We start from the raw sequence: 72,089 nt of genomic DNA on the forward strand, positions 1-72,089 counted from the left end.
GCTCTAAAGCCTTTCACTGCTTTCTCAATAGTTGACACTCTGTTATACGCCTCTCTAAACAATCCACTAATTTGATAAGCTGTTACACATTGTCCAGGGTTACTTACCATCCATTTTTCAACTTCAACAGAATAAGCTGTCTTGAGAGGGCCAAAAAAACTTTTATCTAAGGGTTGAATTTTGTGACTAGCGTGGGGTGGCAAGGACAGCATTGTTATGACGTTATCTCTACAGAAATTTACACCTTCAAGAGATACACGAGTGGAGTGGTTGTCGAGAAGCAATAGAACAGGGTCATCTTCAGTGGGTTTTGTATGGCGAGCGAAGTGCTTCAGCCAGTCTATAAAAATATTTGAGTTCATGTAGCCACTATCAGAGATTAGAGGAAGAGTTCCTACAGGGGCTTCAACGTAAAGCTCTGGTTTCATCCGTTTTCAAGGAAATATCATAGCTGGTGGTACGTAGATGCCTGTAGCACTAAAGCAAGCTACAACTGTAACATTTTGACCTCTTTCACCAGATGTCACCTTACTAACTTCTGTTTTACCAACTGGTGATATCACTTTAGGAGTTTTGTTGGGGACTGTGGAAAGCCCCGATTCATCACAGTTAAATATTCTGTGGGGAGGGAATTTTATTTCCTCGTAGACTGCTTTCAAATTTTGGAAAAACCTAGTAACTTGAGTCTTATTAAACCCTATCGCTCTTCCCAGACTGCAATCTCTAGGCTTTCTTGTGGAAAGCTTGTGTCTTTTGAGAAATCCTTTAACCCAGTTTTTTCCGGCTAACTTCTTTTCAGAATTAAATCTGTCACTCAAACCATTCAATTCAGCAAACTGATAGGAAATTTGCCTGATTCTCTTACTAGTCAATCCATAGAAACGCATATCTAAATCTTTACATAAATTTGCCAATTCCTCTTCCATTTCGTCCGTAAAAACATTCTTGTATCTTCCAAGACTTGTTGGTACATTTCCCTGAAACAAATAAACAGCTTATAGCTCCTAAACATTTTTTTTGTTATTTAAGTCTGAAAAGGAAAAAGATCTATTAATGAAATGTATTATACAATTACCTAAAAATCTAAACCCAAATATGATAAATAATAGCTTTGTACATTTCGGAATGCATTTAGGAATCAAACTTAGCCATCCATAAATCATTAATTATATGTAAATACAACATAAAAAATAAATCCATTCCGAAATGTATGTCAATTTATCAACATTTTACCTTCTTAAGGCGGTTTCGAAGAGTAGATTCCAAAATACCGAGGGATTAGCCACTTGTCTTTTACGTTCTTTTTACTTGGGCAATTCTTGTCCTTATTTCATTCAAATTGTCTTATGTGAAGAATAATGTTCTCTTAGTTTTCCTGGTGTATTTCCCCATTCTTTATATCTGGAACTAAAAACCCACGATTAGTATCATATAAACCTATTCAGTATAATAAATCAAAGAATATGAAGGTACAATAAGTTGGAGGCTAAGACTGCGCACACCAAATGGTGCGCAGTCTTGGCCACCCCATTAATGCGCAAACTTACCCGCACAGCACAAAATGAACATAACCTAAAAAATTTCCCAGCCCACTTTGAGTGTAACTCTCCAAATTACATCATTTAAGAGCTGAATACATGGCTTTCACAACGTGTGTAATGAAAGTCATCATTAGTTAGTCTGAATGACACAAATAGCTAAGAAACAAAACAATATTATTACAATGAAAATACGAAAACTAATTTCTTACCTGTCACAAACGTAAAACCAGGCAAACTGGGCTATTCACTGTGAACGGCGTATGTGTGATCTGTCCAATTGGCGGGAAGCAGATTCTCTCTGATCAGGCTTGCCAACTTTAAAAATATAGCTATGCGCCTTCTTATCCGTCCGCGCATTCTTACCCGACTCTACCCTACATCTATTTTTCATACCCACTAAGCTCTCATCAATGCTAATATTTTGTGTAGGTACAAAGTGGTGCTTAGAGACAAAATTAAAGTGGTCAAGTATAAACCTAATTTTAACCCAGGGGTCATACCCTGGCTGTCCTCGGCGTACACTAGTTTACTTATTGACCAGTAGTCTGATAAATTGTTCTTATTTACTAATCCCAAATTTATAAGTAGAGCAAAATATTTTTTCAATTCCGAAACTGTTAACATCAATCCATGCCTGTAATCTTGAAAAGGTTTTCATTTCACCAGATCTTCCTTTCTTTTCAATTAATTTTCTAGCATATTCATTGGTTTCTCTGACAATTGATTGCCACACAGCTGTAGTGAAAAACAAAACGAAATATTGTATAGGAGCACTATTTCGAGGTGGGCCATTTCGAACACCTGGATTCCTAACTGTGAAATCAGTTGAAATGTCAATTGGCGGTTCAGGAGGATAAGCACGCATCCATGTAGGCTAAGGTGTGCTAGGCCTAGAATTATTATTACCACTCACATCAATTCTCTGGTTTTCATCATCAGAAGTTTCAACATCGTCTTGGTTAGGCACATAAACGTCATCGCTTCCGGATGAGAAGTCCTCTAGGTTAACGTCGTCGTCGGGGAAATTATCAGCTTGTAAATCACTAACACGTACATCACTTAATTCTTCATCTGCTACAAGTTCCCTAATATCTATAGAACGTAAAGATAGATCCATTCGAACAATCCATTTTATTGTTACAAACAACACGGGTTTATTGGGCCGTAGCCCAGCAGCCCCACCACCACCCCTCTCCGCGAGGCCGAAGGCCTATTTCGAGAGGCGCTGCTTTTCACGCGAACCCGTTTTATTCTTCCTCATTTTCTCCCATCTTCATTTTCTTCCTACCACGTGTCCCCTCTCCCAGACACCCTTTGTGCCTGGGATCATCGGAATTTTGCTTCTTTCTTCCCTCCTCCGCCAAACTTTGCCTTACCTCTCACCGTGTATGGTTCTTGTATGCATATAATGTCCAAATCCTTTTCAGCCACTTGTTTTTCTACTCCTTCCGACCACTTCAGGCTTCTTCCAACATTAATTTGCCCTATTTTAACTCTCATAACTGATACCACTCAAGTGGTTTCTTAAGACTCTCCCATAGACTCCACACTCCTTCCATCTTACCGTGTGTCCATCACCTCCTCTTCCCTCTCTTTCACAATTACAACATCTAATTTTATCTTTTCCCTCCTTGCACTCTCTCGTGCTGTGTTTACCACTGCATTGCCCGCAAGTAGGTTCCGTTTCTTTACAATATTTGGCAACATGTCCGTACCTCTTACACTGGAAACATCTTACTATATCAATATAATCCTTTACTCTGCAACTGCTTCAATTGATATAAATCCTGTCTCTCTGTCTTAAGAAGTTTCTTATCTTTCCCGTGCATTCCACTATTAAGTTCTCCAACAGCCTCACTCCTTTGCCTTCTCCTCCTTTCTTTCTCATCCTGTGCTTGATTATAAATTCATTCACCAACTCTTCCTTTCTTATGTTGCTTTCTTCCATGTTACTCCTGTATATGGTCTCCACTATCTCTTCATCTTTCATCCCTTGCTCCACATCTTATATCATCAAAATTGGTAGTTTCCTCTTTGGCTCATCGATCTTTAATCCTTTGCTTCTTAAATTCTCGTTAATCATCAGTATTTCTATATCTTTCTCACTCTCCACTTCCACCATTATCCCATTTCGTTAGCCTAATGTGCAAAGGGCGTAACTCCAAAATGACAAACTTTTTAGTACAACCAAAAAACTGTTTCTACGACAACTATGTTAATAAAAACAACCTTTTTTATTTTAGAATTAAAACTTGTACACACATGTTACTTTTTACTTTCTTTCTTAGAAATTTAAGGTTTTTAACATAATTGTTGGGAGTTACAGCCTTTTCGTTTTAAAACTATACAATTAATAGGAGTTACGATGTTTTCAAATTAATAAAAATTAGTTACTGACATATTAAATTATTTTTTAAGTTATCAAGGTTAAAAAAATTTCCATATACAAATGTAATAAAATATTTATTTAATCACAGTGAAAAAACAGCGTAGGCTATTGCACTATAAAAAAATTGACTACTTCATAAAAATAGGCATTCAATTAGTGTCCTTTACTCCCAAGGCAAATTATCATAAAATAAATGATAATCACTAGGAATTGTTTTTTCTTAATTCTTGGAGGTCTTTCTTTATACAGCTTTGGTACGTCAAAAATTTCCAAGGGCGGCATTCTTGATGTGTATCTGATGGGAAGGTCCTTGTATTCCTCTGAAAAATTCAGTTTGTACTTCAGTCCTTTTTTGTTGTATTGGATTGCTCTGATGTCAGTTACACAAGGATCACCAGCTTTCCTACCTGGTCTTGTAGACTTGAAATTGTTTAGGCTTTCGTAGTTTCTGAAAAGTGTGCTCTAAGTAAGCAACCGAATAAGAGTTAGGCTTTGAGCGTGCTGACATGAAAGCTGCAACATAGTCAGCAGGAACATTGAACACTTTGTTTTTAATGTTTCTTTCAATTTGAGAATGGACGGCATCAGCCTTCCATTTGAGTATGACCTTTTTCTAGGTACTTTTGCTCAATTTTAATGTTCTTCAGCCTAGCTAAGTTGAAAAGCCCATTTGATAGAATTGCGTTACGGTTTTGATACGTGCAACCGTCGCTATACAGGATAATACTTATTGGGCAAAGGGCACTGCTTCATAATAAAATCACAAATTATTGTTGTGAATTCATTGGCTGTTAGTCCTCCTTCAGACTCTTTCCACACATAACATTGTACATCCTTTGTTTTCAAGTTGAAAAATGTTAGATTGTGCACTGCTAATTTTGTTTTGTAATAAAGGCTTGACACGTTGGACTCTGGGCATAGTAACACACACTGCAAATCCATAGTAAAAACTAAATGCTCCTTACTTTCCTTGTCCTTTTCTTTTTCAGCTCTTGCCTCATTCTTTTTCTGTCTATGCCCTGTGTAAATTTCCTCTGTTACATTTCCTGTCCGAAATCCAACACATATATCGCACTCGTTCTTTTTCGGTTGGAAAAAGCTCAAGTTTTTGTCCTCGAATGCCTTTAAAAATGTTGCAACAGACAGAGGTTTTACATTATTGTGTTCTGTACACCAACGACAGTATTCTCGGTATAATTGCTGTTTTGAAAGTCCAAACTGACTCTAAATATTGTCTCGAAGTGCTCTTCCTACAGTAATGAGACTCCATTTTTGCCAAACTTTAAAAAAAAGAGTCTAAAGCTGTATTTGATTCAGAAAAGACACTCCTTCTTGATTCAGAAATTTTCGGATACTTTTTCCTCTGGCTGTTTGGGATAGGAGCTACATTTTGGTCCTCTTGGCATGTCAGTTCATCAGAAATCCTTTCACCACAAATGCTAGATTTTTTCCAATTGCACATTGCTTTTTCTCCTAATCCAAGTGTACCTAAGAACATACTTTTGCACACGCGTACTCTCTCTTGATTTTTTTTCTAGAAAGTAGATATAAGAACTTTCTCTTCTACTTGTATCTTCGTTTTTTCGGTCTCATGCTCTTGATGTAGGCCGAACAATAACCAACATATCCAAATAAGTTTTCTTCTCTTCCCAAGTCATTTTCCAAAACTTTTTAAAAATGGTTTCCCTGTTTTCATTTGAGATCATCTTACACTGTATCTGAGATGTATCTTTTACTTTACACTCACAGCGTTCTTTCATTATTCGTTCGTTTTGTGGTAAATCATATTTCCATTTTCCGTCTTCACGACTCTCTCCTAGGTATGGTTTTCCTTTTTCTCTAGCAGACTTGTTACGATTCACAGCCCTGTCTTCTTCATTCACATGTTGCCGCTTGCGCCTTTTTCTTTTTGGTCACGTTAGCTACGGGTAAAGACGTTATTTCCTTGTGAACATCAGAATTTGATCTTGGTCTCGGACCTTCACTATCAGAATCAACCGAAGAAGAAGGCTCATAGTCAGGGTCGTTAAGGTCCATCTTCTGTGGATTAAGTGAATTGTCATTATCTTTAATATATTGATATCACCAGGCAAATCAAATGAATTATTTTCCGTGGTCACTTTAACAACTACGTCACTTGTAGGAATACTAACAAAATTATCATTTTTATTATTTACATCATGTCCACTTAGATTATTATCAGTACAGGCAGAAACATCTTTAGGTAAAATGTTAGTTTGGTTTTGAGTGTAATGGTCACTGTAGCTAAATAGATGTGTACTAAATGAGTTTAAATCTAAACTCAAGTTCACGTCTTCTGTAACATTGTTTAGATCCAAACTTAAACTAGGCGTTTCTGTCACACCATTGCTTTCGAGGTTAAAGTAAAATAGTTACCCACTTTCATCAATAACCAGCATGTTGTTGGCTTGAATTGCTCTATTGAAACTTTCACATGGGTTGTTGATTAATGTTTTATCATTTATTTCTTTGAGTTTGTTCATTATTTTGTCTTTTCTGGTAGCCATACTAAAAATAACAAAAATAAAATGACCATAGTAACTCCATTATAAAGGCCCCTTTAATACATTTAAATTGACAATGTTATAAGCCTTTGCCACTAGGTTAATAGTGAAATAATGTAGGCTTACGTCGTATTAAATTTGTGATTCCTACCAGAACTGTTGCCATGGTATCAGTGGGAATACTGTAGTTAATTTTTCATTGATATCTTACAAATTTGAAGAACTTAATTTGTATAATTTTAAACAATATTCTCAATATCTAAATTTGTGAGGCTGCACTTCCATAGGAGGCAATACAATAGACAATACAATTAAAATATCGATAGCTGAACAACCTAAAACATTGCGCTATGGCGGTAAAATTAGGCTATGTTACGTTATTTACACATACTTCGATTTTGAATATAAAATAATCTGACCTAACTGCCACAGAACGATGTATTGGTTTTCAGAAGCGTTAATAATAGATACTCTTTATTCTTTATACTGTGCGCCTATTATGGAAATGCAGCTGTTTGTGAAGTTACGACTTTTGCTTTTAACTACCCTTAAGAAGGAAAAGCTGTAACTCCAAGGATATAATTAATTGGGTTATTTTCCCACGTTAACAAACGCTAATTTTAAAACTAACTTTATACGGAGTTACTATAATTATTTAGTATCACTATTTCAGTATAAAATGTAAATAACCACTATTAACAACTACACTACATCCTGTACATCAGGCACTGTTCACTGCTCTTGGTATCACTATGGCATTTTCCCATGGACTACAGGAATTACAGCTGTTGCTTATTATTGAACTGAGTCTTCTAGATACAACCTTTGATAATTAAGGATTTTATTACTTGTGGATTTTTTGGTGTTACAGCCTTTTCTTGACCATTGAGAAAAAAATATCACCATGGCAATGGCCAAAATCTCAAAAATTACAATAAGTGGAGACGACCTTTGCTAATTAGGCTAACGATTTCTTACCTTACCTACTCTTTTCACTCTTAGTCCCAGTTGTCTTGGATCAACTGCTTTTTTAACATCCTCCTTTACGGCTTCACTTTCTGCACCGTCCTTCCTTATCAATACAATCCTTGCTTCATTTACCACTCTCTTTACTCCACTTACTTTCGGTATCTTTTCTTTCTTTAGTCCTTCTTTCAACTTTCCCTCATATGTCATTCTCCCTCCTTCCGTTTCATCATCTGTTTCTCCTATTATGGTTCCTTCATCTCACTCTTTAGTTTTCTGGAGAGCACCAAATTAATGTCCAGAATATGAGTCTTATAGTACCTGATTAGTTTTAGTAAACATTTTAGCCGCTAGTTTTAGGCAAGGGTGAGCCCTTTTACAGTTCACCCCTGAGTTGTTATTTAGTTTTAAGGCTCTTAACTAGCACCGCCTAAGTGCAATCTTTTAAATTTCGTTAGGAAAATTTCTGTGTTTTAATCAAGGGTAAGCCCCTTTACAGTTAAAAATTTCTGTGAGGCGAGAGACACCACTATCTTAATATGTAGGTGTCACGTAAGGAGACGGGCAATTTTTTTCCTTCTATTTTATTTGTTATTAGTGAGGGTGGGTCCATTTACAACCCTACCTTTACTAACTTACCTGATTTTAGCATTAGATTTTGTTATATTTATTATCGTTATTATTTATCTGACATATTTTAACTACCGGACCCCTTTACAGCCTCTCGGCTATTTTTGTTATTTAGTTTTAGTCCTCCTTTCACTGCTGTTGTTTTTCTTATTGTCTTAATGTGATACTGTTATTTGACACAGCAATCCGCTGTCTATTCCTTGCACTGATAACGTGACACCATATTTTAAAGTGTAGGTGTCCGTTAACCCTACGGGCATTGATAACCTGCGTGTTTTATGCCCTTATATATATATATAAAAAAAAAAAAAACCTTCATCTCTAATTTCTCTTCTATTTTCCAAACTCACTTCTCTAATCATCTTTATTACTTCTTCTCTTCCTTCAATTCTTCCTCTGATTCTCTCTCTCTCTCCATTTCTTCTTTCTCCACACTATTCTTTATCACTCTTAAGTATCCAATTAATTTAGTTTCTACGGCCGTACTTATGCCCTTGGTTTTTGCTTTGGTAGCTTTAAACCATCTGTCTATCGTCTCCAGTGTCTCTTCAATGGCCACCAAATTATCTTCGCTTTCTCCTCCTTCTATCGGGCTATCCACAACCTCTCTTCTTTTCCTTTTTCTACTGAATTCTTTATCTGAATCTAATGTTTCCGACTCTGTCTGAGTCAATCCTCCTCTTTCCTTTGCGTCCTTAAATCTTCTTCTTTCTCTTGCTCTTCTCTCTATTTCTCTTCTCTCCGCTTCACTTTTTTCTTTCTCTCAGCCTCCGACTCTCCCTCAGCCTCCGACTCTCCCTCAGCCTCCGACTCTCCCTCAGCCTCCGACTCTCCCTCAGCCTCCGACTCTCCCTCATCCTCCGACTCTCCCTCATCCTCCGACTCTCCCTCATCCTCCGACTCTCCCTCATCCTCCGACTCTCCCTCATCCTCCGACTCTCCCTCATCCTCCGACTCTCCCTCATCCTCCGACTCTCCCTCATCCTCCGACTCTCCCTCATCCTCTCCTTCATCCTCTCCTTCGTTTCCTTATCCTTCTTCACTTGGTATTATACTATGCTCAACTCCTTCCATTCTCTCAGGTACTTGCAACCTTTCCACCTGAATTAGTGATCTGACTATACTGTTTCTTCTTCTCTGTTCTTCCAACAATTCTTTCATATTTCTCTTTCTCTATTTCCTCTTTCCTCTTTCGTTCCATCTCTGCCCTTCTTTTCTCCTCCTCCTTCTTCCTACGTTCTAATTCTTGCTTTCTCTTATCCCCTTCAACATCATTCCTCGCATGTTTGCTCCCCCCAGAATCCATGGAGCGGCCAACAGCCGAAGCTGAAGGGAGGGATTCAGTCCTTAGGGACCTACCCTCCTGGGGTAATTTATCCTTATCGTTTGTACCTGCCATTTGTGCTATCAGAAAGTTAATAAAATACAGCCCCAATTCCTTATGGGAAAAGGGGTTTGGGCTATTGCGACCCCCGCCGAAGCGACAGCCGGGCCATGCGTTCGCCACCTCGCCAGGCCAGTGTTAGAAACAACAGAACGCGAATAGAGCCAAACAAACAACGCTGTTGGCGGACTACGGACACTGTCAACAAGCCGCGACTGTTCTATTATCGCGACTCGCCAAAGGCGTTTAAAATCGACATACAGTAAACAAAACGTATAGCCAGTACAATAAAATACTATATGAAATTAAAGTCTGGAATTTGTTCTTTCGATCCATACCACTTCAGCGCGGATACGTCGCTGAATGTTTTTACCCAACATGCACGTCACGACCTTAGGCTCCTAACCCTAGAACTGATACGGTTAAATGCCTTTACTGATACAGCGATTTTGGCAGTTTTATTGATAAACTTTTAACAATTCATAAAAAATAAATAATGAACTCTAATTATAACATAGTATAGCATACCATTTTAATCAGTTTTAAACTAGAGAATATTTTATAGTAACAAAACATGGTACAAATTTCACAGCAAACAACTCCAATGTCATAAGACTTAGCATAAAACTTCAAATGTATAAGGGGGCAATGTACCCAAAACATATGTTTTTTTAATTTCTGCCACTAATTAATCTTTTTGTTCATTTAAGTGTCTCCCTAGGACAGGGTTTAAAGAAAATATATTATTAACCCCCTCCCACCCCTCTCAGGGGAAAGGGAGGGGTTTTTCAAGAAAATTAGAATTCTTGTTTTACACTATAGCTGCTTTTGTATTGCACCTATTCCAAATTTTTAGATATTGTTTTAAAGCTAATACATAGCCTTACAAAGTGTAGTATGAAATTTTGTGTAGTTATCAGTATAGTTTTGTGACATTTTATTTTAATTTTTTCAAAAAATTATATTAGGAGTATAATCTAAAATATACTTGATCCCATACTACACTTTGTGCACTATACAGGTGTATTCAAGATCATATGTACAGAATATGAGGTCTCTAGGCAATAAATAGAGAAGTTACGTTGTAAAACGTGTTGGAAAACACGGAAAAAACAAACTTACGGGAAAAGGTTAAAAACTTTATATGTTTATTATATATGAAAAGTAAGACTATTTACATAATCATTGTTTTTGTTTTTAGTGTAAATATATTTTACACTTAAAAGAGTCCAGCTCCATAGGTAACACCTTCTTTTTTAATTTCTTTTCTTCCTTTTTCATCTTTTTCAATTTAACTTGCTGACGGTATTTTTTATACTTCAAGCTCAGCCTTTTCTTTGACTGCAAAACTCTTCTTTTGTCTCTGCATCTCATAATTTTATCTGAAGATCTACCTGGAGATACTTTTGAAGCTTTCATTATAATGGATTGGGCTTTGTTACCAAAATTGTATTCAAGAATAGCCTCAGCAGCGGCAAACTCAACTAATCTTTTAGAAGCGTTTTTAACTTTAGGGCATTTTTCCATATAGCAGCATGAAGACTTTCATTAGCATTTTGGGTTTTGCCTTGCTGGCACCTTTTTAATAGTTCCGTAGTTATTAGGCGTTGGGACACTGGAAAAATATTTTTTAATACCGTAAGTGATATTGATGTACAGTATTCAAATTTGAGGCATGTGGACCCGGAATTTCGCTTTCAGCTATTGCACGGTTGTAGTAACACCAGCTTTATATTATTATATATATATAAAACATTAATATAAAATACACATGATTTATATTTATATACGTGTATAGAAAGAAAATGTAAAATGTAAATAAATATGTACACAGCTTAGTATTGAAAACATAGAAAGAGTTTATTGATTATTCAAGATTACAAATAATTTTTCTATAATACTAGTGTGACTTCTGCCATCGTTTTGACTGAACAAGTAATTCAATGTCAGGATTAAAATTAGATATTTTGAGGCGTAAATCACTTTCAACGTCCACCAGTATGTTTCTATACTTATTCTTGATGTGAACCAAGGTTGAAAAGGTACGCTCACAAAGTTATGTTGTCGAAAGAATTAGGAATCTCATTGCCTTTTCATACAAAACTGGATAGCTTTGCTTAGTGAATGCTCATTCAGCCAAAATGAGGTCAAACCTTCCTTCTTGAACATGGTTTTCATGGTGGAATCACATGACAACTCAATTAAAGCATCTTCCTGAAAGAAGAAAATATATATATTTTAATAGAAGGTAATTTTGCAACGCTTAAAAACTGAAGCTTGTAGGTCAACCAGTTGTCACCTATTTCTGAAAGAGTTAATTTTTTCCCACAAGAACAAAAATAGCTACCATTGAAAATTCAGAAAAAATTGATATAGTGTGATACTTAATTACAATAAAAAGAATTATAATCGGCATTAAAAAAATTCTGAATAAAAATAAAATTTAAGCAAAGAGTTCATGTAAAAATGTGTACATACCTCAAATGCTGCTAAGTTGACGTTCTTTAAATTATCCTCGTCGAATGGATTTTATATCCACTTATTAGTAGTTGCTATTGGTGGAAAGCATCGCCTCAGTTCGGATGACAAGCCTTGTAAGTGTTCAATTATAATTTCTGAGGTTACTGAATCGACTGTCAGCTCATGGAAATCCACAAATTCGTTCATCAATGGGAATGCATCAAATTTATTTGCTTGTACCTATTTATGCCATCTATCAATTTTCTTAATAGTAGCATCCACTTTATCTTGAACAAAGAATCGATGTACATCTTCTCCTTGTAATGTAAGATTAAGGATGTTTAGAGAGCTAAAAATGTCAGCTAGGTATGACAGTTTTATCAGCCAGGTCTCATCATTGAGGCAATCGCAAAGAACATGTTTGGCCTTTTCTTTGCCATCGTGTTCAATTTGAACCAAAAACAATCTAACTTCATCTCGAAGTTCGAACAATCTGGAAAGCACCTTTCCCCGTGACAACCAACGCACTTCACAATGTAGAAGTAACTGCGTATGGTCGCTTCCCATTTCATCACACATTACAGCCGAGAGTTTTTTTATTGTGCTTTTATTAAGTTCACAATTTTTACGGCGTCATCAAGAGTGCTTTTGAGGTCTGGATTCATTCCCTTAACCGCCAAAGCCTCCCTATGGATGCTGCAGTGGGTCCATTCAACTAACGGAGCTACTTCCTTGACTTTACCTACTAGGCCCGTATATTTTCCCGACATAGCACGAGCTCCATCGGTTGTAAGCCCGAAACATTTCGACCAATTAATTCCATTTTCGTGAATAAAACTATCCAAGGAGTTGAAAATGTCTTGGCCAGTTGTACTGGTCTTTAGTGAGTGGAAATATAAAATGTCTTCTTCAACTGATCCATTGAGATTGCCCGTAGGGGGACGTCTTACTCTGACGTTTAAAGGTTGGCGACCTTTCGTACCCCGAGCTAGTGCCAGACACATCTCCAATCCTGGCACTTTTCCCTGTCCCATCCATAAATCCTACCTATTCCTAATTCCTCCCTTTTCCTGACTGGATCGTGCTATTGTTTGCGGGGAGTGCTTGAACTGCTACACTCTGAGAAGGTGTAGCAGAAGAGAGCTGATGTGAGCTTGCTCTGCCGAAGCAAACGGTAGTATGAATCCTGGTGCCAGCCACTTCGGTCCCTGGTCAGGAAGTGATTATTGGACAGAAATGTCGGAGATTTCTGTTGCCACGTGCGAGCCCGAGTCGTGCGTGAATTCCCGACTCGGTTAAACGAGATAACATCGGGCCCCGGGGAACTGGGGTAGGGTGCCCTGCCAAGCTTTGGCTGACAGGTTCCCGAGGGTATACCCGTTCCCGATGTCTCGGCCTGCACCTTTAATCACGATGCGCTGGTTCAAATATTGAATGGCTACATTAAACCCTTCTCAAGCAAATGATAGAGTTGTAGAAAGAGATTCTATGGATCTGGAAAAGAAGCGTGCTCTCTCTTCAGAATCTGAAGAGGAAACAAACAAACAGAGAAAAACTGCAGACAAGAAAATTAATATTCAAAATCTTCCCACCCCACTTTTTCTAGTATTCAAACACAAAGACGATACTCAGAACTTGGCAAAGGTGAGCCCCTTCCTTGTTAACAAGGCTCTAGTCGGAGTGGGCGGCTCGCCGTCTTCTGTTAGGAAGCTCCGTAATGGAAGCATCTTGGTAGAGGCTGCGAACGCTCCACAGGCTCAGAAATTTCTCTCCATGAGATCCTTTTACGACAAAGTAGAAGTCGTTGTCCATCCTCATGAGACATTAAACTTCTGCAAAGGAATTGTATTCTGTCGCGATATGTTATGTTGCTCAATTGAAGAGTTGAAAGAAGAACTGAAAGATTGTCTTGTGACTGATGTGGTGAGAATAATGAAGGTTGAACACGGTGTACCGACACCTACACCAGGTCACATTTTGACTTTTGCCCTTCCTCACCCACCAGCCACAATTAGAGCAGGATATCTTTCTCTACAAGTTCGCCCATACTTTAGAAATCCTCAGAGGTGTTATAGATGTCAACGTTTTGGGCATTCGAGCAAAACTTGCAATAACCCTGAAACATGTAGTCTTTGTGGAAAAAGTGGTCACAGTGACAAGGACTGTGCCGGTGGCGAAGAACAGTGCGTCAACTGCAAGGGCAAGCATCCTTCAAGCTCTCGCAGCTGTAAAGTATACTTAGAAGAAAAGGAAGTGCTAAAAATAGTCACTAGCGAGAAATTATCTTTCGGCGATGCTCGTAAAGAATATAGGAAACGACTTGGGCAAACCCCGAAGAAGGACGTATCCTATTCTCAAGCTGCCTCTGTCCCTGTGCAACCGAAACCGTGTTCTTCCTGCTCAGCTCTGGAAGGCATGGTTAGAGAACTAACCCAACAGGTTGCTGCTTTGGTACAACAACTTAGTGCCAAGTCCTTCCCATATAGTGGAGGCACTGATATACCAGACCTTGCACCTTCTGTGTCTGTAAGACCGGCTATACCTAGTCAACCCAAGGGACGGAACACTTTAAACAAGCAACAGTCTACTGAAGGCCAGGTTGCTGCTCAATTTTTAAAAACCCCTAATGCTGGAAGTTCCAGCGTGACGGGAAAGAAAGATATATCTCCGGAAGTACGCCAAAAACTCGTTTCTGGGATAAATCAAAAAATTGCCTCTAAAGTGGTCGAACGGTCAAAGGGTGCCAACAGAACCCCTCCCTCATACCAGTCCTCCAAATCCAGCCTAATGGAGGAGGATTTGTTTGATGACGACCTTAGGCCACATTCAGAAATTGAAAAAACTGCTGTAAATTTTAAACAAAATCAAGGAAAAACAAAAAACAAAATTACTTTTAAAACCTAATTTTATATGAATATTATACAATGGAATATTAACGGACTGCGAAGCCATCTGGAAGACCTGAATCTACTAGCATCACAAATAAAACCAAATATCATATGTATTCAGGAGACCAAGCTTCGCCGTGCATGCCAATTTTCCATCAGGGGATGGGATATCTTCCGCCATGACAACCATAATGACGGACATGCATGTGGAGGAGTTATGGTTCTCGCGAATCCTTCTCTGAATACAGTGGAGGTACCTTTGAACACACCTCTACAAGTAATATGCATAAAGATTGACATACCGTTTAAATTACATATCTGTTGTGTTTATGTCCCCCCGCCACCAGAATGTCTTCCAAGAGAAGATCTAGCGGACCTTATTAATCAATTGCCTCGTCCTTTCGTACTTGTGGGGGATTTCAACGCCCACCATCGTTTTTGGGGCTCTACTACTTGCTCTCCAAGGGGCAACATGGTTTCCAAGGTCCTTGACGATCTGAATCTTGTTTTATTAAACGATGGCTCGCCAACTTATCTTTGCCCGAGAACAGGTTCCTGGTCAGTATTAGACCTAACCGTGTGCACACCACAAATTGCTTACCGCTTCCACTGGTCAGTTTCCTCTGACCTTTACGGTAGCGACCATGCACCGGTCATAATTAAAGTTCTCGATAATCCAGGTAATGTGCCCCAAAGACCTAAATGGGTACTTGATAAGGCAGATTGGGGCAAATTTAAACAAGTTTTACAGGCACCAGATATTTCAACATCAATAGACATAGACTCCGCCGTTAACAAGATAACTGTTGCCATTTCAAGTGCCGCTCTGGAAAGTATTCCAAAAACAAAAGGAATCACAAAAAGAAGAAACGTACCTTGGTGGACAGAAGAGTGTAGGATATCGCTTCGGGAGCGCAGGAAAGCCTTGCGGATATTTAATAGATCTCCGACCGAGGAAAACCTCGCACGATTTCGTCTTGCCAGAGCTAAAGCTCGTCTCATATTTAAAAGATGTCGACGAAATTCGTGGAAGGAATTTACTTCCTCGATTAACCGTACCACCCCTTTATCTCTGGTGTGGAGGAGACTAAAGGCAGTTTGCGGAAAACAGCCACCTCTGCCTATTCTTGGCTTAAGGGTGAACGACATCATATTAACCGAGCCGAAAGATGTGGCAAACGCTCTGGCCTCGTCTATTTCTAACGTATCGAGGACGACGTCCTACAGTCCTTTGTTCCAGCGATATAAAGTACAACATGAAGCACAGCCCATAAATGAAAATAACTATATAAGTCCCTTAAATTTATTGTTTTCCCTTGACGAACTAGAATCCGCTATTTCTCCCATTATAAACTCAGCTCCCGGTGCTGACGACATCCACTACGCCATGTTGAGAAACCTTCCTGTAGAGGTTAAAGCGTGCCTCTTGTCCCTTTTCAATAGAATTTTTCAAGAACGCAGCTTTCCAAGTTCATGGCGCAACTCTCACGTTGTACCATTATACAAACCTGGCCAAGACAAGTTCTCCCCTGCTAGCTACAGGCCTATCTCGCTTACCAGTTGTCTTTGTAAGATACTGGAGCGGATGGTTAATCGTAGACTGGTATGGTTCCTAGAACACAATAATCTCCTGTCTCCGCAGCAATGTGGGTTCCGTCAAGGCCGTTCAACTCTAGACCACCTAGTATGCCTGGAATCGTCAATCCTGAATGCTTTCCTTGAACGGAGGCAACTTGTTGCTGTATTTTTCGATATAACAAAAGCGTATGATACAGCTTGGCGTAGGGGAGTTATAAACACCCTTTCAAATTGGGGCGTCGGCGGTAATATATTATATTTTATCAAAGGTTTTATGGATGAACGTTCTTTTAATGTAAGACTAGGAACTCATTTGTCCGACATCAAAATTCTTGAGAACGGTATACCTCAAGGGAGTGTCCTTAGCTGTACTCTCTTCGCTGTGGCCATAAACAGCATCACTTCCTGCGTCAGAGCTCCTGTCAGATGCTCTCTATTCGTAGACGACTTTGCTGTGTTTGTCCCTGCCAGGAGGCTGGCTACTGCAGAGAGGTACCTTCAGCTCACCATCCACCGTCTTGAAGATTGGAGCAACCAAACCGGATTTTCTTTTTCTCCTTCAAAGACTAAGTGTATAACTTTTTCTCGACTGAGGAACGTCACTGATCCAACTCTTAGGATAAATAGAATAATAATCCCAGCGAGTCGCTGTGTGAAATTCCTCGGGTTGTGGTTTGATTACAGACTGACGTGGGTTTCGCACATTAAAGAACTTAAAGCGAAATGCCTAAAGAGACTTAACGCGATGAGAGCTTTAAGCGGAACGAAGTGGGGTGCAGATAGAAAATGCATGCTTCAGTTTTACAAGGCATATATTCGATCTTGTATTGATTATGGATCCCAGGTTTATTCTTCTGCCAAGCCAACAGCCCTTAAAATGTTGGACTCAATCCATCACTCTGCCATCAGATTGGCTACTGGGGCTTTTCGTTCCAGCCCCGTTGTCAGTCTGTTGGCTGAGAGTGGTGAGCCATCCCTGTCTTTGAGACGTGTTCAATTGGCTATGAACTATTTTTTAAATTTAAAATCAAGGCCAGAAAATCCGGCCTTCGAGGTAGTCCTAGACACATCGCTTGCTCCCTTGTACCACAATAAACCTAATGCCCCCGCACCTTTTGGCATTAGAATCCTGTTACATCTCGCAGAAGTGGACATGAGAGCGATTGATGTTGAAGTATGTCACGAGATGGATAGGCCACCATGGACAGTGAGAACTCCCAATGTAATACTGTCGTTATTACAGTTGGACAAGCAAGACGCATCACTGTTGTCCACAAGCGCCTGTAGAGAAATTTTGTCATCCTGTTCACCCTGCGATGTCATCTACACGGATGGCTCAAAGAGTGAGGCAGGAACGGGTTGTGCCTTTGTCACTTCCAATAGAGAGTACAAATTCTGCCTCACTCCTGAATCTTCAATATACACAGCAGAACTAACAGCTATATTGAAAGCGTTAAATATTGTATGTCCAAGAACAAATAGGGTGGTAGTGTGCTCGGACTCGTTAAGCGGTCTTCTGGCTATCAAGGACATGTACTCCAAACATGTCCTGGTTCGTAAGATCCGCTACGCTTTGAGCGAGATGATGTCGCGGGGTATCGCAATTACGTTACTATGGGTACCGGGACATACCGGAATACCTGGTAACGAGATCGCAGATAGGGCAGCAAAGGAGGCAATCTCTCTGACTCCATGTACTAGGCGATCAATCGCGTCCGATCTAAAGCCAATTGTAAAGTCACGACTACAACATCAGTGGAATATATCGTGGGATCAAGTGGCCAATAACAAACTTCGGCAGATTAAATACACAGTAAAGCCTTGGTCGACTGCTTACCGCACTAACCGCAGAGAGGAGGTAGTACTGTGTCGACTCCGTATCGGACACACTCGCTTCTCTCACGGTTTCCTAATGAGTCGTGGTGATCCACCGCAGTGTGCGGAGTGTAATATGGCGTTAAACGTCAGCCACGTGTTGATAGACTGCCGCCTCTACGCCGGGCAGAGGAGAGCACATCGTTTGCCAGGCCGGTTAGATGAGTTGCTTGGTGACAAAGAAGATGTTTTAACAAAGCTCTTTAGTTTTCTGGAGAGCACCAAATTAATGTCCAGAATATGAGTGATATAGTTAGTACCTGATTAGTTTTAGTAAACATTTTAACCGCTAGTTTTAGGTAAGGGTGAGCCCTTTTACAGTTCACCCCTGAGTTGTTATTTAGTTTTAAGGCTTTTAACTAGCACCGCCTAGGTGCAATCTTTTAAATTTCGTTAGAAAATTTATGTGTTTTCATCAAGGGTAAACCCCTTTACAGTAAAAAAAAAAATTAAAAAAAAAATTTCTGTGAGGTGAGAGACACCACTATCTTAATATGTAGGTGTCACGTAAGGAGACGGGCACTTTTGTCCTTCTATTGATTTGTTATTTATTATTGGTGAGGGTGGGTCCCTTTACAACCTTCCTTCACTAACTTACCTAGTTTTAGCATTAGATTTTGTTATATTTATTATCGTTATTATTTATCTGACATATTTTAACTATCGGGCCCCTTTACAGCCCCTCGGTTAATTTTGTTATTTAGTTTTAGTCCTCCGTCCACTGTTGTTGTTTTTCTTATAGTCTTAATGTGATAATGTTATTTGACACAGCGATCCGCTATTTATTCCTTGTACTGATAACGTGACACCATATTTCAAAGTGTAGGTGTCCGTTAACCCTACGGGCATTGATAACCTGCGTGTTTTATGCCCTTATATATAAAAAAAAAAAAAAAAATCCATTGAGATTAAACCTTACAAAACATAACAAATTAGCATTGTCAGCAATATCTGTACTTTCGTCTAATTGTAAAAAATAAAAGTCACTTCCTTTCATAGCAGATATTAAAATCTCCTTTACTTTAGCTGACATTTCTACGCTTCACTGTAGTGTTGGATAGGGGTATTTGACCTATCTGTTGACCTGATTTTTCATCAAGCAGAAGTGACGAAATTATTTTTACTCCGGGCAAAATAAGGTTCTCGCCTGCTGTGTGCGGAGCGCTATTTTTTGCTATTAGCAAAGACAGCTGGTAAGAGGCCATAGTAATCTTTTTATTGCCTTGCCCAGATGACACATTCTCCATATTTGACCGAGTCGAATATGTGATATTATAAATATTTGGTTAACTATATTATTTATAAATTTAACATTGATCGTTTGAGTCAATTACATTAAGGGGAGCACTAATGTTGTATTATTTCCATGGTAACTGTGAATATTTTGTGCACAGTTTTTTCAGTAACTACTGGAGATATTTGAGCCAAATTTTTACCATATGAGTCGACCAATTCCAAAACTCACTAACTCCACTTTCCTAAATTTTACAGGATGAGCAAAAAACTATAGTGGTTAAAGTATAACACTCAAAGTAATTATTTTATTGTTATGAATAATAAATCCTACTACTAATTGGTTAAACAGTAAGAAATTAAATGTATTTCTTTTGTTGAACTAGAAAACAACAGTTAAATATTGGAGTTAGAGAGTTTTGGAAATGGAGATTGGTATTAGACAGTTTTGTTGCAGTACGGTTTTGATTTAGGTAGTTTTGTTGCAACATTGTGTTTTAGGGCAACAAGGTTGGGTAAATATTATAAAACTTGTAATAATGAAAAAATATGTATTTAAATTAAACAATTTTGTATGCAATTAAACTTAAATACATTTTGTTGTTTTAAATTCATTTTTTACAATGCAAAGTTGCCCTCTAAGATTAAAACTTCATCCTCCATTGGATCTTCATGTTCATTAGGATCATCTTGATTAAGTTCCTGGTTTTCCCCATCATTGGTAGTAAATAGATCAGCGTAGTACCTAAGAAACTCCAGTTGATCCCATTGTTCCCCATAATGTTTTCGTAGAAGTGTTTGTACATCCTTAACCTTTGCAGGATTAACCTGAACAGAATTTGGTTTCATCTGGGGGTTTATGTTTCTCAGACTACAGCCTTTCTTGGCTATTCCTCTGGACGCTCCTATATCGTTTTTATAGGCTACTTCACCCCTTACTAATCCATTTCCTTTTTTGCCTCTTGTTAATATGAATCGTTTACAAGTGGAAAACTTAAAGTGCCATTGACCTGGCTTCTTTACTGTTGATCTGCATACTTCCATCCAGTTTTCAACATCAAAGTCCAAACCTAATCTATTGACCGTTCCACTTTCTCTAAAAATGTCAAAGTATGTGTTTGGATGGGTGATGCTTTCAACTTTTCTGACTTTTCTCTCTATTACCCCAAAAACTCTATCGGGTGGGATGTAAGAATGTCCTGGAACCGGATAGTGAATTACAATTGTCTTAATGTGCTGAGGTGCTTTAGTCAATAACCAGTTTAGTAAAGCTGTAATAAGAATGGTATTTTTATTTTGTCCTCCAGCACCATCTGCAAACAATCTAATTGTATGTACATTTTCTGGATAGACTGTTTCTGATAATCGATGGCGAACACAAGAAGCTATTTCGCTTGAACCTTTCGCACCTTCCATTTCAGTCCAAGCATAAATGAAAGTGTTTTCAACTGTCTGCTTTGACAGAGAAGAACCGAGACACATTGTAAAATTATATACATAAAACTGTCGTAAGAAATAAGCAGCTTGATCAGTCAACTTAGGAAAGATTAGATTTTTTTGGCAGTCGAATGAAAACGTGATTGTCCCAGCCTCTTCAGATTGCAATAGCTCAAAAAACATCTTACCTCTTTTTTTGTGAACTTGTAATTCTATTTTCAGTTTCCCCTTTTCTTCAAAATCTACCACAGATAGAATCTTCTCTTTCAGCTTAAGACATTGAGAACACTGGTCTGTTGCTGGTGACCCAAACCCTACATTATAATTCTCTACAAATATTTTCCTAAAGTACTCATACTTGACTTTAAACTCATTTTCAGTAGTGTTGTTGTACGATTTCCACAGACTAGAGATACTTAAATGACTTGCTAGGTACTGCCGTCTGGATTTCCCTCGGCAATAATGTGACTCTACAGGTTGTAGAGCCTCAATAAAGGTTTTTACTTTGGATAGTTTTTCCTCAGACTTTTTAGAACGATGGTCTCCACCTCGAAGTTCTTTTGGCGATTCGCCAGTTTGAAACACAAGACGGCACAATCTTTGTACTCTAAATTTTGAAATATTTAAAATATCTAAAAAAGCCTTTTGGCAAACTTTTACCAATTCACTTCCTCCTTCATTGCGGTATGATGGTATGAAATATTCAATAGCCATACCTCTTTCAGAAGAATGAGGACCTTGAAGCCGATGTCTTTTTAGAACTTTTCCTTTGGCGTACCTCAGTATAAATTGATCTTGGTCAATTTTATTGCAAGATTTGTAGAACCCCTGATGAAAACGTCTTATGTCCTGCATATTAAGACGGGAACAGTCATAACAGTGCTTGGATCCGTTAGCTCTTTCACGATGTCCACAAGTTGGAATATTTGGGAATCCTTGAGCGGAGTGTCTGAAACAAATCATATTCCGTAAGCTAATTAAATAACCAGTATTTAAAACAGAAATAAAATACAAGCCGATATCATAAAAACAATCAATGCTGTGAAAATGTTAGTGTACAGTTAAAGGGTTTTAGGTTATGTCATCATTGGATAAACATACAAATTTAATTATGTTGTCCTGTAATAAATATAGTTTAGCTTACCTCTTCTTTTTGTCCTTGGTTTTCTTCCAGTTATCTACTCTTCTTTTTCTCTTTCTCGTGGAATTGTCAGGCATTGGTTCAACATTACCGCTTTGTAATAAGGTTACCTCTGGATCAGCCATATTGTACAAAACAGAAATAACTAATGAAGTAAACAAACAATTTCCCAAGATGCACTGCTGTACAGTGTAGCCAATATATAAACACAAAATAATAACTATTTTGAAGGAACTGCCCACTTTCTGTTTGAAGAATATGTTGCCAATGACTATCATATGATTAGGAATTAGTCAGTTTTGTTGCAGTACTGCCTTGAAGTGTGCTAGTTGAAGCCTGGAGTTAGAGAGTTTTGAAACAGTAATGGAGGAAGATGAATTAGCGAGTTTTATTTCAGTAAAGGGATTGGATTTAGAGAGTTTTGTTGCAGTTGCAGTTTTTTACATTGATATTTCCATAAGAATTAGAGAGTTTTGGAACAAGATCTTTTGCTACCTTATAAAACTCCCCAAATACTGCCAAATACTATAAAAAACCTCAATTTCAAAAATTTTGGAGTTAGTGAGTTTTCGAATTGGTCGACTCATATATTCTTTACATATGAAAGTACACTTTAACACAAGGATTTAAAAATAAAGCCACTAATAAAAATTTAATTAAATTTTAAAATTTACTTATATTTTTCTTAAATATAACGTGTTGTTTTATTTTATAAATTTGGAACAAAAAGAGATAATGCTATTTTCCTGTGTTAAAGTGTGCTTTAGTATGTTAGGAATAAGTGGTAAAAATTTGGTTCAATTATATGCAGTAGTTCCTGAGAAAACTGTGCACCAAGTTGTAAAAACATAGTTTTCGGAAAACTGAGATAAAAGAGAAGAAAACACAAAATATTTATTTACAGTACCTTTGGCATCCTAAAACAGGCCAGCTCCATAGCTTGGATCATCAGGATCTTCTTCAGTGTCCTCCAACCTTCTCTTGATCTGTCTTTTCTTCTGCCTTGCTTGTTTTTTCATTTCAGACGAGTTCCGTTTAGAAGCTTGTATTCGGAGTTCATCCATTTTCTTCATGCTGTTGATGGTGTGTTTCCCTATGTCCATGCCTAGCTTACTTATGACTTTGCACTTAGTGATGTTTCCATCGTTGAAAGATGACACAGCATCATAAACTCCAAAATGTAGAGTTTTCAGTCCGACAAACCCGGTTTTCGGCAACCTCGACCAAATCACAGCGTTCACGCTTTCATTCGGGTTCTGGGTCTTCCCGTGCAGACATTTCTTCAACAACTCTTTATCTGTTAGGCTTTTAAACACAGGTTTGATAAACTCCATAATGCAGGTTGGTACACTATTCTTATGGGAATAAGTTTTATTTCCTATAATAGACTTTTGGTAGCCGCACCAACTAGTTTCACTCTTAGGGCATAGTCCATGGTGTGGGTCATCATCAGTAGACAGCTTGTGATAGTACATGGCCCAAATGTCTTTTACCATATTCTGTACATTGTCAGTGTTTCTCCTTATGGCTAGGCCATAATAGGTCTGAAATCTGTCAATGACAGCATTAGATAGCCTATTTTTGCCACCCAAACCTTTACCGTCACTAAGTTTTAAATGTTTGTTTTCATTTTTCAATTTTCTTAATCTAGTACCCATCCTTTTCTGTACATGTCCCAGACATTCTAATTTGCTGATTTCACAGTCTGGGCCATAGGGATTCATTTCTTTCACGGCAGCAAACCCCTTAGAATCCCCATCTCCAAGGTACTCAGTATAACGTACGTTATACGCACTTTTGGACCGATTAAAAATTTCTACTGCCCCCTGCACCTCCATCCCTCCACTGGAGCCTTTATAGTTTGCAGTGCATTGATGGCTATGCTGTTCTTTGTTGGGGCATTTACAATATTTGGACAGTATTGAACAGTCAATTACCTTGCCAGTGTCAAAGCTGGTGGCAGTAGTAACAACTCCATTGAGAGATGTGTGGCCTTTCTTTTGCCATGTCCCGTCGAGAGCCACTGCCAAGTCTCGAATCCCATTATTTACAACTACAGCTTCCTCCACTGCATCTTTCATGCTCTGAAAACATCGTTATAAGACTCAAAATGTGTGGGCGGAGGGGGCAAATTCATTATTCCAAGTAGAGTTTGCGCAGATTTATGACCTTTGCCAATGGAGCGAAGGCCATACACCAATCGAACATTACTCTCATACAGCTTGGAATTGTTCAGCTTTTTGGATGATTTGAAATCATGCTTGTTTGAACAATTTTTACAAAATATTTCAAGGTTTGAGGCCAAACCAATGCTACTAACTAATCGTACTTCGATCCCCGATTCGCCACAAAGCGAACAATCCACAGACTGAGCTAAAGCGTCACACAATAAAGATAAATCTAAAACTATATTTACACTATTTACATTAGAATCACTGTACATGCTATATACATCATCCAGATCACCAATCTTCTTTTCAGAAGTACTTTGTTTTGGTTCGAGTTCATCAACAACCTGTAACTGAGATGTGCTAGGCCTAGGACTATCCAATGTGTTAGGCCTACTTTGAATTAGGTTGTCACTTGGTTGAGGAGGTAAAGGTAAGTTAGCTTTAGGAATACCTACATTTCTTCTTTTTTGAACACAGTATTAGGTCTTCTTGGTCTCCTTGCCATAATTGAACCATAAAACACAAAACAACCACTGAAAAAAGAAACCACAATAACAATGTTTTGACTGAAATGTAAACAAACAATACAGCAATTAAAGCCCACTACACAGTTCTCACTATTACAGATGACACTAGTACAGGTTAGCCAACAGCAGAAACTGAAATCATTAGAGTTTGTAAATGAGTTGCAGTACTATAGTAACGCACAATAACAATGTTGCTTGTCGTTTTGCGCGTCACATCATATCTTTAAAAATTATTTATGTGCATTTCCAAACGTCTTTTCATCATGTGTTATATATCAAAATGTCCGCAATAAGTCCGTATTTCATAAAAAAAATTAAAAAATAAAAGTCAAAATTTTTAGTTTTTTACCCTCGTGCTCCCCTTAATACCTAGTTTGTAAAAATTCTGTAAGACTACCATAAGCTTTACCTCCTAGAGTAATTCCTTTAGCCTTACGTGTTTTGACAACATTGCGTAAACCTGTTCCAAGTCACTTCGATACGTGATTAACACATTCTTCTTTGGTAATTGGAAATTCATTACCGTAAACATTCAAGCCTTGTAAATGGTTGAAGACTGCCGAATCTCCATCGGAAAGTATAGTGCGGTATCGCAACTTGTAGGCCAATGATTTTTTCCATAATATCTCGGCTGCTTTGGTTTCCATTGCTGCTGAAGAGCCAGAAAAGTTTCTAGAGCAGTCTGGCATATGAGCTTGATACCAAATGTCGAATTCAGGAGTATTTTTTCCTAGTTTCGTTGCTGTTACAGTACATTTTTGACAAAATTTGGAGAGGACACAATAATCTAATACTAATCCAGTGTGCATTTCTATAACAACACCAATGCCATAATTCGAGGTATGGCCTCTTTTATGCCATGTGCCATCATAACTTACACATATATCAATTATTGAGTCGTCATCAATATCGCTGTCAGTTTGACTATGTACTTCCCGTACCCGAACTCGTGCCTTCTGCAAACTGTCTTTACTAATGGTTACTATTGCCTTGGAAATTTCATCAGAGTGAAATAAAAAAGTCTTAGAACTCATATTTGCCATATTCATATCCATACAAAACTTATCAAGTGAAGCAAATCCTTCACCATTGCTCATGAAAGCTTTCACTATTCTACGATTTACATCAAATGATTTTGTCACAGGAACGAGTTTTGAACTTTGGGTAGTAAACCGAATGTCATCACAGTTTTTTACACTCAAGACTTAGTCTACAAGCAAAACCATTAGTTCCAGCAGCACTAATAGTGATACTGGTTTCTAAATATGAAGGGCACAATAAATTTGAAACAAGTTTATTCAAACACGAAATGTCAACTAATTTGTACTCGGTTGCAAAAGAATCTTCCAAGTTTGGACCTAATTCTGTAATAACACAGTGGCCTGAATCCATGCCATCTATTCTAGTGCTAAACACCATCTCAACCTCATCATTAGAGTTAGGCCTACTTTGGTCTAGGCCTATGTTATTTTCTTCTCCGGAAGTTTCATTTACCCTAACATAGTTGTTGTTATCAGGATTGGTTTCGCTAAATCCAGAACTTGTACTAGGCCTTACCTCAATATCCATATTAGGCAATCCTTCAGTAAGTGATAAATGAGTTGTAAGGTGAGATTCAGGTTGTGGACTCATAACAATGTTTACATTTTGCCAACGCTTCGCTATTGCCAATGCAGCTTTGTTTTTCTTACTAATTTTGTTTCTAGAATATTGATTTTTAGTTGTTTGCTTCATGACTAAATCAAAACTAATAGTCTAAATCACTAAATTGTTCAACAAAACACAACAAACAAATGTCATTCACAAAGTGAGGTTAGAGTACAGTAACTGGAACTAACAGCTGATCACTGACAACAGCTGATCTACTGAGTGATTACCACACATAAAAAAGCTGGGATCTTAGTTCTGAAACTATGACATTCTAATATACTGAATACAGCAATAAAATACATTAGTAATGAATAGTTATATGATATATTATGAATATATATATATATATGATACAAAGCTTGTCACTTATAATGGCCGCCTGGAGGAGAAAAATCAGCTCTACACGCTAATAGAGTTTATTAAAAAAAAACACACTTTTGGCAATAATAATGCAAAACCAATAATTGATTATTGTTTCCAAACAATTTAGAAACTAAAAAATAAAATAAAAATTTTCTTTAGAAAAAAATCAATTTTTTGGGTACGTTGCCCCCTATAATATCTTCACTGTTTCATTAGGATCAAAATGTTTTATATGAAAATTTGCTCCGTTTTCTTTTCATATTCGGAATATCTGCGCAAATTACACATAATATTTCCTTCCGACCTGGTAAGTGTTGGAGTGAATGCTCAGAATCCCCCTGCCCAATTTCACCAACTTCTTGATCACCTTCTGCCAACTCAAGGACAATGTTGTCAACAAAATCATCTCTGTCGATAGGCTGATCTGTGTTTTTAGAATATAAAATGAAGGCATTGAATACAGCAATGTCAAGTAAATTAAAACAGATTATTTTCCAGTACTTCTTGGTAGGTCTGCTACAGGACAAGTGATAAATACTTTTATCACTATTATCTACACCCCCATTTGTAAATTATATTTGTTGATAACAACTGGTTTAGTAGCTTGAAGGCCACTTCTACTGGTTACCAATTTGTCTTCCGCATGACAACCAGTTGATAGTAAATACACTGGCTTCCTTGTAGCTTTTTGCTTATAGCCTACCAACATAATTTTATCTTGCCTGTAGTAAATACTCTGCTGAACACCCAGTTTTTCTTCAATTACTTTTTTTGATAGGTCCTTAGTGTTTTTATTCACTGTACCAGTTAGAAAAGTTTTCTTAGAAAGCAGTGCACGGGCTAAAGGTAACTTAGTGTAGTAGTTGTCCGTGAAAATATGATAAACCTTTATTGAAAAGATTGCATTTGGCCATCTGATCCATAACAACCTTCTGTATAAATGGATCTGTTCCTCCAGAAAGAAAATCCCTCCCACTGTATAAGGCTACATTCATGACATAACTAGTTTGGCTGTCACAAAGCTAGAATTTTTTTATACCGAATTAAGCATGTTTCTTTTTCGGTAAGTACTGAATAAAAACACATCTGTTTTTAATCCTGACAAGTGACTCATCAATTGAAAGATTCTGACCGGGCACAAAGTGTTCTTTGAGTTGGTTATTTATATAGTTATAAAAATCTCTTATTTTGTACTATGGATCATAGTCTGGGTGGGTTACTGGTAATGCTTCTTTTGAGCTGACATAAAAGATAAAACTGACCAATTGAAATCTATTGATTGACATGGTATTTGAAAAGAAGTTCATAGCCCTATTTTTCTTTGTACTCCAATAGTCCTTATATTTTTCATTCTAACTAAGCCCATGTTCAATACCAACGCAATTATTTTTTTATTAAGTCAGTAAGTGTTACATGCTTCCATTTATTTAGCCTAGAAAATTGTTTCATGTCACCTGAGCCTCTTTTGCTTCTAATTTTATTGTTAGCTTATGCATTTTTTTCTCTAATTAGCAAGTCCCATACAAAGTTAGTAAAAAAGAGAAAAAAAAGTATGCAATAGGCCAAGAATTCAAAGGAGGACAATTTTGTATACCTACATGTCGTGCAGTAAATTCATTTTCGATCATTAGGTCTGGCTCAGGTGGCAGAATACGAACCCATTTAGGACGTGAAAATCTATTTGAAAGTGGAATGTCGGAGTTAGATACACTTGAGTCACTATCACTAGACTCACCGGGATCAACAGGCAGTTCATAATCACTATCCGATGAGATATCTGCCAAAGAAATATCGTCTGGTATTTCGTCACCGGGTATATCACTCTCACCAGAACTTTCCTCTTGCAAAATATCTTATGTCACCTGAACGACATGCATCAGCCATAATAAATAATAATAATATTATTATAACCTCAATGATCAATGGCTGTAACACTAAAACACTAACCATCACGGCAGAACGTCATCTGCAGCGCCAGCTGAGAGGCAGCGAGACGTAGAGCGGTCAGCTGACCAAGCGGCGAGGCGCTTGGTTTATTTTACCGGTGATGGTGCAGTATTATTATTCTAAGTATTCGATTGTTATAGTCTATGTAGCCAAAGAATCATCAACTGGCAGGCAGGCAGCGGGTAGGCCGGGACTCTTGTCCCTTCTGTGGTAGCGTCTTTGCAACAAGCAGAATGGCTAATGGTCGTCAGTACGTCCAGCCCCAAGAGGGGCTATTTTTGCGTTGGGTCGTGGGGAATTGTTGGGTTTGTGTTTTTAATATTTAGGTCGGTGAAAAGTAGTGTCGTAGGTTGAGTAGGGAAGTGAAGTGGAGAGTCGTTGGTTTTTGTTGAAGCTCATTCAGTCTTCTAGGGTGGGTCGTCTAATATTACTTTCAATTGTGGGATTTTCCACGGATGGACGGCTTCCCTGGTTGCCCACTCACGGCTGTGATCCCACTTGGATTCAGCTGCTGCTGCATACATGGCTCTCGCCTGGCCAGTGATGAAGTCATGCAGGCTGGGTAGACCTGCAGACCGTAGGACGACCGTGTTTCTACCATGGTGTGTTCGTCAGTTGGCGGAGTGTCCTGTTCTGGAAGGCTTCTAGTGCCTTCCTGGTCGTCTTGGAGGTGTGTGTATACCAGGCTGGAGCCGCCTGTCACGATGGGGCGGACTATCGTTTTGTAGAGCAGCAGCTTCGTGTTGATGGGTAGTCCGGAGTGAGGTCTCAGTAGGGCCGACAGCCCTTGACGGGCGGCCATTCCAAGGCGGATCCTCCCTTTGGCGGCAAGTCCAGTCGTTAAAGTCCTGTTGAGGACGACTCCCAAGTATTTAATGGACTTGGTCCACTTCAGTTGGTCCCCCTGCAGGTGAATCTTCTCGCGCTGGGCCGGATACTGCGGGTGTTTGGTGAAGCAGATAGCCTCGGTCTTCTGAGTGTTGATTCTGACCTTCCACTTCCTCAGCCAGGGGTCCAGATGTTCCATTTGCCTTCTCATGTAGGCACATGATTGGCGGATGGTGGCCGACTTACTGTAGAACAGTGCGTCGTCAGCATAGAGGGTGAGAGACATCCTGGGAATGACTGGGATGTCATTCGTGTACCACAGGTATAGCACTGAGCCCAGTACAGATCCCTGTGGCACGCCCGCGGTGATGGGCCGAGACGACCGTCCTGGGTATGACGTTAAGGGGAGGCGGAATCCCATTTACCTGTAATGCTAACATAAGGTACATTTTTTCAAAAACTACTAGGCCTATTGCTTTGAAATTTTTGCCAGTTGTTTATATGCCTTTCATACATAGCCTGAGTTTTTTTTAGGAAGTTCTATAAAAAAAAGTTATGATTTTTTTCCCGTAACACCTAAAATTTTTGGATTTTTTTGCAGATTTTATTTTTTTGTAACCAAATAAATTGACTTTGGACCACAAAAAAAACTCAGGGTATGTATAACTATTACCTAGATATTGTGTAAAAATTTGAACTCTCTATCTAAAGTATTTCCAGAGAAAATGTACCTTTTGTCCAAAAAATAAAGAATTTCGGAAAACGGCATATTAGTAAAAATATTTAATTTTTTGCCTACCTAATACATTCCACGGTCATATGATGGGGTTTCTCCTAAATTTTCTTCAAGTTTTCTTTTCCTCAGCTTCTCCTGTCTTCTAGCATTCCTCAAAAAATCAGAAATAGCCACTTCAGCTCTACAGATGCGCTCATTGTCCAAAAATTCCATTACCGAAATCATCCGCCGACCTGGTTCAATTCCCAAAGACTTCAAAACTTTGCATTTTGTGATGTTACCATCATTGTAACTGGCAATAGCTTCAAATACACCAAGTTCTAATGTTTTCAGTGACACAAAGTTGTTTTTGGGTATTCTAGTCCATATAACACTGTTGACACTCTCATTCACATTTTGTGTCTTGCCGTGAATACATTTTTTCAATAAATCGCGACTAACCAATGCCTTAAAAGTAGGTTGTATTGCCTTCATTATGGTCTCTGGCAAATTGTTTTGGTGCTTATACACTTTTCCCTCAGCTTTGGCCTTATTGTATTTACACCATGATGTATTACCTTCTGGGCACAACCGATGTTCCGGCTTTTCGTCGGAGGACCCTATGTGACAAAACATTGCCCATATAGCTTGTCGCATACCATCCACAGTTTTGTTCTCTTTTATGGCCTTCCCATAATAAGACTGAATTTGGTCTATTTTTTTGTCTGTGAGGCGATTCTTGCCTCCCAATGTCTTTCCATCATCAAGTTTCTGATTTTTCATATCATTTTTCAATCTCCGTAATCTTGAACCCATTCTCTTACACACGTGATTCACGCATTCTAATTTTTTAATTTTTGTGTTTCCATAGGGATTTAATTGAATAACACTATCAAAGCTGTTGCTGTCCCCATCACCAAGGTAACTGGTGTATCTTACCTTATATTTTTCCTCAGATCTTAGAAAAATCCGCCTTATACCAGCGCCTTCCATGCTGCCGCTCGAGCCTTTATGATTAGCAGTACAGGAATCGTCGTGTTTATCTTTGTCCAAGCAAACACAGTACTTGGATAATACTTCCACATCCAATACTTTGCCACTATCTATACTTGTGCAAGTTACTACACCATTTAGGGACTGGTGACCTCGACGCTGCCACGTACCATCAAAACCGGCAGATATGTCTCGGGGCTCTAATATAACGCCAGGTGTGTTCCTCATTTCTTCTTCAATGATTATTTTATTTTCTTCCACTGCACCTTCTATAGCATTCTTCATGGAGTCAAATGCTACCTTCTTACATTGTTCATGAATTATGGCGTTATATAAAGCAAACTTTGTAGGAGGTTGCGGTAAGTTTAGAATTCCACAGAGAGTTTGTCCCGCTAGTAACCCTTTACCGATACATCGTAGCCCATACACTAGCCTCATGTTCAAATCAAAAAATGTTTTGTTTACATCAGTAACTTTAATTTCCTTTGTATTGGTAAAATTTACAGAAAAGTCACAGTGGGAACAATACAATACCAATTTAGAGGCCAGACCAACATGGTTTTCAGAACTAATTTGTAGGCCATTCTGTTTACAGTTTTTACAAAGTGTGTTTTGCTACAATTGTTCTGATAAAATACTAAGATCAATGATTTCATTCTTATAACTAGGTTCACTATCAAACTTGGCATACCCTGAGAAGTCAATCTTTTTCTTCGAACTAGATTCCTTTTTATGCTTGGCATTACCAGGCACAGGCAATAATGTTGGATTTGAGCTTTCAACAGGCACTACTTTCTTTTTACCACGACCACCAACACCCTTCCTACTTTTAGTTACCTTATAAGTAGGCCTTGGCATGATAAATAAACCAATAAACACAACTCACTTCAAAACTAAAAAGATTCCACTTGAAATAAACGAGAAAATCACAGCAGAAAGGTTATATTATTGATCAGGACTGTTTATTGTTTTCACAGCTGACAGACAGCACATTATGCAGTCGTGCCAACATAGAAAACAATAATGAAGAAGTATTAGAAGCAGGGGGAAAGCAAAGTAGTATATACAAAAATGTCACTGCGCGTGAGAAATGAAAAGAGGCCTCTGTATTCATGTGTTTCGATTTTTTTAAATAAATTGCCTAATAGTAATACCTATGTGTTATATATCACTATGTTCGTAATAAAAATATCTTTCAACTAATAAAATATAAAAAAAATGTCAAAAAGTTCAATTTTGACCTTACCGCCTCCCCTTAAACTGCCCACCCCCACCAAACCATTTCCCTAATTCCTACCCCATCCCTTAAATTGCCTACCCTGTGTCCCTTCTCTTCGCACCAGGGTCTATTCTATGGTCTGCATTTCTTCTTTCTTTGTGCTGCCCTCATTTTTTCTTACTTCTTTCCTATCCACGTTCTATCTTCTTTTTCCATTTTTCTCCGTAGGGGAGCGGCCTGCCCGGACGCTTTAAGGTTGGCGACCTTTCGTACCCCTGAGCTGGTGCCAGACTATTGTCTGAACCTGGCACCTCACCCTATCTAACAGAAAATTCCTAATCCTGCCCCGACTGGGTCGTGTTGTTGTTTGCTGGGAGTGCCGGAACTGCTACACAGATCCTCGAGCATGCCCGTGTTCGGGGCTGTGTGGTAGCAGAAGGCTGATGTGAGCTAGCTCTGCCGAGGCATAACAATATACATGAACCCTGGTGCCAGCCACTTCGGTCCCTGGTCAGGAAGTGAGTAATGGACAGATATGTCGGAGATTTCTGTTGCCACGTGCGAGCCCGAGCCGTGCATGAATTCCCGGCTCGGTTAAACGAGATAACACCGGGCCCCGGGGAACTGGGGTAGGGCTGCCTGCCAAGCTACGGTTGACAGGTACCTTAGGATATACCCGTTCCCGGTGTCTCGGCCAGCACCTTTACTCACGATATACTACTAATTATGGATGTGGGCAATGAACCTCAACCCTATGGGCAAAACACACACCGAGTAGTAGTAAGAGAATCAATGATTTAGACAAAAAACGTCCCCACTCTTCAGAATCCGAAGATGGGGAAGAAATAAGTAAGCAGATAAAACTAAGTAACACAAACAAACAGTATCTTCCTACGCCACTATTCCTTGTATTTAAACACAAAAACGAGAGCGAAAATCTGTCCCAAGTAAGTCCTTTTGTGATCAACAAGGCATTAGTCGGAGCAGGCGGTTCGCCGTCATCGGTCAGGAAACTTCGTAACGGAACTATCCTGGTCGAGGCGGTGTGAACGCTCTACAAGCTCAGAAGTTCCTCTCCATGAAGACTTTTTATGATCAGGTAGAAATCTCTGTACAGCCTCATGAATCCCTAAATTGCAGTAAAGGAATAGTTTTCAGTCGCGAGATGCTGTGTTGCTGAGAAGCGGAACTGAAGGAAGAGTTAAAGGATTCTCTCGTCACTGATGTGGTGAGAATAACGAGGGTCGAGAATGGTGTACCAACACCCACACCAGGTCACATTTTGACCTTCGCCCTCCCTCACCCACCAGCCACGATTAGAGCAGGATACCTTTCTCTTCAAGTTAAACCTTCAGAAATCCCCAAAAATGTTTCAGATGCCAACGTTTCGGACATTCGAGCAAAACATGCACCAGCTTAGAGACATGTAGCCGATGTGGTTAAAGTGGCTACAATGACAAAGATTGCACAAGCGGAGAAGAGCACTGTGTGAACTGTAAGGGCAAGCACTGTTCAAGCTCTCGCAGTTGCAAGATTTATTTGGAAGAGAAAGAGATATTAAAGTTAGTAACATTAGAAAAACTGTCTTTTGGCGACGCCCGTAGGGAGTATAGGAGACGACTTGGACAAACTGCAAGAAAAGACATCTCCTACTCTCAGGCCGCTTCTGCACCTCCAGCCCAGCCCGCACAGTGCTCCTCCTGCTCCGCTCTGGAGGGCATGGTGCGAGAACTCACTCAACAGGTCGCTGCCTTGGTGCACCAGTTAAATGCCAAGGCCTTGCCGCAAACACAAGCGAGTAGTCATACGACTTCTGCCCCCGTAGCAAAGGGACCCCCGAAACAAACAGGAGCCATTCCCAGGCCAGTTTCTGTGTCTGTGGCACCCGCTAAAGGAAAAGAGCGACCATGTAACCATTCCAAAACGGCGGAGGAAAGGAAGTCTCTCCAAGGGAGACTTAAAACCCAAATCCGATCGAAAGCTCAGGCGAGATCAAAGGGAAGCACTGGTTCACCCCCCACTCCCTGCTCCTCTCAACTTTCCATAGTTGATGAGGATGAAATGTGAGATGACCTTCTGCTTCGATCGGAATTTCAAACAACTCAAGGTACATTTAAACTTAATAAAAATAAAAACAGACAGAAAATTACATATAATTAAATAAAACATGAACGAATTTAAAATTATCCAATGGAATATTAACGGTTATCGCGGACATTTGGAAGATGTAAAACATCTTTTACAAACCAAAAAACCTCATATAATTAGCATCCAAGGGACTAAACTCCACCCGGGATGCCAAACCCCCTTGAGGGGATTTGACATCTTTCGTAAAGATTTCCCTCACGACGGGCATGCCTGTGGTGGTGTTGCTCTATTCGTGGATGAATCCCTAGGTGCCTCTGAGGTGCCCCTCCACTCCAATCTCCAATGTGTTTGAGTGTCAATCCAGTCCCGATTAAACTGTATATATGTACCGTCTACTTTCCACCAATCCCAGTCACCCTCTGTCAAGGTGATCTCGAGGCACTGATCGGCCAGTTACCGAAGCCTTTTCTTCTCCTAGGCGACTTCAATGCCCACCACAACATTTGGGGGTCAGACCATTCCACACCAAGGGGAAACTTGGTCGCAAGAGTCCTCGGAGATCAAAATATCTTTGTCCTTAATGACGGATCCCCAACGTACCTGTGTCCTAGGACGGGAGGTTGGTCTGCTATAGATTTTTCTATATGCAGTCCAGAACTTCCTCATAGATTCGATTGGGAGGTCCTCTCCGATACATTCGGGAGTGATCACTTCCCAATTCAGATCAAAATACCTGATTCTTCGTTGAATATCACTAGAAGACCAAAATGGATCCTCGACAAAGGTCACTGGGATAAATTCCAAAAACAATTTATATTACTAGATATAAATACTCCATTGGACATAAATACTGTAGTAGAACTTTTTACAAACTCTATAATAACTGCAGCTCAGGACAGCATTCCAAAGACATCACCCGAACCAAGACGAAAAATGTTCCTTGGTGGACAGAGGAGTGTTCGAAAGCATTGCGAGAGCGAAGACGCGCCCTGCGAAGATTCAACAAACGGCCAACCCAAGAAAATCTTGAAAGCTACCGGTTCCATAGGGCAAAAACGCGACGAGTCTTCAGAAATTCCCGAAGAACCACATGGCAAAATTTCGTGACCACAATATCTCGAACAACTCCAAAGGGCGAAGTATGGAGAAAGATAAGGTCGGTGTGCGGCAAACCCCAACCTTTGCCAATTTTGGGACTCAAGTCGGGCGGAGACGTTGTGATTGATCCCCGGGATGTTGCCAACCTGTTGGCCTCCTCCATATCGGAGGTCTCAAAAAGTTCGTCTTACTGTCCTGAGTTTTTGAGATACGAGCAATATTCTGAACAAACAGACATATTACTCAACAATCCAAATCCATGTCCCTTAAATATAAGTTTTTCTATGCAGGAGTTGGACTCCGCACTGTCATGTACTTCCAACTCTGCTCCTGGTCCGGATGACGTGCACTATGCCATGCTTAGACATTTGCCCTCAGAGGGCAAGGGGGCCCTCTTAGCGCTCTACAATAGAGTGTTTGAGGAATAGGAATGAACCTTCCCACTAGCATGGCGTAAATCCCACGTCATCCCCTTATACAAACCGGGACAGGACAAACTATCTCCGACTAGCTATCGGCCCATCTCTCTTACCAGCTGCCTTTCTAAGGTGTTGGAGCTGATGGTAAACCGTAGGTTAATCTGGTTCCTCGAAAAGAACAATCTCCTTTCGAGAGAGCAATGCGGCTTTCGCCAAGGACGATCGACGTTGGACCTCATGGTTTCCCTTGAGACAACCGTACGTGACGCATTCCTTGAGCGAAAGCAAGTAGTCGCTGTCTTTTTTGACCTGAAAAAGGCATATGACACAGCGTGGCGAAGAGGCATCATTAACACTTTCTAGGCATGGGGAGTGAGTGGTAATATGCTCGCTTTCATTCAGGGGTTCATGTCTGACCGTACATTTCAGGTAAGACTAGGGACAAGCCTTTCCAGCACAACCAATCTGGAGAACGGGGTACCACAGGGAAGCGTTTTGAGCTGCATGTTATTCGCCGTCGCCATAACGGCATAACGGCTTGTGTTCACCGTCCTGTGCGCTGTTCTTTGTTTGTGGACGACTTCGCCGTTTACGTCTCTGCAAGAAGACTTGCTACGGCGGAGCGTTCCCTGCAGCTAACCATAAAGCGACTGGAGGAATGGAGTAGGCGGACGGGATTTTCGTTCTCTACTTCCAAAACCCAATGTATAACATTCTCCAGACTAAGGAACTATTTAGAACCGTCACCTTGAACAGATCCCGAATAACATCAAGTCGGAATGTGAGATTCTTGGGCCTTACATTCGATTCTCGACTTACATGGATCCCTCACTTAAAATCCCTCAAGGCAAAATGTTTACAAAGAATAAATATGCTTCGAGTTCTTACTGGGACCAAGTGGGGCGCGGACAGGACATGTATGCTGCGTTTCTACAAAGCTTTTGTCCGTTCGTGCCTTGACTATGGTTCTCAGGTTTATTCTTCTGCCCGGCCAAGCGCGTTAGGAATGCTTGACTCGATTCACCACTCTGCGATCAGGTTGGCTACTGGAGCTTTTCGTTGAAAATGGTGAGAAATATTTAGAATATAAATATACATTTAAATAATATTAAAGCTGGAGCTGTGAAGAAGTTTGCATACTTTAACTTACTGTAATACATTTATTTGATGTCAATACTCCAAATCAAAGATGATTTAGAATGTATCTATATAATGAACAATAAGTCTGGAAACAACAATGATACCTACATAAACAAAATTTTAATACATTCTTATTTTTCTTTACTTTTAAGTAGTATATATCCTAAATAAAATAAATATAGCCGTCCATTTGAAGCCATACAACTAAAGCATTTGAAATATCTCAATTTAAATGTAAATAACACTATAACTTGCTGTAGCTCTTTATTTTATGTAACAAAATTACTACGCCTGCAAATAACATACCATAAAAAATTTTTATTATTCAATATTTTTCAATTTAAAAAATAAGTTACAAAGTAGCAAACCTATTTTATTCATAAATACAGTTTCGCTCAGCGCATTGAAAGAGATGAACACTACAAAAGCCTACTTGTTTCTATGAAATATTAGTAATACGCACCTGGTTCTTTGGAAAGGTATTTTTTATGAAATGATTGAAATTCTTCGTTCATCCACTTTGCTTGGTTGAGCCATTCTGGTGATGGATGAGTCAATCCTCCATATGATAAATGTTTAATCCATGAATCATTCATGCCGATTTCAGGAAATGTTACGTTCTCTTTATCTTGAACTGTCGTAAGATATGGGTAACTTGTTTTTAGCTTCTTGGTCACCCATCCTGAAAGATACTCCAAGGCATCATTCTTACAATCAACGGAGTGGTTGCTTGGTCCTGGTGTACATGGAAGTTTATCTTGTGTCATCTCCACTGAAGATTGACCTGTATCGAAGCAAGGGCATGTAGTTTCGATCACGTTTACTCCTGCTACGCGCAATACTTTACTAACGATTGTTTCTGACGTGTCTTCGTTGTTGTTAGTGTTAGTATTTTGCTGTAATAAGCCTTGAGTTTTACCAAGAATGATCATCTGCAGACGGTATATGGGGTAGGATGATCGTTTAGTCCTCCTCTCGTTGTAATCTGAGAGAATAGATTCTCTAAACAGTCTTGGTTAAGCCTATGAGTGAGAATGTATTTAATGTCGTACGATGTTTTGAGATCTTTTAACAACTCTTTTAGTGACATGATAGATATAATGCACCCCTTTTGAAACAACTGTAAGGACTTTTTCCCACAGCATCTCATTGTTGTCATAGTTTTCAACATTTCGTCTAATATTTCATTTTGTTTGACCAAGTCTTGTCCATATGCTCTTTGAGAGGACTCCCCAAATTGCCGGGGACTGTAGGAGTTCATCAAGTCAAACCATTTATTCACAAGCTCAATGAAACTGCTTGTGGACTGTGCAACTTCGTCATTTCTTAAGTAATGTCTCAAGGCTGTTGCCGTTGTGTGAGACATTAGTTTGTTTATGATCAGTTTTAAAGAGTGTTGTAGTCCCACGTTGGCTGTGTCATTATGCTCCGTATCGTTGTTTAAAAAATATTCAAACTTCCAATTCCCACGTCGATGTGTCCTTTACTGTGGAAATTGTATATAGTGTTGTTGGAAGTATACTGAGTGTTAGTGAAAGTATACGTTATATGTCACTATGCCTAGGCCTATATTCATCTTAGTTTTTAAATAGGTTAAATGATTGTGCAAATTAAATATCACTGTATTGAAGGCTCTGATAAATATGGTTATTTATATCAGGATAAAGTTCACAAATGTTGACTGGGTTCTCATCAATCACTTTGATTTGAATAAATTTTAAAATGTAATATTCTATGAGCTAACGCTTATTTTATTTACTTACCACACTTCTTCGCAGATGGGATAGTCAGTCATATTAAAACAAAGCAAATCACTTTATACGTTAATTTATTTTGATGTGATACAAACAACTAATTGTACTCACTTTGCTTTGTTGTTAATTTATTCACTAAAAACAATATCCCATCGCATGGTTATAACTTTTAATACACTATTGCTCAATTCCGTATTGCATCACTGCCAGGTGGATCTACACGAGTACACGTCCTCCCTGCTTCACCTCTCGAAACAGAAGGAAGATTCTGGGGCCAAAACCTTGCGTACTGTCTCAAACAATGCTCAACCCCTCTCCCGTTCAAATTAGCGTCTTCACGATTGAATATAATTTAATTCTTTTCTCATAATTATCGAATTTTATCACGTTCACTATAATTGATCAATTAAAGTCTTTCTATTTTATGTAACTATTTTTCTATCGCTTTTTATTTAAATTTTTGCAATATGTGCTTTCTGATGTCATCAATACGCAAGTCATTTTATCCCACAATTGGCTTTTTTGCGTAATTTTATATGGTACTTTTAGTAAAAACAAATTTTGGTTATGTTTAGCTCAGTTTAATTTTTTGAATTTGTTCCCATATTTAATTGTATTTAATTGAATTGTTTAAAATATTTCTCTATTATTAATTAAATAAATCTCAATTCCAATAACATGCGATTTACTTGCGTCACGGTCATTTGTTTCACCGTCTGCTAATTCCCCGCGAATATTTAAATGTCGTAATTTGACCTGTCACAAGTTCATTACCTTTCCGCACATTTTGACGCTCAGCTTTTTGAACAGTTAAATGCGCTGTCGTTAGTTCATGACATACTTTTAAATCCTCATTTTCTTCCATATTTAGAATTGTATAAACTGGCTCTTTTTGGACAAATTGATCATTAGAAAGTTCAAAACCAGTATTTAAAAACCAGTTGCGAATTAGTTTCAAAACATGAGGAGCGTCTGCAAATAAGTATACCTTTTCGTTGGAGGAGGGGTTAGGAACAAAATATGTCTTTTTGGTAGTTATTTCTAGCTGTTTCCACAATCCTACATTTCCACCTCCCATGTCACTTACACAAACTTTTACGGTATAGCCTGTTTCTTTTAATTTCATAATTATTGTCGATATAATCTCTTTAGTAACTTGCGTGTCGAACTTAACGTAAAGGGGTTGCTTTCAGTTTGCAAAAAGTCCTCGAGCTGAAACAACTTGCATTTGACTGTGCGGACCCACAATTTGGTCGTTCTTGGAGTCGTACTCCAAACTTTTTTGACTTTTATTTCGTCAAATTGCAAAATAATGACACGCTTGTGCTCTTTAAATAAAGAGCTAGCTACTTCGAGATATTTGAACACTGAAACAAACAGCCCCTGATCAATTACAAAACGTGAAGCCAAACGTTGAAGCGTTAAAAGTCCTGGGAGGGGGATTTTCATCTTTCTTTTTATAAACAAATAACATCTCTTACATTACAGTAAAAGCCAACGAGATTTCATCACTTGTCCAAGCTACTTGTTTTTTCATGCTAAGCAATAAATCAATTTTATTTTTTGTTAAAATTGATTTGAGCACCTTATGGGCTTTATTGGTTCCTGCTGTAAGCTTATTGTTTTTTCTTTTTAGATTATGGTTGTCTTTTTTAAGTTTTTTTATTTCACGACAATCTAAATTAATTTTACTTTGCAACAAAGCGATTTTTTCTTTAAGTTCACTGTTTTCTTTTAACAGGGTTTCATTCATATCCCGAGCTTCTAAACTGGCTTCATTTTCAGTAGATTCATTATTTAAATACATTCTACAATCTGTTTGGAATCCCTGCTCTTAATGCGTTTGTCTCGTTCGCTAGAAATAATTTTATTTTGTTGAATGCTTACACATGTAGCAGTTTCAGAGCATGAAAACAGTGTAGGCACAGCATTTGGCTTTAATAATTTCTTAGGGGCTAAATTTAAAAGTTCTGCTTTTAAATCACGTTCATAACACTCACTTGTGAAATGATCAGAACAAATGACAGAAGTAAGAGGATTAAAATATTTACCCGCCCGTTTACAAAAATGTGCCCACTGTTTTGACAATGACTGATCTTTAGGAAATCTGTGATAAAATACCTTATTACTTTCTTCTGACAACTTACGTGTTTTAACGCGGCTGTTGTTACAAACGGCTACTGCACACCGTTCCCCAGGCATCTCACACACTTAAATCATCCAAACCTTTACAAAACGTGGTCACTAATAATGATAATAAATACATTAAACTGGTTAATCGTAGAGCGTCTGAGCGAACACATGTTAGCGGCACTTGACAGCGGCTAGTGTAGGTGGGGGAGGTCTGAGTGTGACGTGATGCGCCAAGTGTGTGCGCACGTGACTGAGGCAACCTTTTGTATAGTAACCTTGGTCACGTATTTCCTAATGTAAAACAAATGGGAAAATACAAAAATAACATTTTACTAAAGAAAAACTTTTATTAAGCACAATAAACAATAAAGTTGAATGAATTTAAGAAAAATATGACATTTTTTTCAACAACATTTCTCACAAATATAATCGTTTGGAGTGTCGAAGCCGCTGCAGAGTGCATGCACCCAAATTCTGCAAGAAGTGCATCTGTACCACTCCTCTTTGTATTTTTCATAGTCTCCACATATGAAACAGGTTTCTTCTTCTTCTCCGGACAGCTCATCGAATTCGACATCGTCACATATGAGATTTTCGTCAACATTTTCTTCCTCTTCTTCACTGTCTGTAAAAACATTTAGATTTTAACTAGCTTTCTTTCCTTTGTTTATTTGTTTAGTTTTTTTATCCTTGTGGGTCAAATAATTTTTCTTTGCATTCTCAATTCTTCGTTTCCTTTTCAACTCTTTTCCCCCGTACTCTCTCGTCTTTTATCTTCATTCTCTCTAATAATAAATTCTTTAGTGGGGTAGAGGTCAATACTTTTGAATGTTGTTTTTTAGCCCTTTTTTCGTGTTCCTACAGGCATTTTCTTTGGCAGTGGTATCAAACTTTCCAGTGTCAGATCCTGCCTTAAGGCAACCTTTTTCTTGTCGAGATGTGGACGGTCTGCACAGACTAATGGTCGTTGTCAAGTGAACCATTAGGTGCTTTACCAGCATCAGGAGTATTTTGCGGTGAGCAAATTGGAGATTCGATAACTTCATCATTTTCCACGACGATCTCAGATACCTCAAGGCTAGATAAGAGGGTATATACCGGGAGAAAATCGATGTCTGTGACGACATCAGGATTAACTGGATGAATTCCAGTGTCTTTGAAACCGGCCACTGCATTCGTCATTGTCGCAACTTTAAATAGGCTTTATTGAAGAGTCCAGCTATTTCGTATGGTGTTATCTGCAACAGGTTAGATGACCTCAAGTACAAATCACATTCACGGCGGCATTCTGATTTAAGGGGTGAGTAGAAAGAGACATCGAGGGGCTGCATCCTGAGGAGGTGTGTGAAGGGACAGACAATATGGTAATGTCGTTTTCTCTGCACAACTTCAGGGATTCCAAAGTCACATGGCTTTTATGGTTATCAAGAAGTAACAGAACTTTACGGTCTGCGCTTGCATTTGAGTGGTGAATGAAGTGTTTCAACCATTTACCAAACATTGTTTCGTTTGACCATCCATTATGTGTGCAATCATAAATTGCACATGGCGGACCATCTTTCTGAAGCTGTGGAGACATCCTTTTTCGAGGATAAATAAACATAGGAGGAATGAAATTCCCTGCAGCATTCATTGAACAAGTTACCGTGATGTTTTACCCCTTTCCCAGCTGGTAACCGATCCTACCCTTTTTTTCCTTGCGTTGACACTAATTTACCTGGGTCTTGAACCGGAGTCACACTCGTTTCATCCATATTGTATATGTTATCAGGAGTGTATTTCTCTTTGGTCATTACATCTTCAAGATTCTTGAAAAATCTCATGACATCTTCTCTATTCAGTCCTGTGATTCTATTAATACTCACAGCTTCTGGTTTGCGAACACAAAGAGGATTCCTTTTTATAAAGCCCTCAAACCAGTTTCTTCCAGCAAGTTTAATACTTTTTGAAAATTTATGGGGTAGATTCTTGGATTCAGCTTATTCGTAAGCGATTCGCCGAATTTCCAAATGGAGATAATCCATAAAATAAATTATCTAAAAGCTGGAGTCTAGCAGTCAGTAATTTCTTGTCTTCAGTTGACAAGACTGTCCAACGACCAAGTTTAGGTTTTCCTACATTCTCCTTACATTATCTTTTCTTCAATGTTTCAAATGGGATGTTAAACTGTTTATTGGCACCTCTTATCGTGTTTCCTGCTTTGGCAAAATCGAGAGCTTGTTTTAGATGATCCTCAGACCAGCTCCCTCTAGTGGTTTTCCGTACATATGTTCTAGGCATATCTACCTGAAACAATAGAATAACCAATAGCGTCTTGTATTTTTGTAAATTTAATACTTCACGTTTAAGACAATGTCGCGATTACCCTCATTAGAGGGTCAGGTGACCCCCATTCCCCCACGAGATTAACCACCATTACCGCATTGTAAACAAATAATTTTCGACACACTTAGAAAAATCTACTTGCCCTAATTAACATGTTGAAACCCGCGCAAATGTTTAGAGTAACATTATCTACGTACCAGAATATGTAATCTAAGGAAACATAATGGTGTTATGGTACTTACAGGCTGCTAAAGTTCATTCAAAATAATAAGAAAAGTGGCACAAACATTCACAAAGGCGTCACTCGGCTAATGATAGCGAAGCTGATGACCAGAGCGCAGCACCATACACACCTCTGCACGATATTTTAAAGCGCAAGAGGTAAAAAGATTGGGTCAGAGGTAACTCAAAGTAAACAAGAAGTTACTTTGGAAGCAAACAAGCAAACAGACTACAGTATACTTTCACCTAATCCCCTAAAAATCCATAGCCTGTCTACACTTAAGAGACCTAACACTTCTAATAAAAATAAAACACTTAACATTAAGAAAAACCATTTTAGCATCTCATTACAAGTGGCCAAGACCAAATCAAAACAGCCAGTACTTCACCCTGTCAAAAAAGCAGAAGAGCCATCTAACGGAGTAAATTCAGGTGCTAACCAACAAAAAGGCAATGCTCCCTCTCCACTCAACATTTTGATGAAGACCCAAAACATACTCAAGAGAAAAGCTTAAAGAAACTAAAAGTGTTTGGAACTTTCAGACCACACAAAGGCCCTCCAATGAAAGTCATCAAGTAATTTTTTCGACCAATACCATATAGCAAAAACCAAGAACTAGAAATAGCAAAACTCCTAAGCAATATCCTATTCATGCATCAAAATATAAGAGGAATTAATAAAAAAGTTGAAAGGATAAATCATAGCTTGAATACCTTTAATTCAACAATACTAATTTTAACTGAACATGGAATGACATTAACCAGATTACATATGACAAAATTACATGCCTACAATTTGATAACAGAATTTTGCAGAGAGGAACAGACTAGGGGGGAGTGGCAAGTTGAAGTAGAAATGCGTAATAGAGAACTACACTGCGAATCAGCATTAGTAAAAGTAAAATTAAAAAATGACTGGTTATACATTCTAGGAGTATATCGACCACCTAGTAGCTCGACCAAACAATCAATTAATTCAATCTCATATAACTTGCTACATTTCAAGCTGAAGCAAAACATACGGTTATAATGGTAGATATTACTATTGACAGACTGTCCACTAACCCTGACAACAAAGCTTTTGAAGATGAACTACTAACCTTTAACATCAGGCGCCTCCCTCTCCCAGAAACGAGGATAACCAGTACCTCTAAGACATCAATTGACTGTATCTGTACTAACTTACCTGAGAATCAGGTCAGTTTCCGCTTGATACAGGAAGGAATGTCAGACCACACAGACCAACTGTGCAATTTGCTCTTGACTACAAAAAACGATAATAAATGGATAATCTCTTCTAAAAGGATTTTTAGTAAACAAAACCTTCAAGTGTTAAACCAAGAACTGGCTGAGTTATACTGGAACCAATTATACAATGCTCCAGATGCTGAAGAATCATTCAACTCCTTCAACTCGGTTGTTAGAAGAGCACTAGACAATGCATGTCCATTAAAGAAAACAAGAAAAAAACAACACACAAGAAGTTTGAATACAATGAAGAAGTGCAGATGCTTAAAGACAATTTTCTCAGAACCTTACACGTTTATGAAATAACAGGTCAACCAACTGACAAGGAAGATATGACAAATAAGAAGAAACTTTATGACCTGAAACTCAGATACCTCAGAACATGTCCACAAATCTGACAACATATCAAAAACTCTATGGACCATTATCAACTCGGAGAAATCATCAAAGAAGACTTCTGACTCTTTATCAAAAATCGAAATAGAAGGAATTATGGAAAGTAATCCCATTTTAATAGCAGAACACCTTAATAAATACTTCTCTCAAATGAATCTAGGTATACTAAAACGTTTTAAGTCACGCATTGTTAACTTTCGGAAAATAAAAAAAAACTAAATATTTTTGTTAATAAATGTTTTTATTTCCTTCTATTGTACTATATACTTAATATTATATATCATTTGCTCAATAATTTATGCGTAATAGTGTAGTTTTTTTTAAATACAAATTTGGGAGAGGGGATTAATTTTTAAAGACTTAGAACGGGTTAGTTTGCATTCAAATTTAAGGAACAGAAACTACTACTACAAGTTAGAAATATTTATTAAAATTCAAACAAATTATGTTATTGTCCATTTAATCCAATCTTATACCACTAGTATAATAAAAAAGATAAATTTCCATTGAAATGTTCACTATGATGACAAAAGTTATGTAATTTCTTGTTCTGCGTCACTTTCTTCTCTAGCTTCACCTGTTGGCCAGTTAAGTATGTCATTATAGAACTCTTTGTACTCCTCGGGGATGTAGTTCATGAGAGCTCTAACATCACTAATTCTTTTAGCTAACACTTTTCCTGACTCATAGGCTTGACTTGTCGGAAGAACAGGATTAGGGTCCACCGAATGCGACAGCTTGTATGTATATGTAGCCAATGAATCAATAAAGTTTCGAGCTATTATAGTACCTTTTACCAGACCTCCATAAGTGATGTGCATGTAAGATCTAATGTCGAAGTATGTTTTGTCACTTTTTTGACCATGCTTCCTTCTAGTCTCTTCGGAAACACAAGTTCTCTTGTAATAGGCCTGCCACCATTGCTTAAAATTTAAAATGTCACTGGATTCGACCTCTTTTAAAATAAATTTACTTGAAAGGCTTGATGTGATTACTAGTCTGGTCAGTTCATGAATACTGTACAGCCTGACATGTTTCTTTAAGGCCCTTTTAATAATGGCAAAGTCCCTGTCACAAAGAAGGAACGAATGTCCTCGATCAGAATAAATAATAATGATAACTATAAGGATATGACTAATAATAAATAATAGTAATGATATAACTTCTGTTATATCCTTATAGTAGGGGAGCCCACGGTGCTAAATCGGGATTTACTCGAGCGTCATAGAGACCTATTGGGTTGCGAAGCTTAGATGATTACAAAAAATTGTATGTAATATTTTCCTTTTCATCGGTGAAGGAAGCGGCTATAAATTTTTAAAAATTGTGAAAAAACTGTTGCATGGACATACTCAAGCGCGTCAGATATCAATATCACCTATTTCCTGCGTGTTTTTAAAAACCTACGTATGTTAATCTGATCGTTTTCATGATGGGGGTGGTTATAAATAAGGGTTAAAATTTTTTTTTTATTAATCGAGCGCGTCAGATGTTCTGAGGGGATGTTGAGTGAATGTAAAGAAAGCTCTTTTATAATAATCTGACGATTTAAAGGTGTCGCAAACGCGCGACCATTAATAGAATGTGCAAAAAATCGCCATTTTTAAATACTCAAGCGAGTCAGATTAAGATATATATATGGTTTATCTTTATGTCTTAGACGTACTGTCTGATAATCTGACAATTATCTAGAGGGATTCCTAATCAGACGAAAAAAATTTTTTTTTCGAATTTTTTTAAATCATTGAACTTAATTAAATTAAAAAGCTCAGGAGTTGGCGAATAAAAAAAGTGTATGTTTTTAAGAAGAATAATTGTTTTTATTAGAAAATGATTATAAAAAATTAATTTTTTTTTTAAATATTTTATTTTTAATCACCATCTTCATCGGTAGAATCATCTTTCTCCTCTGGTTCAATTTCCTCTCCAGATTGCGTTTCTGTAACAAGAAATCATAAAAATATTTAACGTTATTTCTTTTACGAATAAAATGTTTTTTTAATAATTGGAGAAAAAATGTACCTGATTCAACAGAAGTATCCTCAAAAATATCAGATGTAACGACAACATCTTCGTACGCTTTCGGCAATTGATCACCGGCAAACCAGATCATTTTGTACTTTCCGTCGACTACTTTCCACCCATAGTCTGTTGGTAAAAAATCAATAATTTTTGCATTATGGGCATTACTCCACAAGCATGCAATAAATATTGTGCGTAACACTTGTTGAAGTAACTCCGATTGACAGGGTGGCAAGTTGCACGCATCATAATTCCGAATACTCAAGGAGAAGGGTTGTGATTTATCTTTTACCTTATATGTCTTATTGAAGATGACAATCCTAGCTTGATTAACGTTGTTTAACTTTTTCAGCCCATACAAGTGGCTAGTAAAAGACTCAATGATGTCAAAAGAATCTTTTACATTATGCTCCTTTGATCCCAAATCCAGGAATGCTCTCTGGAAAATTTCTAAATTCATAAGAAATTGCAAAGGTTTCTTTTTCCCTCGTCGGTATAATGCCGGGTTATAATCACAACCCGTGAACGCATGCAAAGCTAGAAGCGCTTTCGAAATTTTTGGGCCTAACTTACTGTATTGTATAGAGCGGATACGTCGATGTATCCGCGAGCATTTCCAACTCCAAGATTTATCCAGACTTCTACTGTTGCTTGCAGGTGTTCCATATTCGCCAGCATGATGACTACAATATCAGTATCGGAAGTCCTGATAATAACATTAGAATCTTCTTTTTGCTGGCAAGCAAGAAATATTATCTTCGTATCAGCTTCTTCGTGATCAGGGCATGACAACTCATAATTAATAGTGCTGGTTACTTTATTATCAGCAACAGAATATTCATAACAAAAATCATGTATTATATAAATTACCTTATTACCGATAATCGCTGCCATTTCCTGCTCAGTCCAATGATCGATCAAAAACTTGACAAAAGCTTCTTTAAATTTTAAGTTTTTCAAATCTTTTGAAAAATCTGCAGTTCTCATTTGTTGAGGTCCGGAGATATGTGGAATTCTTTGTCGTCTACACTGCCTCGAAGAGAATGTTCGTAATCCTTAATGGAGGGTGTGAAGTAGCGATCAAATACAATGGCATCTTTATATTTTCTAGTCTTTCTTCTTTTATCCACCCAATATTTCTTCATCCTTTCCGAGCGTAATTTCCTTTCCTCCTCCGGAACCACTCTTCCTATTCGTTGTTTGGTTCTTTTCAGAATTGGTCATTTGAGAAACCCTTTAAGTCAAAAAAACCTACTTTTGGTAAATGTAAAAAAATCACTCTCAGATTGGTAATTTTGCACCAAATAATAAAAAACCACAATCTAATTATAGAATTCACTATTAGAATTGTGAATTTACAAATTTTACCTGTTATAAGTATTTAAGTTCATAGAAATATTAAAAATAATTTTTTGACTTATGGGCTTTTAAAAGAAAATGGAGCAAAAACAATGACTTATAGGGTTTTAAAGGAAAATAGAGACACTTGATTTTGATATGGAGGAAAATAAAGTCAGTTAAACAGCTAAAAAGGTTTATTATAATTTTACATTAGTAAATCTAACATATAATTATGTTTCATGTATAATATATAAAACAAAGTTCTGGTGTTTTAAGCAATATTTTCTCAATCTATCTCAACATCTCCTTTATTGACAGTTTTCCATGAGAATATTTTGTCGTAGAACATCTTTATTTGTTCATCGTCAGGTAAATAAGGCTTTAATTTTTCAAGGTCATCCATTTTTTTCTTGTTTATTGGTACACAATCCTCTTGATAAGCTTTTTGTGTAGGCAGGTTCAACCTATTACGGTTTGTGTTTTTTATATCAAAAGTGTGTTCAGTTACACCATCAATGAAGTCTTTTGCTTTTACTATACCAGGATTTTCATGTGAATGGGAAAACTGCATGAAATTTGAGATTTTTAAAAGAAACCTTTTTTTCTTTGGGCACATCTTTGCCTCGTGTTTCCTGAGAAATTACATTCTTTTTAAAAAATGCAGGCCACCAATCCTTGAAAATTTAAAATGTCTTCTGACTCAGGTAGGACCACATAGAACTCATTTTTTAATGAGGCACTTAGGAAACATTTCAGCATATTCCTTAACAGTGTACACTCTGTCGCACCTTCTCACTTTTCTTTTAATAACTGAAAAGTCCCTATCGCAGGGCAGAAAAGAATGCCCTCTAATAGGAAAAATACTGCTCTACTGTCTTAAACTTTCCTGTGGAGGCCAAGGCATTTGCCAATCTGAGAACTGAGTGGTTTTTATTTTGGCCTCCACATCCGTCAGAAAAATATGTAAGTGTTCAATCCCTTCTATTAAATGATTTTGAATGTAGCTCAACAGAAATGAACAGACTTCATTTGGGCCTTTACCACCAATTCCCTCATGATACATAAAAAAATACTACACTGTTGTCTTTAAGATTATGGACACAGAAAACACTAACAGTGAGTTGTCTGAGATAAAATGTTTCTTGGACTGGGATAGTTGGTAGCTGTAAATTTTGCATATAATCAATACATATGCCACCAATATTTTCATTAGTAGCAGCTGTTCCTGAACTTCGTTGATTTTATAGTAAAAACTTTTTAGCCCTGCGCTTATGGACTATTTTTTTCAGCTACATGGACTCTTTTAGCTATATCATTCAAGAATTTACTTTTAATTTTTATCTCAAGAGCCTCACAAGTACAGCAAGTGTCGACCTGTGGACGACCAAAATGCAGAGTAAAATTTTCTTTAAATATTTTAAGATAAAATTTGTACCCAATATCAATATCTGGATTCGCCTGTTTAAACAGTTTATACATCTCAAGAACATTAAGTTTTTCATTCAAGTAGCTATAATCAGTTGTACCATAGTGTGTTATTTTCACAGGAAAGGAAGCGATATGTTCTTTAACTCTATTGACAAAATTAGTTGGTTTTGCATTGCCCGGGACACTTTTGCCTCTCATATCCTGAGGATTTTTACCCTCTGTTAGTAGTTTTGTCAATCTCCTGATGCGGTCACTACTTATTCCATGTATATTAGAGAATGCAAGTTTGCATACCTGCTGCTTCCCAGATGGTGTTGATACTTTCGTAAATGAATGTATTTCCTCTATCTGGCTTACGTGATATTTCACTTGATTTCCTCCGCCGTTTCTGTTTAACTTCAGTTGCTGCAATCAAAAGATTGTAGATAGTTGTCTTGCTCATTTTTAGACCCCAAACTTCTAAAGGTCTCAAATATCCGTTTCCGTTCTTCATCTGCCACTTTTGTGAAGCACTTCCGCCGACACCTGAAAAAAACAACAAATTATTTCTGGGAATATATCTATTTATTTAAAGTTTTTAAAGAGTTTCTTCAATGTTATAGATTATATTGCATCAATTAGGCCATGTTGCAATTGTTTGTGTGTGAGTGTGTTTTAAAATATTTTTCTTCACTTTAACACATCAATTTATTGGTTTCATATAAGGATAGAAACTTAGTCTATACCAAAGTGTATTGTGAAAAGGATTTTTTTTAAAGAAAGTTTTAGTTTATTAGTGTTACTCCAACAGTAATAGGTATGCGTATGGTGCGTTCATGTATGTGTGTGTGTGTGTGTGTGTGTGTGTGTGTGTGTGTGTGTGTGTGTGTGTATATTATATATTAAATTGTGTTTACAGGATAAGAGCTAAAAAAGGTAGGCTATCACAAACACAATGATAGAAATTATTGCTATAGCACTATGACAGCTAAGGTAGAAAAACTGACGTAGTCCATAATAGGACAGTAGTAAATAATAAATGTTTTTACTTCTATCTTTTATAATCTACTATTATATGACATTTAAGAGATATGCACATAAAATATGTACAAATATGTAAGCTTAGTACTTGAACGAACATAATAAAAGTGAAAAAATACTTACTTGCAATCTTCTCCTGGAGTTATTTCTGGTACTTCTTTTTCCAGTCCAACTTATGTATGAGCTTCCTGAAACTCTGGCTTTTTTAATTATTTCGGCCTTGTACTCGGATTTATTGAGAACACCCTTTTTCCTTTTACGTTTCTGAATCTCTAAATTAACATCTAGCTCATTCATTCTGATAATGATTTTAAAATGTTTCAATTTCGATATTAGACGAACAAAGAAAATAGGCTACTCTTTAATATCCCACCTATAACCTCAAACCTGGGCTGGAATTGTTAGTGCAATGTAAACAGCTGATCACTGATCAAGGTGTCAGCTGTTGCTGCTGTTCACTTGAGAAACACTATAAGTCACTGACTTATGGTGTTTCTCAAGTGAACTAAAACTTTGTGGCATTATAAAGTTGGTAAAAAAAGTCTGACTTATGTTGTTTCTCAGAGGAACTGTGTATTTATATCTGTTGATTGCAAAAATATAAAAAACTAAATTTAGCTAAAATTGACTTATGGGGTTTCTCAAATGACCAATGTAGTGTAGAGAGTTTGTCATTTAATATCTTTAATGTGTTTGTCTTGTGTTTTAAATCCTCTACTGTAATTTGTAACTCTCTCATATCTTCCCTTAATTCTGTGATCCATTTAATGTCACTTTTACTATACCACAGTTTTTCTACTATTTTCCTGCTAATTCTATTTTCAGGTGTTCTCAACAAATGCCCCAGGAATGATATTCGTTTCTTTTTAATTATACTTTAATAGGTTCTATATTTTTGTAGACTGTTTCATTGGAAGCTAGTCTCCAAACTCCGTCTACTTGATAGTTTTTGTTTAAGCAAGTTCTGACTATTCTTCTCTCCATTTTAAGAACCTTATCTATTGCAATAGTATTTGTTGTTTTAAATATTGTTTCACTTGCGTATGTAATTTGTGGCAGAGCAACTCTTTTGTAGTGTCTTAATTTTGTATTTATTGAAAGACATCTTTTATTATACGTATTCTTAGTAGCATGTTTAATCTTAGTTAGTTTGTCTATTTTACTTTGCCAAGATGGTTTTTCATTCAGGTTATAAGTGATTACTTCTCCTAAGTATTTAAATTTCTGCACAATTTTTATATTGTGGTTGTCCAACCTTATTTTATTTGCAAGTGGAGGCTGCGTTAATAAAACTTCTGTTTTTTTCAAACGATATCTTTAAACCAATTTTCTGAGCTATATCTTGTAAAGATTTAATTTGCTGTTTTGTTTCCTGAATGTCATTGGCCAAAAGAGCTAAGTCATCAGCAAACCCCAAACAGTTCTGATTAATGTTGTCCCTTTGATATCCAATCTTTATGTTTTTTTGGTTATTTCTTTCCCATTCCCTCATGACGTACTCTAATGCCCAGTTAAAAAGAAGCGGTGATAATCCATCACCTTGTCTTAAGCCAGTCTTTATCTGAAATGGTTCTGAAAGTTCTCCTCTAAACTTTATTTTAGACTTTGTACTAGTTAATGTTAGTTCTATTAATTTAATTAATTTGGGGTGAAGTCCAAAATGTCTCAGTATTTTTATTAGTGATATTTTATGAATGGAATCATAGGCTTTCTTGAAATCAACGAATGTTATCGAGAGTTGTTTATTTCGTTTTTTATAATATGCCATAATTAACTTTAGTGTAATTATTAGCTCTGTACAACTTCTCCAAGGCCTGAATCTGAATCCTCCTTGGTATTCTCCAAGTTCTTGATCTAGTTGGTCCTTAATCCTGTTGTAGAGAATCTTTGAAAAAATCTTATAAGCACAATCGAGGAGTGATATACCTCTATAGTTATCCAGATTACATCTGTCACCTTTCTTGTGCAAAGGATGAATTATAGCTATAGTCCATTGATCGGGAAATTTCTCAGTAATCCAAATTTTCTGTAGTATCGTATGAAGAGAGGTATGACTAGATACTCCAGCATACTTCCACACCTCTGCAAACATTTGGTCTTCACCACCTGCTTTGTAGTTCTTCAATTCTTTAAGTACAGTTTCAACTTCTTTTACTGTAGGGGGGTTAATATTTACAGGTTTGGTTTTTATTGGAGTATTAGTGTTGATTTCCAAAATTTCCTCCGGTTCCTCACAATTCAGGAGTTCCTTAAATGCTTCTGCCATTATTTCAGCATTCTCCTTATTATTGTTATGTGCAGTTTTTCCATTTTTGTTTTTCAACAGCCGTAGGGGGACGTCTTACTCTGACGTTTAAAGGTTGGCGACCTTTCGTACCCCGAGCTAGTGCCAGACACATCTCCAATCCTGGCACTTTTCCCTGTCCCATCCATAAATCCTACCTATTCCTAATTCTCCCTTTTCCTGACTGGATCGTGCTATTGTTTGCGGGGAGTGCTTTGAACTGCTACACTCTGAGAAGGTGTAGCAGAAGAGAGCTGATGTGAGCTTGCTCTGCCGAAGCAAACGGTAGTATGAATCCTGGTGCCAGCCACTTCGGTCCCTGGTCAGGAAGTGATTATTGGACAGAAATGTCGGAGATTTCTGTTGCCCACGTGCGAGCGCCGAGTCGTGCGTGAATTCCCGACTCGGTTAAACGAGATAACATCGGGCCCCGGGGAACTGGGGTAGGGTGCCCTGCCAAGCTTTGGCTGACAGGTTCCCGAGGGTATACCCGTTCCCGATGTCTCGGCCTGCACCTTTAATCACGATGCGCTGGTTCAAATATTGAATGGCTACATTAAACCCTTCTCAAGCAAATGATAGAGTTGTAGAAAGAGATTCTATGGATCTGGAAAAGAAGCGTGCTCTCTCTTCAGAATCTGAAGAGGAAACAAACAAACAGAGAAAAACTGCAGACAAGAAAATTAATAATTCAAAATCTTCCACCCCACTTTTTCTAGTATTCAAACACAAAGACGATACTCAGAACTTGGCAAAGGTGAGCCCCCTTCCTTGTTAACAAGGCTCTAGTCGGAGTGGGCGGCTCGCCGACTTCTGTTAGGAAGCTCCGTAATGGAAGCATCTTGGTAGAGGCTGCGGAACGCTCCACAGGCTCAGAAATTTCTCTCCATGAGATCCTTTTACGACAAAGTAGAAGTCGTTGTCCATCCTCATGAGACATTAAACTTCTGCAAAGGAATTGTATTCTGTCGCGATATGTTATGTTGCTCAATTGAAGAGTTGAAAGAAGAACTGAAAGATTGTCTTGTGACTGATGTGGTGAGAATAATGAGGGTTGAACACGGTGTACCGACACCTACACCAGGTCACATTTTGACTTTTGCCCTTCCTCACCCACCAGCCACAATTAGAGCAGGATATCTTTCTCTACAAGTTCGCCCATACTTTAGAAATCCTCAGAGGTGTTATAGATGTCAACGTTTTGGGCATTCGAGCAAAACTTTGCAATAACCCTGAAACATGTAGTCTTTGTGGAAAAAGTGGTCACAGTGACAAGGACTGTGCCGGTGGCGAAAGAACAGTGCGTCAACTGCAAGGGCAAGCATCCTTCAAGCTCTCGCAGCTGTAAAGTATACATAGAAGAAAAGGAAGTGCTAAAAATAGTCACTAGCGAGAAATTATCTTTCGGCGATGCTCGTAAAGAATATAGGAAACGACTTGGGCAAACCCCGAAGAAGGACGTATCCTATTCTCAAGCTGCCTCTGTCCCCTGTGCAACCGAAACCGTGTTCTTCCTGCTCAGCTCTGGAAGGCATGGTTAGAGAACTAACCCAACAGGTTGCTGCTTTGGTACAACAACTTAGTGCCAAGTCCTTCCCATATAGTGGAGGCACTGATATACCAGAACCTTGCACCTTCTGTGTCTGTAAGACCGGCTATACCTAGTCAACCCAAGGGACGGAACACTTTAAACAAGCAACAGTCTACTGAAGGCCAGGTTGCTGCTCAATTTTTTAAAAACCCCTAATGCTGGAAGTTCCAGCGTGACGGGAAAGAAAGATATATCTCCGGAAGTACGCCAAAAACTCGTTTTCTGGGATAAATCAAAAAATTGCCTCTAAAGTGGTCGAACGGTCAAAGGGTGCCAACAGAAACCCCTCCCTCATACCAGTCCTCCAAAATCCAGCCTAATGGAGGAGGATTTGTTTGATGACGACCTTAGGCCACATTCAGAAAATTGAAAAAAACTACTGTAAATTTTAAACAAAATCAAGGAAAAACAAAAAACAAAATTACTTTTAAAACCTAATTTTATATGAATATTATACAATGGAATATTAACGGACTGCGAAGCCATCTGGAAGACCTGAATCTACTAGCATCACAAATAAAACCAAATATCATATGTATTCAGGAGACCAAGCTTCGCCGTGCATGCCAATTTTCCATCAGGGGATGGGATATCTTCCGCCATGACAACCATAATGACGGACATGCATGTGGAGGAGTTATGGTTCTCGCGAATCCTTCTCTGAATACAGTGGAGGTACCTTTGAAACACACCTCTACAAGTAATATGCATAAAGAATTGACATACCGTTTAAATTACATATCTGTTGTGTTTTATGTCCCCCCGCCACCAGAATGTCTTCCAAGAGAAGATCTAGCGGACCTTATTAATCACTTGCCTCGTCCTTTCGTACTTGTGGGGGATTTCAACGCCCACCATCGTTTTTGGGGCTCTATTACTTGCTCTCCAAGGGCAACATGGTTTCCAAGGTCCTTGACGATCTGAATCTTGTTTTATTAAACGATGGGCTCGCCAACTTATCTTTGCCCGAGAACAGGTTCCTGGTCAGTATTAGACCTAAACCGTGTGCACACCACAAATTGCTTACCGCTTCGACTGGTCAGTTTCCTCTGACCTTTACGGTAGCGACCATGCACCGGTCATAATTAAAGTTCTCGATAATCCAGGTAATGTGCCCCAAAGACCTAAATGGGTACTTGATAAGGCAGATTGGGGCAAATTTAAACAAGTTTTACAGGCACCAGATGTTTCAACATCAATAGACATAGACTCCGCCGTTTACAAGATAACTGTTGCCATTTCAAGTGCCGCTCTGGAAAGTATTCCAAAAACAAAAGGAATCACAAAAAGAAGAAACGTACCTTGGTGGACAGAAGAGTGTAGGATATCGCTTCGGGAGCGCAGGAAAGCCTTGCGGATATTTAATAGAGCTCCGACCGAGGAAAACCTCGCACGATTTCGTCTTGCCAGAGCTAAAGCTCGTCTCATATTTAAAAAGATGTCGACGAAATTCGTGGAAGGAATTTACTTCCTCGATTAACCGTACCACCCCCTTTATCTCTGGTGTGGAGGAGACTAAAGGCAGTTTGCGGAAAACAGCCACCTCTGCCTATTCTTGGCTTAAGGTGAACGACATCATATTAACCGAGCCGAAAGATGTGGCAAACGCTCTGGCCTCGTCTATTTCTAACGTATCGAGGACGACGTCCTACAGTCCTTTGTTCCAGCGATATAAAGTACAACATGAAAGCACAGCCCATAAAATGAAAATAACTATATAAGTCCCTTAAATTTATTGTTTTCCCTTGACGAACTAGAATCCGCTATTTCTCCCATTATAAACTCAGCTCCCGGTGCTGACGACATCCACTACGCCATGTTGAGAAACCTTCCTGTAGAGGTTAAAGCGTGCCTCTTGTCCCTTTTCAATAGAATTTTTCAAGAACGCAGCTTTCCAAGTTCATGGCGCAACTCTCACGTTGTACCATTATACAAACCTGGCCAAGACAAGTTCTCCCCTGCTAGCTACAGGCCTATCTCGCTTACCAGTTGTCTTTGTAAGATACTGGAGCGGATGGTTAATCGTAGACTGGTATGGTTCCTAGAACACAATAATCTCCTTTCTCCACAGCAATGTGGGTTCCGTCAAGGCCGTTCAACTCTAGACCACCACCTAGTATGCCTGGAATCGTCAATCCTGAATGCTTTCCTTGAACGGAGGCAACTTGTTGCTGTATTTTTCGATATAACAAAAGCGTATGATACAGCTTGGCGTAGGGGAGTTATAAACACCCTTTCAAATTGGGGCGTCGGCGGTAATATATTAATATTTTATCAAAGGTTTTATGGATGAACGTTCTTTTAATGTAAGACTAGGAACTCATTTGTCCGACATCAAAATTCTTGAGAACGGTATACCTCAAGGGAGTGTCCTTAGCTGTACTCTCTTCGCTGTGGCCATAAACAGCATCACTTCCTGCGTCAGAGCTCCTGTCAGATGCTCTCTATTCGTAGATGACTTTGCTGTGTTTGTCCCTGCCAGGAGGAGGCTGGCTACTGCAGAGAAGGTACCTTCAGCTCACCATCCACCGTCTTGAAGATTGGAGCAACCAAACCGGATTTTCTTTTTCTCCTTCAAAGACTAAATGTATAACTTTTTCTCGACAGAGGAACGTTCCACTGATCCAACTCTTAGGATAAATAGAATAATAATCCCAGCGAGTCGCTGGGTGTGTGAAATTCCTCGGGTTGTGGTTTGATTACAGGACTGACGTGGGTTTCGCACATTAAAGAACTTAAAGCGAAATGCCTAAAGAGACTTAACGCGATGAGAGCTTTAAGCGGAACGAAGTGGGGTGCAGATAGAAAATGCATGCTTCAGTTTTACAAGGCATATATTCGATCTTGTATTGATTATGGATCCCAGGTTTATTTCTTCTGCCAAGCCAACAGCCCTTAAAATGTTGGACTCAATCCATCACTCTGCCATCAGATTGGCTACTGGGGCTTTTCGTTCCAGCCCCGTTGTTCAGTCTGTTAGCTGAGAGTGGTGAGCCATCCCTATCTTTGAGACGTGTTCAATTGGCTATGAACTATTTTTTAAATTTAAAATCAAGGCCAGAAAATCCGGCCTTCGAGGTAGTCCTAGACACATCGCTTGCTCCCTTGTACCACAATAAACCTAATGCCCCCCGCACCTTTTGGCATTAGAATCCTGTTACATCTCGCAGAAGTGGACATGAGAGCGATTGATGTTGAAGTATGTCACGAGATGGATAGGCCACCATGGACAGTGAGAACTCCCAATGTAATACTGTCGTTATTACAGTTGGACAAGCAAGACCGCATCACTGTTGTCCACAAGCGCCTGTAGAGAAATTTTGTCATCCTGTTCACCCTGCGATGTCATCTACACGGATGGCTCAAAGAGTGAGGCAGGAACGGGTTGTGCCTTTGTCACTTCCAATAGAGAGTACAAATTCTGCCTCACTCCTGAATCTTCAATATACACACAGCAGAACTAACAGCTATATTGAAAGCGTTAAATATTGTATGTCCAAGAACAAATTAGGGTGGTAGTGTGCTCGGACTCGTTAAGCGGTCTTCTGGCTATCACAAGGACATGTACTCCAAACATGTCCTGGTTCGTAAGATCCGCTACGCTTTGAGCGAGATGATGTCGCGGGGTATCGCAATTACGTTACTATGGGTACCGGGACATACCGGAATACCTGGTAACGAGATCGCAGATAGGGCAGCAAAGGAGGCAATCTCTCTGACTCCATGTACTAGGCGATCAATCGCGTCCGATCTAAAGCCAATTGTAAAGTCACGACTACAACATCAGTGGAATATATCGTGGGATCAAGTGGCCAATAACAAACTTCGGCAGATTAAATACACAGTAAAGCCTTGGTCGACTGCTTACCGCACTAACCGCAGAGAGGAGGTAGTACTGTGTCGACTCCGTATCGGACACACTCGCTTCTCTCACGGTTTCCTAATGAGTCGTGGTGATCCACCGCAGTGTGCGGAGTGTAATATGGCGTTAAACGTCAGCCACGTGTTGATAGACTGCCGCCTCTACGCCGGCAGAGGAGAGCACATCGTTTGCCAGGCCGGTTAGATGAGTTGCTTGGTGACAAAGAAGATGTTTTAACAAAGCTCTTTAGTTTTCTGGAGAGCACCAAATTAATGTCCAGAATATGAGTGATATAGTACCTGATTAGTTTTAGTAAACATTTTAACCGCTAGTTTTAGGTAAGGGTGAGCCCTTTTACAGTTCACCCCTGAGTTGTTATTTAGTTTTAAGGCCTTTTAACTAGCACCGCCTAGGTGCAATCTTTTAAATTTCGTTAGAAAATTTATGTGTTTTCATCAAGGGTAAACCCCTTTACAGTAAAAAAAAAAAATTAAAAAAAAAATAAATTTCTGTGAGGTGAGAGACACCACTATCTTAATATGTAGGTGTCACGTAAGGAGACGGGCACTTTTGTCCTTCTATTGATTTGTTATTTATTATTGGTGAGGGTGGGGTCCCTTTACAACCTTCCTTCACTAACTTACCTAGTTTTAGCATTAGATTTTGTTATATTTATTATCGTTATTATTTATCTGACATATTTTAACTATCGGGCCCCTTTACAGCCCCTCGGTTAATTTTGTTATTTAGTTTTAGTCCTCCGTCCACTGTTGTTGTTTTTCTTATAGTCTTAATGTGATAATGTTATTTGACACAGCGATCCGCTATTTATTCCTTGTACTGATTAACGTGACACCATATTTCAAAGTGTAGTGTCCGTTTAACCCTACGGGCATTGATAACCTGCGTGTTTTATGCCCTTATTAAAAAAAAAAATAAAAAAAAAAAAATAAAAATGTTTTTCAACAATAATGTCGGAGGGCTGTACTTTTGTAATTGTGTATGAAAGGCTTTGTAATAATCTCTAGAGTTGGTTTTATAGTAATTCTTCTCTATAGAGTTAATTAACTGTGTTTCATATTGTCTCTTACATTTTCTAATAATTTTGGAGAATAGTTTCCTTGTGTTCTTGAGGTTATTGGCATTTTCTTCGGTTTTATGAGAATAGTCAAAAGTCAAACGCTATTGCAAGAACATGTTTTTCATTATGAATTGATTCAGGGTCAGATTCATTTTGTAATTTGTTATAACATTTTTGGGACCTTCTGCGGTGAATCATAAGTTCTACCGAAACATTTCGCTTTGCAGAATCACTCAAGTGAGGATTTTTTAAATTTTTTACCAAGTTCCTCACACGTACAACAACAATCTATTTGAGGCCTGCCAAATTTGTAATTTAAATTATCTCTGAAGAACTCAATAAAAAATTTGCAACTATTTTTTTTAATCTCAGGATGTTTTTCAAGGAACATTTGATAAATTTTTTTCATGTTCAATCTTGCATCCAGATACTTTATTACTTTGCCTGCATATTTACTTTGTTTTAGAGGGTAACTCTTAATGTGTTCCCTGATTAAAATTATTGTTGTTGCAGGTATTGCATTTGTTCCTTTTTTACTTCCTTGAAGATCTTTAGGGCTCTTTCCAAGCAATAATAATTACCTGTCTTTTTTCCTCACCCACCATAACATTGTATGTGAAAGATTTCTCGTGAGGTGGTCTAGAACCCTCTCCTACCTTTCTTGGCCTGTGTTGTTTCATATTATGGCTTGAAATGAGAGCAAAAAGAGGATATATCCTGCTCATTTTTTGTCTCCAAACTCCGCAAACGAACGAATATGTCATCTTTGTGCTCTCCAAGTATTTCGGTGCATTTACTGGAACATCTGGAACAAAAAAATTGAATTTAAAACCTTAAAAAAAGTATTATGAGGTGATTGTGCAGTACAGTCATTAACAGCCTTATTCTGCAAAAGATATGCTTTACTTAAATTTGGACTGTATTAATTCATCATAATCAGTAGGCCTAACCTAAAAAAATCAACGATTATATTCAATCAAAATATATTTTCAAATGATAATGTAACATAGTCTAAATAAATGTTTAATTACCCACAATGGGGTCCAGATGTCACTCCTGGTACTGTTCTTTTCTTATAATCAATATATTCTAGCCCTTTAATTCTTGCTCTTTGAATAACATTTCCCATCCATTCAGATTCACATTTCTTCTTTCTTCCAGTACTAGATTCACCTTGATCTTCCATTTTAACTTTAAAATATCAAACAACTAATAAAGCAACACCATAAATTTGCAGGACAACCTCTTTCAATGAAATATACAGCAAGACTGGAACAGACTAGCGATTTTAGTCACAGCTGTCTAAAATCAGCTGATCACCAATGTAGCCAGGCTAAACTATAAGGTTCTAAGTCAGTGACTCAGGACGTTTTAGTTTGCACCAGAGATTTCTCTAGGCAACATATCAGGGACAAACTACTTGACTTAGAATGTTTTTGCAGAAAATGATGAGTTTACCCTTGAAGAACAATTTCCCGCCATAAACTCAAATGTAAAAAAAAGTTGACTTTAGTATTCCCCGATTCAAATAGCAGATTTAACCCTTAAGAACAATAGGAATCAACTTCAAAATTAGTTTTAGCTTGCTCTTCAAACATCCAATATCACACTGCTGAACCATTGCTCAGCTTTGCATCAACCACGAGGGAAGAGATAATTAAAGTGATTGGCTCGCTTAAATCTAAGCTATCATGTGATATGGATGAAATATCAGCAAAAGTAGTTAAACACTGTGCACACCAACTAGCCAATCCATTTACAAGCATAATTAATAAATCTTTCAGTACAAGTCAGTTTCCCTCTCTTCTAAAACTTTCAAACATATAGCCTAAACACAAAAAATGACCCTACAACTAGAGCTGAAAACTATAGACCTATTTCTCAGCTCTCTACTTTCTCCAAGATAATTGAGAACATTGCATTGTCAAGAATACTGAAACACTTAGAAGAACAAGATCCTATAACAACAAAATAACATGGTTTTTTAAAAGGCAAATCAACAAACGGTGCCTTAACAAGCTTAGTCGAATCTATTCTGGATGAGTTAGAAGACAATAATCATGTTGCAGCTGTGTTATTGGACTATAGTAAAGCTTTTGACTGCTTGGGACATGATTAGATTATGGACAAACTCACATCCCTGGGCTTTAAAGGAAGATCTAAAGACTGGATAAAAGACCATCTCAGAGGACGTCGTCAAATTGTAGAGATTCAGAACACATCAAATTGTAATAGAACTACATTTAGATCCAAACCAAGACCCATAAATAGAGGAGTCTCTCAGGGCTCAGTATTAGGACCCTTCCTTTTTGTGCTTATTACGAACGAGTTCCCTAATTTCATCAGCGACTGCAATATTGAAACTATTATGTTTGCTGATGACACTACTCTTATTGTAAAAATATAACAGCAAACGGACGTAACTCTGAAATAATTAAAACAACTAACAAAGCACTCCAGTACTGTCTTCAGAATGGCTTGGCAATAAACCCAACCAAATCGACTCAATTAAATTTTAGCAGAAGACTTGAACCTATACCCAATATCAATGATATCATAGTGGAGGGCAACTCTAAACTATTAGGTTTAACTATTGACAAAGATCTATCCTGGAATGAGCATATTCAAATATTGAGTAAAAAACTTGGATCTGGTATTTTAGCAGTGCGTAGGATAAAATGGATAGGGGGGCTGGACGCTGCAAAAGTAGCCTACTATGCCCTAATAGAATCCCACATTCGGTATCGTCTAATAGTTTGGGGTGGCACTTCTGAAAAAACACCTTAACAAAATCCTAATACTTCAGAAGAAAGCGGTGAGTGCATTAGGTGACCGTAGTCCATTAGAGAGTTGCCGAAGTGCATATAAATCACTTAATGTTCTGACGGTTGTGTCTTTATATATAAATGCAGTGGTCATGTACAAAGACCAAACAGACTTAGCAAGAGGAAGTGATGTACAACACTCGTAGACCTAAAGATTGTATTCTACCAGCACATCACACCACTAAATACAGTAATAAACACTCTTACATTGGACGCAAGATCTACAACTCACTCCCTCTGGATCTTAAGAACCTTACTGGAAGGCAACTCAAAAATCAACTGAAAGACTGGCTGGTGCAGCGACCCTTCTACACCCTAAATGAATATTTTGACTTAGTAAAGGACCCAAACAAGACTTTGTAAAGCAAGACTATAACGACTTGGATTATAGATATTAATATTCCAGAATATTAATATTTGAATTATCAATGAGACATCCAAGACGATATAAAATATTTTTTCATTAGTAAGCTCCGAGTGAATATTCAGTACATTTTATTACTAAATTGTTAAATATTAAATATTATCTGGTTTGTATAAAATAGAATCACAGTTCTAAATAAAAGTAATTGATTTATTTTACATTGGCAAATTAATAAATTCAAAGTTTCAGAGTTTTCATCACTCTATTTTCCACAAAGAATTGACAAACCGTTTAGTAAATTTAAAGGTCCTTTGGCAAGAAAACAAAATATTAATCAAATATATCAACCTAAAAATCAGAACTCTCTTCTGAAATAAAATAATAAAGTTTTAAAATAAAAATCAAATACAAGTTGGAAATAAATTAAATTAAAATGTTCACTTCTAAGTTCACTCAAAATTCAAAAAATTTAAACTTCTTTTTCCACTAGTTGAACCTTAACTTTCAAGTCTCTGCAATTCAGATTACAACTCTCTCAAACAATTATTAAAATTCAATTAATTACTAATTAACAATTCACAATAAAACAGTTCCAATTAAATATTAATAAATTTCCAAATTTCAACTAAAGTTATTGACAAAGTTCTATTTTAATTCACTTTTCTTGCATGTTTGGACTAAATGGGGTGTTGAGAAACATAGTGGTGTATGTCAGTCTAATGATATTTTTCAGTACACATAGTTCTGCGTTTGAAGCAATTAAAAATTCATTAATTTAAGTATAATTTTTCTAGTACATTTTTAGCATCAGAAATACTTTATATTTATTATAGATAAGAAGTTTGCAAGTATAGTCTAGAAAAATCACCTCTTATGAGGTTTTTATTTTTAACTAACTGACTTACACCACTATGTTTCAAAATTTATTCACTGTTTATAATAAAACAATTATTATATTAATAGTAATATACTTTTATTTCCAAAAAACATATAACAGATTAAAATAAAACTTTCAGAAAATTCTTTTCATGTCAGTCTACTGTTTTTATCCACTCAGTATCATACTTTTCAACTCTCTTCTTCCTCCACTTCATCAGCATCCACTTCATCTTCTTCGCTAGGGTTGTGAGGGCCCACGTCTTCAACATCCTGGGAGCCTGTGATACCTCTGAAGAAGTTGTGGTGTACAGGTGGAATGTATTTAAGGAGAAACAACAAACATATCCCTTTTCTTTAAATAATTTATAACACGTGGCCCATTGTACAGTTTTTCTTGATTAATAGCTCCCAAGTCAAGAGGGCTTCCTGTTCTTATTGGCTTAACATTGATCACATTAAATGGAATGTTCTCATTCAAAGTGTACTTGTGTAAAATAGAATAGGGTTTACCCTTTTCGTATCTAAACCATTGTACTTTCAACCAGTTTACTGGTTCACCGTCCACATCCATTTTTGCGTTTAATGGTTGCCTTTTCAAGACCATGAACACTCAAGAAATCTTCTTCATACATCTTAACTACCATAAATTTGTTTTTCTTTCTTGATGACTTAATCACATTATACCAATCATCAGGTGTGTAAATAATTTTGTTACGAGCTGCTTGTTCTATTAAACCAAAGTCAGAGTCATTGGGGAGGTAGGAATGACCTGAAATCATAAACTTTTGGTCTATGATCTCTACACTCGTTCCTTGAGTTAGTTTCAACAATGACAAAGACATCTTCATATTTCTATTCTGTCCTGTACATGTGTCGCTATATACAATCACATGCTTGTGGAGGTTCTGCTTAATGTGCTTTACTAGACAGGAAGAACTTTCTTGCGAACCTCTAGACACAATGGTCTCATCCCATACATATATATACCCCACATTTTTTGCTACATCATGTACTCTTAAATAATAGCAGTACATGTTTCTCCTGTAATATGCTTCACTGACGGTTAGTACTGGAAATGGAAGTGATTTCTGTAAATCTTCCGTTATAATGTATACATTATCATTTTGTTTTGCCAATTCACCATCAGCCTTCAAAGAATCACGAGCTTTATCTGCTTTTGCCAGATGCAATATGTGGTCTCTTTCCAATTGAGCCTTTTTATCAGAATCACTTTCCACGTTGATTAACTGTTTGTATTTATCACAATTTTTGCAAGTGTCCTTGCGAGGAGGATGGAATTGCAAATTGAAGTTATTATTAAAAATATAGCGGTAAACGTGTTCTTTTACAGGGTCCAGTTGTTTTTCACTACAAAATTCTTTATAAAGATTATAATTGACAAAGATAAGATTAACTTTTATTTATTTACCAAACATTTAAGTTTTATTACTAATATCATTATCCAAATCAAACCTAACCTAACTTTTTGTTACAATATCTACTGCTAATATTATTATTTTATTGCTATATTAATTAACTCACCTGATGAGCTATCTTCCTCTTCGGAAGGAACATAATCCTTATCGTTATCACTATCATCACTAACATTCAGCAAATCTAATAATTCTTTGTTATTATTCATCTTATTTGACTAAACAATCTTTACTCACAACAACAAAATTAATCAGCTGTTAAAAACATAGTGGTGTAAGTCAAACTTACTTCACTATGTTTCTAAACAGTTTCCAATATTTGTTAAATACTACCAGTAGGTGCTGTAACCTAGTATCAATTATAGGAGTTATGACTTGATTCACTATGATCCTAAATAAATAGTACATTTTTGAAACAGAATATGTCATGAACTCAAATGGGACAAAATCTTGACTTACACCACTATGTTTCTCAGCACCCCAAATGTAACTTGTATGATTCTATTACGCTCTATTGTTCATCGAGAATTAATTATGCAGATTGCTCTGTAGTTTCTATGAATTTAATTTTTTCCTCAAAATCCCTCGCGGAAAAAAATTTAGAAACACGGCGCACTGTAATCAACTTAATTCACGAAAATTACAAAAAAGGGCGAAAATTTTGAGCTGGCGGTTATATACTCCCCCTTCCAACCAATTCTGATGAAAATCCGCGGTTTTCTCTCATTGGCTCAGCTGTATCCAACAAGGAAAAATAGCCGTAACAAGACAAGTTCTGATCAATTCAACCGCCAAAACTACTAGTACTACCTTGCCAAAGGATTACATATTCGTTTTTATCCTAATTTCTCATAATCTAATTTAAAATTAAATCCCAATATTTCGTTCCCAAAATTTTCATTTAATTTAAGTTTTAATAAAAAAAAATAAACCAATCGTCACTGTTATGTCAAAATGTTGTATGTCTAAAACACTTAATTTTCAGGAGAGACAAAAAAACTTTTTAGTTCTTTACTGCAAGATGATATCAACAACAAACTTGAACTACGTACATTATAAGACATTATGGCTACAATCAAAAGCTTTTTGGCCAATTTTACTCTGTTTTCCAGTTATTATGACATACGACATTTAGCAGTTTATTTGGTTAAACTGAACTAAAAAATTGAAATACGTGTTTTAGCGTTTCCACATACAACGTTTTGTCACTTAATATTAAAGATGAGTGATACGTAATAATACAACATTAGACATTTTGTTACAAAGATTTATTTACAGTAAAATAGTAATATTTTTACTAAATCGAATTATTAGAGGTTGTATGTAAAAAACTACAGTACAGTACATTATAGTAAATCAATTAAAATGTACTACGTAAAGTTAAAAAAATATTAAAAATATTTAAATAGTGACTTTGAACAAGACCTCCTAAATGGCTAAACAGTTCAATGTAATCCGTCTTACAACAAGATAATTGAGTATCTAGACAATGTGAGAACATTTCTCCATTCCACTTTTGCAGCTAACGTGGCAAAGCTCATTGTAAAAATTGTGATAATCGGGCTCCAAAACAGATTTCATCTCTTGCAAATCATTGAATTTCTTTCTGTAATAACTAATGTTTCTTTATAAAGAGGTTGTAAGTCTTTATACACATTGGCCCTGGGTCGTCGTGGTAGCTCTGTCCAGGAGTCATCCAAGTTGAGTTTGTACTTAATGTGTCCTTGTGGTGAGTACAACAATGCTCTTAAATCAGTAACACATGGATCGCCTTTCTTATTTGCAGGACGAATGCTGGTGAAATACCCCCCTGCATAGTTTGTAAAATCTTTGTAAGTTAAACTCTCTACAGAATAAGGCTTTGGATTTATCCTAGCTTCTCTGATAGCTCTTCAAAAGTCTCCAGGAACGTAGTGCTCACGGTTCTTCATTTTTCTCTCAACAGTGCTGTGATCCACTATCCACCTCCATTTGCGTGTGGCCAACTTCAAGAAACTTTTGGTTCATTGTAACACCAGTTTCCATACAGAAATGTAATATAGCATTAGAAACGTCACGACGGTTCTGGTAAGTACAACTATCACTCCATAGGACGATTTCCTTCACATTAGGATTTGTTGAGATTTCCTCCTTTAAAAGCCTTACTACCATGGACGCAAAAACACTACTGTCTAAATCCCCATTTCCTTCGTACCATACATAACATAGTACATTACTTGTGGCCAAGTTAAATACAGACCAGTTATGCACTTTTAGCTTGGTTTTATAGTATGCACAAGATGCTTTAATGTTGGTACATGTGAACACTTTTTGCACATCAACAACAAATGCAACAAAACCCGTATTTTGTATGGCTTTCTTTTTGTCATCTTCCTTCTCTTTCCTTGATCTTTCTTTCCTCTGTTGATGTGAAAGGTAAACGCTGTCTTCAACTTTTCCCAATTTGTATTTAACCCATATATGCCCAAATTATTTTTAGGTTTCAAAATTAAATTTTACCTATTTATTTGTATTAGTATATCTTAAAAATGAACCAGAAAATAATTAAAAAATTCTTACATTCATGGATTTTCCATAATTGACTGCCCCAAAAATGGGGCGTTGGGCATGTAAGGGGTCATATCCTATCGTAAGCCTAATACTAATTATTTTTGTATTTTTTTAAAAGCATACATAGAAACAAACATGTAATATCTAAATATAATGTTTTATTCAAATATTACATGATTTAAAAATAATAATTGAAATAAATATTATTTTTAAAACTAACATATATTTTTGAAAATACATAATTATGACTTAGGGTAAAATACCCAGTGTTTGATAGCACTCCAGTGTTTGATAATTTGATTTAATTTCGTCTGCTGTTAAGCTCACAGGTTATAAAATCACATGTTTTAGGTCACATATTATAGACCAACTTTTATTTTATATGATCAGCTGTTTCATAGTCCATTTTCAGTTCACTAGTTTTGGAGGGAATCTATTGTAAAAGTTACTGCCATCAACCAGTACATTTTTACGGAAAAAGCTAAGAGGTAAGTGTTTTTCATTTATTTTCCTTTTCATTGTTAAAAATACTAATTCATTCCAGCCCAAACAGAAAGAATAATTATTTAATTCTCTTTCTTTTGATATAATTCAGCATACAATAATCCTAACCTAAAAAGAATGAGAGCCAAATCAATCACTGGTATTGGTAAGTGCCTATGAACCCAGTGTTTGATAACTGTTACCAAACACTAGCTCCTCAATTTTCCAATGTTTGATACATGTATTTAACTCATTCAAATATATGTTAATTGGGCTATTTAGGCTAAGTAACTTAAATATTATAATTAAAATGATTAATTGTATAGGGATATATATATATATATAGATTTTAATCTGTTATTTTAAGTCCTATAGAGTTTTTCTTTTCAGATGCCGCCGAAGAAAAAGCCCAAGTTTGCTTATACGCACGAACAGCTTCTGCAGGCTTTGGATGCTGTGAAAAGTGGAAGACCAGTAAATGCAGTCAGTAAACAATTTGGCATACCACAATCAACCCTCGCCTACAAGGTATCAGGGAAAACCCCAATAGAACGTAAAATGGGACCTCAGCCACTTCTGGGAAATAAAGCAGAGGAAATGCTAGAAAATTGGGTAAAGGGCCTTGCTGTACGGGGATTACCTGTGAATAAACATGCTTTATTGACATCTGTCAAACAGATAGCAAAAGATCTCCAGCTGGAGAATAAATTTGCCAAAGATGGGCCTGGTGAAAAAATGGGGGCCAAAATAAAAGTCATCTGACAGTACAATTTTGGCTCTACATTGTCAGAAACACTAATATTAAAAACTGTAGATCATAGATTTTTTGTAAGTGGCCATTCTTATAACGAGTGTGACTAAGCCTTTGGTTTAATAGAGTTGAAAAAGAAAAAACCCAAAAGGACCTGTATGTGTCTCAACATTGGATGGAGCTAGTTACTTCTACAAGTAGAAAGTTCTTTACAGTACAGATGGAAAATGACGATTTTTTAGACTTTCACACACTTGCGCCATTCTTCAAGAAAAGCGTAAATGGAATACAGAGTATGAAGTGGTTACATTTCCAACAGGACAAGCCTTTCACCCTGTTTTACAAGAAGACAGCTGCAAGTGACTTGGAAGAGTTTAATGAGCTATCTATGAAGTCCACTCGAGCTGGCAAAATCCCTGCCATTCTGCTAAATCTGTTGCCAGTACCGATTGAAAAAAGGCCTCGTATTAAGCAAGCTAAATATTCGAATCTGCAGCAGTTGCTTAACTATGTACCTCCAATTTACCATGGGTTTTTCATAACTCTCCGACATGATGTTTAACATGATGAAGAACGAGCAAACATAAAAGAGGCTGAACAAGGAGAAGGCCAAACTGAACAGGAAGAAGACCAAATTGAAGATCACAATTATGACACTGATGATGAATCATAGATCAATATCGTTAATTATGTATTAGTTTTATTGTAAATAATAAATTTTTACTCACACTGTATAATCTCTTCACGTTTTTGGCCTTTCTCTTAGAAGTAAAAGGGTACAAGTGTTGCTTAGCAATATAAAAATAGCTTCAAAATGAGTAATCGTGAGTTTTTTTTACTAATAATACTAGTAATGACTACAGTTACTAAACTGGAGAATAAAACTATCTTTTAAACATCGTGGCAATTACAGTGAAGGCTCAAATTTAAACGGCGTTTACTCAAATTTAGCTTTTTGTCACTTATACCCCTTTACTTCTAGGGTCCTCGATTGATCTTTCACCAATGCAAAATGTATTCTGAAACATTTTTTGCAAACTTACTTTTGCACCAGCTATCTTAAGAAAATACTTGAAGGAATTCTGTTTCCGACTATTTTCTGCTTCTGTATCATTTCTTCTGAAAAAAGGCTTTTGTTTATCAATTAATGATAGGGTAAAGTCGGGACAGATGACGCGGGCGGACGGATGCCGCAGTGGTCGTAATAGCGACACTAGCGCTCCGACAGGAGAACTAACCAGTTCACAGTGGGCCTCTGTCGAGTGAGAGTGCCGATCGTGTTTTGGTTGTTTTACTACAGCGTTTTTAGAATTTACTTGCTTTTTCCGTACTCCAAGGACCAAGGTAAGCCAATAAAATTATATCCGTAAGTTTTCAAGTGTTAGATTTATCCTTATATGTAAAAATTCAACCCATTAAGTGTAGCGTAGGTAGGTAGAGAGTAGAGTCAGGCAATAGTCTTGCTTCTCAGCCGCTAGCTTCGTACAAAATGGCGGTGCGGCATCTTACCCCGCGCCTCGGGACAGATGCCGCGTTTAGGTTGTGGAACAGATGCCGCATGTAACTATTCTTCATTTAATTGTTATTTAAGTAAACCAAGGCCGTTTTTCGTCTAAAGTTGCTCGTAATATTTTAGGAAATGCCTCGAAAGAGAGTCAAGGACGTCGTCTAGAGGACAATGGTCTGAAAAGGCTCTTCAGGATGCCGTCAAGTTAATCCAAGAAGAAAACAATGTTATACGCGAAGCTTCTCGAAAAACAGGTGTTCCAGAACGGACACTCAGACGGAGGATGACAAGTAATAATTTTAAAAAGTCGGGTTGTGGACCTCAGTGCTACCTAGGTGAAGAATCTGAAAAGAAAATAGTTGATAACGTAAAAAAACTTCAGGAATGTGGATTTTCACCAACCCCGAGTCATGTCATAGATCTTGCATTTAATCTTGCCATTGAGATAAAATTACCTAACCTCGAGAAGGGTAAAGCAGGCCGTGACTGGTTTCGTTCTTTTTTTGGATAGAAATCCAGAACTCAGTATTCGTAAAGCAGAAAATCTTTCAATTGCAAGAGCTACTGGAATGAACAGAGACGACATTGATAAGTACTTCCAGTTGTTAGAACAGACAATGACGGATTTAGATCTGCTCAATAAACCATCTGCAATCTATAACATGGATGAAACTGGTTTTCAATTGAATAATGAAGCAGGAAAAGTAGTGGCGATAAAAGGAAGCAAAGATGTTCACCATATCTCATCTACTGAAAGAGGTGAAAATATTACAGTAGTGTCATGCTGTAATGCTGAGAGGAATTTTCTACCCCCCTTTTGTATTTTTAAGGGGGTAAACAAAAAAAAATAGAATGGCAAGATTCGATGCCGCCTGGATCAGACGTAAGAATGTCACCTAAATCCTCTTACATAAAAAAGTAATTTGTTCCTGACTTGCCTTGAGGAGCATTTCACACCTCGAAAAGTTCCAGGTAAAGTTATCCTTTTGCTTGATGGACATTCGTCTCATATGTCCACTCCAGCTCTAGAATTGGCTGCCAACAATGAAATAACTTTCATTTGCTTCCCTAATCACACTACACATTTTTTGCAGCCTCTTGATAGAAGTTTTTTTTAAACCTCTTAAGCACTACTTCAAGGAGGCTTGTAATACGTGGATGTTAAACCATTTTAGAGGAACTGCAGCTGAAAATCAAACAAAGGTGACAGCAAGAAAAATTGGAAGGGTGCAGTTTGGTGAATTGCTGTCAAAAGCTTGGGGGCAAGCTGCAACAACCCAAAATGCAATTTCAGGATTTAAGGGGACCTGTCAGTGAAAAAACAAATTTAAAACAAAAAAATTTTTTTTACTTATTTTAATTCAGTAGCTCTTCCTGAATACATT

The 72,089-nt window shown here is 37.6% G+C and overlaps 1 protein-coding gene across 1 annotated transcript; it reads right to left on the reverse strand.

Annotated features, from left to right (window-relative positions):
• Nucleotides 1-8,777: 8,777 nt before the first annotated feature.
• LOC124370745 (sodium/potassium/calcium exchanger 1-like) lies at nt 8,778-22,574 on the reverse strand. Its single transcript, XM_046829045.1, has 4 exons — nt 22,051-22,574; nt 21,623-21,855; nt 9,171-9,377; nt 8,778-9,070 (listed from the first exon to the last, which is right to left on the reverse strand). Exons 1-4 carry the CDS (start codon nt 22,323-22,325, stop codon nt 8,778-8,780), a joined length of 1,008 nt encoding a protein of 335 aa, XP_046685001.1. The 5' UTR covers nt 22,326-22,574.
• Nucleotides 22,575-72,089: the final 49,515 nt, after the last annotated feature.

This window comes from Homalodisca vitripennis, unplaced genomic scaffold, assembly GCF_021130785.1.
Source record: "Homalodisca vitripennis isolate AUS2020 unplaced genomic scaffold, UT_GWSS_2.1 ScUCBcl_313;HRSCAF=2038, whole genome shotgun sequence".
Lineage (NCBI taxonomy): Eukaryota > Metazoa > Arthropoda > Insecta > Hemiptera > Cicadellidae > Homalodisca > Homalodisca vitripennis.

Bases quoted from the DNA above. Each gene is read 5' to 3' on its own strand.
- LOC124370745 (XM_046829045.1), bottom strand. From the start codon at position 22,325: ATGATAGTCATTGGCAACATATTCTTCAAACAGAAAGTGGGCAGTTCC. The intron at 21,856-22,050 runs GTAAGCTAAACT...GATTTGTTTCAG, and splicing joins ACCAAGGACAAAAAGAAGAG to ACACTCCGCTCAAGGATTCC. The intron at 9,071-9,170 runs GTCAGATCACTA...AAGGAAACGAAG, and splicing joins AGAGAAGAAGAAACAGTATA to GAGAGGATGAAGGAGAGGAT.